This window comes from Artemia sp. Qi Xiang Cuo, chromosome 5 (genome assembly GCF_049724085.1).
Source record: "Artemia sp. Qi Xiang Cuo chromosome 5, ASM4972408v1, whole genome shotgun sequence".
In the NCBI taxonomy this organism is placed as follows: domain Eukaryota; kingdom Metazoa; phylum Arthropoda; class Branchiopoda; order Anostraca; family Artemiidae; genus Artemia; species Artemia sp. Qi Xiang Cuo.
Window position 1 is genome coordinate 3,390,567 of NC_142798.1, and position 72,089 is coordinate 3,462,655.

At 35.9% G+C, this 72,089-nt stretch overlaps 3 protein-coding genes across 6 annotated transcripts in view; 2 read left to right on the top strand and 1 right to left on the bottom strand.

Moving 5' to 3' along the window:
- Positions 1-13,420: 13,420 nt before the first annotated feature.
- Positions 13,421-43,803, bottom strand: Vps35 (Vacuolar protein sorting 35). Of its 4 annotated transcripts, XM_089089300.1 has the most exons (3): positions 41,416-41,630; positions 28,302-28,581; positions 13,421-15,937 (listed from the first exon to the last, which is right to left on the bottom strand). In XM_089089300.1, the coding sequence occupies exon 3, from the start codon at positions 15,928-15,930 to the stop codon at positions 13,537-13,539; it is 2,394 nt and encodes a 797-aa protein (XP_088945426.1). In that variant the 5' UTR covers positions 15,931-15,937; positions 28,302-28,581; positions 41,416-41,630; the 3' UTR covers positions 13,421-13,536. The 4 variants fall into 4 exon arrangements, with proteins under 4 accessions (XP_088945426.1, XP_088945424.1, XP_088945427.1 ...); XM_089089298.1 differs by lacking the exons at positions 28,302-28,581; positions 41,416-41,630 and adding an exon at positions 43,735-43,803; XM_089089301.1 differs by lacking the exon at positions 28,302-28,581 and having other exon boundaries at positions 41,432-41,630.
- On the top strand, positions 38,033-38,416 carry LOC148951727 (uncharacterized). The gene has a single exon (XM_089088657.1). It carries the CDS (start codon positions 38,033-38,035, stop codon positions 38,414-38,416), a length of 384 nt encoding a protein of 127 aa, XP_088944783.1.
- Positions 43,804-63,901: 20,098 nt separating the features above from the next.
- The window catches only part of LOC148951728 (glyoxalase domain-containing protein 4), a 75,415-nt gene continuing 67,227 nt past the window's right edge, over positions 63,902-72,089 (top strand). The window contains exon 1 of the mRNA XM_089089302.1: positions 63,902-64,025. Coding sequence (XP_088945428.1) covers positions 63,942-64,025 — 84 coding nt within the window. The 5' untranslated portion in view covers positions 63,902-63,941. The remainder of the gene's footprint in view (positions 64,026-72,089) is intronic.

A 72,089-nucleotide genomic window follows, 5' to 3' on the forward strand; every position in this document is an offset into this window, starting at 1 on the left:
AGAGCTTGTTACTTAATTACAAATATTTTCATAATTTCTTGAATGAAATTTCCGTATTGTGTATCCAAGAGTTGACTTCAAGAAAGAAATTGTTACTTACTGAGAATTTTTTCATAATTTCTTGAATTAAATTTCTACATCGTTTCAATAATGAGTTTGTTACTTACTTACAAATATTTTCATAATTTCTTGAATTAAATTTCTAAATCGTATACCTAAGTCGGGAAAACGATTAAGAGTTTGTTACTTACTTAGAATTTTTTCAGAATTTCTTTAACGAAACGTCTTCGTTTACCCAGCAGGTGACTTCAATACAGAATTTGTTACTTACTTATAATTTTTTCATAATTTCTTTAATGAAATTTCTGTATTTTGTATCCAAGAGGTGACTTCAAGAAAGAATTTGTTACTTTACTTAAAATTTTTTCATAGTTTCTTGAATTAAATATCTGTACTGTATATCCAAGAGGTGAAATCAAAAAAGAGTTTGTTACTTACTTACAAATATTTTCATAATTTCTTGAATGAAATTTCCGTATTGTGTATCCAAGAGTTGACTTCAAGAAAGAAATTGTTACTTACTGAGTATTTTTTCATAATTTCTTGAATTGAATTTCTACATCGTATATCTAAGTCATGAAAACAATTAAGAGTTTGTTACTTACTTAGAATTTTGTCATAATTTCTTGAACGAAATGTCTTTTTGTTTATCCAGCAGGTGAATTCAAGAAAGAATTTGCTACTTACTTACAATTTTTTCATAATTTCTTTAATGATATTTCTGTATTTTGTATCCGAGAGGTGACTTCAAGAAAGAATTTATAACTTACTTACACTTTTTTCATAGTTTCATAAATGAAGTTTCTGCATTTTGTATCAAAGAGGGGAGTTCAGAAAAGAGTTTGTTCCTTACTTACAATTTTTTCATAATTTCTTAAATGAAATTTCAGTATTGTGTATCCAACAGTTGACTTCAAGAAAGAAATTGTTACTTACTGAGAATATTTTCATAATTTCTTGAATTAAATTTCTACACAAGAGTTGACTTCAAGAAAGAAATTGTTACTTACTGAGACTTTTTTCATAGTTTCTTGAATTAAATTTCTACATCGTGTATCTAAGTCATGAAAACAATAAAGAGTTTTTTACTTAATTGGAATCTTGTCATAATTTCTTGAACGAAATGTCTTTTTTGTTTATTCAGCTGGTGAATTCAAGAAAGAATTTGCTACTTACTTATAATTTTTTCATATCCACGAGGTGACTTCATGAAAGAGTTTGTTACTTGCTTACAATTTTTTGATAATTTCTTAAATGAAATTTCTGCATTGTGTATCCATGAGGTAACTTCAAGAAAGAGTTTGTTGCTTACTTAGAGTTTCGTCATAATTTCTTGAATGAAATGTCTTTTTTTATTTATCCAGGAGGCGAATTCAAGAAAGAATTTACTACTTACTTACAATTTTTGATAATTTCTTAAATGAAATTTCTGCATTGCGTATACAAGAGGTGACCTCAAGAATGAGTGTGTTACCTATTTACAATTCCTTCATAATTTCTTGAATGAAATTTCAGTATTGTGTATCCAATAGGTGAAAACAATAAAGACTTTATTACTTACTTGCGATTTTATTATGATTTCTTGAATTAAATATCTGTATTGTGTGCAGGAAGCGAATTCAAGAAAGCTATTGTTACTTACTTACAATTTCTTCATAATTTAATGAAATGAATAAAACTATTCTAAAGAATAAAGACGGGTTAAGCTTAAAGATATTTATTGCCTAAACGTATTAACATATTTTTTGAGAAAAAAAAATACAAAACTACATATTTACATAAAAATAGTACTTAGAGTTCACACTTAAACATCCAGAAACGATGATCCCATGATAGAGAATAGTTTTTTTAACCATGTCTTATGGATTTATCACGATCAGGTATGTCCTTAGGTAACCACTGCGCGAAGAACCTAACCTCGTCTGCAGGACGGTGATAACCCCCTTCAAATTTAGGACACTTAAACTCTTCTAGATTGAAAAGTGGAATCCCAGGGTCACACTTTTGAATTAAAACTTTATCTGTAGGTACATTACCCTTTACGTAGAGTGCTTCAATCCCAAAAAAGCTGCAAATTTCACTGACTTCCTCCTGAACATTTCTAAGTTCCTGACCAGTATTATTAAGTGGTGTAATCACTCTATCATAGAATCCCAGTCTCTTTATGTAACGTAATGTAGTACTCCACAAGCTTTTATCATACTCAAACAGATTATAGTTCACTATCCAATGATAACAATCAATTTCTTCGAGATCCATAGACAATTATAAAAAAGCACATTCATATATAACACCACAAAATGATTTTTTAATCCGATAAATTCGGTGTCATACAGTCCTATAATCTTGGGGGCTATTAATTTAGTTGTTAAGTAGAGAAATATTTCATCAAACTTTTATACCTTCGCTCAAAGTTGAATGGAGTTATGGCTAGTGAGATGAGTCCTAAAACCATCTGAATTCATTGTGGGGAGGAGTCATAAAACCTCAAGTGGGAATTTCTTAAGAAAAACACTTACATTAGAAAAAATACTAAATGTTCCATTATTACCTAAGTAGGCACGTCAAATACAAAATACTAAAGTTAACTTCTCAAATAATAAGTCCTAGGAACCTAACGCCCATGAAAAATCTAAAAAAAAAACTAGGTCTGAAAACCCAAACAGCTAAATTAACTATTCTAATTCAAGATTTCAGGCACGTAAAACCACAAAATACTAAAGTTAACTTCTCAAATAATAAACTCCAGGAGTCAAACACACACGAAAATCTAAAAAACCTAGGTCTGAAAACCCGACTTGGACTTGCAAACATCAACCCGGACATGCAAACAAAAAGAATCAATGAAATAAAATCAAAGTGAACTTTGAAAGATCAAGAGAATGTAACTGTGACAAGCTAAACCACGACAAAGCACTACCGAAATATTCCAACTCTTGCATTTCAATGAAAGAAAAACTCAATTCCTCTTAGAATTATTTAAACTAAATACTTACCCCCGCCTCTCACAGAAAATTCAGAAAGACGCAAAAGGCTTATTTATAGTCGACTCTCGTGGAACTCAAGACCCATTTAACTCAACCCCCGTGCAACTGAACCCTCCATGTAACTGAACCCCTGTATAACCGAAACCCTGTACAACTGAACCCCCGTGTTACTGAACCCTCGTGCTACTGAACCCTCGTGCAACTCGACCCAATTTAACTAAACCACTGTGTAACTATACCCCCTTTAACTGAACCCCGTTGCAACTGAACCCTATCTTTAATAGAACCCCTGTATAGCCGAAACGTTGCACAACTGAAGCCCCCTGCTACTGAACCCCCGTGCTAATGGACCCTCGAGAAACACTCGACACATTAACTACACCACAGTGTACCTCTACCCCGTTTAACTGAACCCTAGTGCAACTGAACCCTCCGTGTAACTGAACCCCTGTATAACCGAAACCCTATACAACTGAACCCCCGTGCTACTGAGATTTCTCATAGGGCACTGGGCTAATTTGGCTTTTGTGTGTGCCCCATTGTTTTTGTGTGGGTTCCATTGTAACTGAATCCTCGTGTAACTGAACCCCAGGCAACTGAACCCCCATGCATCTGAACCCTTGTGCAAGTGAACCCCCTTTAACTGAACCCTCATGCAAACAACTCTGAGTGTAGCCTACTATTCTTTAATTAGCAGCATTGTACATTTTGTTTAAATACTTATTTTTTCATTTTCCAGATTCAAGATTTTTATTTAACACAAATGAATAGACAAGCTGAAGTATTTAAAACGAGCCAACATAGAGCTATGATCGCAATAAATGGTACTTGTTATACCTACAAAATTGACTCCCCCTCTCCCACTCCGACCCACCCCAGCCCCTCAGAAATGGGGGAACAAAGGGAACGTCTTTAACTGAACTCTCATGCAAACAATTCTGAGTGTAGTCTACTATTCTTTAATTAGCAGCATCGTACATTTTGTTTAAATACTTATTTCTTCATTTTCCAGATTCAAGATTTTTATTTAACACAAATGAATAGACAAGCTGAAGTATTTAAAACGAGCCAACATAGAGCTATGATCGCAATGAATGGTACTTGTTATACCTCCAAAATTGACTCCCCCTCCCCCTCTCCAACCCTCCCCGACCCCACAGAAATGGGGGAACGAAGGGAAAGTCTTTAACTAAACCCTCATGCAAACAATTCTGAGTGTAGCCTACTATTCTTTAATTAGCAGCATCGTACATTTTGTTTAAATACTTATTTTTTCATTTTCCAGATTCAAGATTTTTATTTAACACAAATGAATAGACAAGCTGAAGTATTTAAAACGAGCCAACATAGAGCTATGATTGCAATGAATGGTACTTGTTATACCTTCAAAATTGACTCCCCCTCCCCTTCTCCTACCCTCCCCTGCACCTCAGAAATGGGGGAACGAAGGGGACGTCTTTAACTGAACCCTCATGCAAACAATTCTGAGTGTAGCCTACTATTCTTTAATTAGCAGCATCGTACATTTTGTTTAAATACTTATTTTTTCATTTTCCAGATTCAAGATTTTTATTTAACACAAATCAATAGACAAGCTAAAGTATTTAAAACGAGCCAACATAGAGCTATGATCGCAATGAATGGTACTTGTTATACCTCCAAAATTGACTCCCCTTCCCCCTCTCCTACCCTCCCCTGCCCCTCAGAAATGGGGGAACGAAGGGAACGTCTTTAACTGAACCCTCATGCAAACAATTCTGAGTGTAGTGTACTATTCTTTAATTAGCAGCATCGTACATTTTGTTTAAATACTTATTTTTTTATTTTCCAGATTCCAGATTTTTATTTAACACAAATGAATAGACAAGCTGAAGTATTTAAAACGAGCCAACATAGAGCTATGATCGGAATGAATGGTACTTGTTATACCTCCAAAATTGACTCCCCCTCCCCCTCTCCTACCCACCCCTGCCCCACAGAAATGGGGGAACGAAGGGAACGTCTTTAACTGAACCCTCATGCAAACAATTCTGAGTGTAGCCTACTATTCTTTAATTAGCAGCTTCATACATTTTGTTTAAATATTTTTTTTTTCATTTTCCAGATTCAAGATTTTTATTTAACACAAATGAATAGACAAGCTGAAGTATTTAAAACGAGCCAACATAGAGCTACGATCGCAATGAATGGTACTTGTTATACCTTCTAAATTCACTCCCCCTCCCCCTAGCTGAGCCTCCCCAATCCCTCCGCCCTTGTGGGCCACAGGGAAAAGAGTTTAATGAACCCACATGCAAACAAATCTGAGTGCAGCAAAGTAGTCTTTAATTAGCAGCTTCATACATTTTGTTTAAATACTTATTTTTTCATTTGCCAGATTCCATATTTTTATTTAACACAATTGAATAGACAAGCTGGAGTATTTAAAACGAGTGAACATAGAGCTCTGATCGCAATGAATGGCACTTGTTATACCTCCAAAATTGGCTTCCCCATCCCCCTCTCCTAGCCTACCCTGCCCCTCAGCAATGGGGGAGCGAAGGGAACGTTAGATCCTATTTTAAATTGACAATACTTTTCAAACGTTACTTGTGTATTATACAGACCGCATCGGAGAGGTAAAGCTAGGTCAAGTCAAAATGTCATTCTATTGTTACTTTTCAATTAAGATATTGAATATCTTCTACTAATGTCTCTTCTAGGCGTCAAATCTATTAAGTATCTGAGCATATTCTTTGTATTGTTGATGCAAGCTTCCCATTCCTCATTCTTTAATTACCCGTGAGACATTCTTAACCAACGCAATACCTTTACGCAAATACCTTTTCGCAAAAAATTCGCAAATAGAGTTATTTTTACGTCACAATTTTCAACTTAAAACCATTCTAATTATAGCATCCCATTCCTCATACTTTAATTACCCGTTACGCTTTCTTAACCAACCCAATACCTTCACGCAAATACCTTTTCGCAAAAAAAATTCGCAAATAGAGTTATTTTTACGTCACAATTTTCAACTTAAAACCATTCTAATTATAGCATCCCATTCCTCATACTTTATTTTCCCGTTACGCTTTCTTAACCATCGGAAGTTCAATTTGGTTATTGAAGTTAGAAGTAATTACCCTTTTCAAAAACATTAGTCGTTCTATTAATGAACCCGTGAAACGAAACCAGTCAGATTGAATATATACAAAAAACAATTGAATATATTGGCAGCTAAAAAAGATGCACCGGTTTTTCTGACATTTACTCTAAAAAATTGTTGGCTCTCCAGTCACGAGACAAGAAGGGGTATATTTGCTAGAACTCTTGTTTTGGAAATTTTCATAAACAGGGGTGTTTTCCTCTTCTTACCCATGGTGAAGTTATTTATTTATTCTCGCGGTTGGTCAACTCTGTCAATACGAGGCTTGCAATTCGTTTAAGTTGGTTCACCTATTATTGGTTCCTGATGTGCGCTTTGGATTAAGAAATTTATATGTGTGCTTTTCATTTGCTTTTAGGATATTCAAATTGATAATTTCTGCATTATGGCTTATCTTTCTCTAGCTTTCCACTAACTTTATGGTTTTATTTTTACAATTTAAAATTTATCTCGCGTCTGTTTTTTTTTTTTTCAAGGTTGAGTTCACCGGCCAAAACATCTTCCTTAGATACCACAAATTTCAATGTATTTTAAGACGGGGTTTTTATTAGTTTTTTCTATGCGTTAATTATTTTTTGAATAAGAATGTGTGGCGCTTCTGTCTGCATGTCTTTATAACAGTATTAATTATTCAATGATATTTCCTTCTATTATTTGATGTTAATTGTTACTGCTCTGTCTTAAAGTCTGGGGGGCTTTAACCCTCTTATTTATTGTGTTTAGGTTTACAATGACTTGAAGGTAGCTCCTTTTATATTACTTTATGACTCTAATATATTTTAAAATGGACGGCTCGGTCAAGTTCACCTGTTGTGTGTATGTTTAATTTATATTTTACCCCTGAGGTACGCGTTTTTACTATATTCACACTTGTTTGTGGTTCTTTGTCAGAGGGTAAGTCCCCCTTAAATTTTAATTTACTAGTAAAACGTTTTTTTTTTTTTTTTTTTGGAAATAAAGAATGAAAGTGCACTCACATTGAAAATTGACGAGTCCATTGTTTTCAAAATTAATAAAATGTAATGTACTATAATCAATGTGTTAAAACATAATGAAAATTAGAATGTAGTGTATGAACATTTTATAGGGTTTTTGCTTGAGTACATTATACGTCGCCAAGTTTAAAAAAAAAACCTACTATTCAAGTTACTGTGTATTGGACAAACCGCCGCTCTCTCTCTCCGTTTGACCCCAAAAAAATGGATCTCACCTTAGAAACCCGTCTGGTAAGACATGTAATCAAACTCTCAAAACATGGTTGAGTGCATTATACTTTGCCAAGTTTAAAAAAAAAATCAACTAATCAAGTTACTGTATATAGACTAACCACCGCTCTCTCACCGTTTGACCCCATAAAAAATGAGTGTTACCTCAGAAAAACCCGTCTGGTAAGGCAAGTACCATTCGTAGTAATAGGTGACTGACCCGTGGTAAGGCATATTACGCAATCACTTGTGATACTAATTGATACGTTACTACTGCCCCCATTTGGGCTTCTTATGCGAAACTCATGTTTCATCTCCAGTTCAGCCGGTTGCCACGTCAGTGGCAAAGTTAAAAAGATGACGATGACGTCAAAACGGGAGTGAACTCTTGGTCATTGGAGCCGGCGGTAAGTTTTTATGAAGTTTACTTTAAACTTAGTTGAGAGGTATGATCAATTTTTGGAGAAACTTGCTAACTATGCCGAAAAACAGAGTAAGTATTCATTTTCTGAAAATAAATTTACTTTTTTGAAATAATCTTTCGTTGTGTACTTATGTTCGAACGGACCTTACTTAAAAACATCCCTCGTACATTAAACTGTCAATCCACATTCACTTTTTTTTTTGAAGAATCTTAGTTATGATGGTGATTTTTTTTCGATGTTATGAGATATAGTAACAAATAGCCCGAAATAAGGATTGTTTTCAGTAAAGTGCAAGTTTTTATCACCCAAAAAGCCCCATGGGCAATGAACTTAATTGAAGTAGATTAGCCAATATTCGCATTTAGATTTTAGTTGAAAAGCTTTTAGGGATTTTTCACTAGGTTAAGATTCCCAGAGTATCACAGGTTAAGCCCTGCAAGAGACACGTTAGCCTAAGGAAACAAAAAGACATTACGTGCATTCAATTTTCATAATATCTCGGGAATGGCTTGATGGACCAAATCAAAACTTTAAGGTAGGGTTTTAGAGGAGGAGGTAATCGGATCTCAAATTTTGACTTGTGAGGGGGGGGGGGTAGATCGAAAAAAAATGTGTGTCCAGGTCTTCAAAATAGCATAAAGGTAATATGTAAGGAGCAGCTGGGGGAACGATTTTGAAATCACGCTGAAAACGATGCTGAAATTTTCAGGTGGTGCTGGGGAGAGGAAGGGAAATGTAGGATAAGAGGATTTCAAACCTTATCTTGGTGGAAGGGAAGGGTTTAAACAATTGTCATCTCTAATCCACCGAGCTGTTTTCGTACTCTAAGCTCCTATGGGACTTATAATCTATGTGCAGTTACGTTTAGAGGTGAGTCAAAAGACACGATACACTACCAAGTAATCACAGTGGTGTATCTCCAATATCTCGGGAACGGCTTGGGGAACCAAGTTGAAACTTTAGGAGTGTTGAGGAGCAGGGGACAGATGAAGTGAGCTATGACTTGAGGGGGAGGTTAGAGGTAAATCAAAAGAGACTTTATGTATAGATGCTATCAAAATACAATTACTGCAATATATTTCAGGAACGGTCTGGCGGAGGAACTTGTAATTTTCAGGTAGTTTAAGAGAGTGAACAGGAAAGGGGCAGTAGAACTAAATTTTTGCATGACGAGGGGCTGAATAGTTTTGTTTCCGATCATCCAAAGCATTTTTGCAAAATAAGCTGCTATAGGACTTAGGGTCAATCCACGATTAAGTAGCGAAGTAAATAAAAAAAAAAACACTAAGCGTTGCCAGGTTATCAAAATAGCCTAGATACACTGTCTTGAGACCGGTTTGATAGATCAAGTTGAAACTTTCAGGACACTTTTTATTTGGACGGAGCGGTTTTAAACCTTAAATATGAGCTTTGAGAAGGGGGTAGAGACAGGGTAAGCCTACGTTGTTTCAAATCTGTTGAAAAGCTTAGGCTCTTTAAACACTTTAAGCCCCCATGGAACTAGAATCTATACACGGTGAAATAACGATGTAAATAGAAAGACACTAGATTTGACCAGGCTAATAAAATAGGGTCCCTGCAAGCTGTTAAGAACGGTTTAGGAGATCAAGTTGAAACTTAAGAGATAGCGAGTGTATGTGCGCGGGAAGGGGGCAAGTTAAACTGAAGTTATCATACCATATCATGAAGTGTTGACCTGGGCGAGAAGACAGAGAGGAAGAGCCCGGTGATTTGGTCTCCGGTATTTTATTTGGCACCATGATCCCATGTTGGATTAGAATATTTTTGTGATTGGAAGATTCAGTTAAAGCTACTAGGGAGTATTGGGAGAGGGGGGCAAATAGACCTAAAATCTAGACTTGAGGAGGAGACAGATGGCATGGTTCTACAGATATGACCGCCAATCTGCTATTTGGTACTATGAGCCCCTGTTGGACTAGAATGTATTCCCGGTGAAGTAGCGATGCAGACGATAATAAACCATGTGATACCTAGGTTATCGAGGTAGTGTGTCTGCATTGTCTCAGTAATGACTTGGCGGATAAGATTGAAACTTTCAGGGGGCACTGAAGGGAAAATGTATCTCGATTTTCAATGGGGGGGGGGGAAAGTAGAAATAAATGGAAAGATACTACGAATTCAGGTTGTCGAGAAAGACACATTTACATAGTCTAACAGCGATAGGATGGGACTGAGTTGAAACTTTAGAAAGGCTGAGGACAGAGAAGGGGCAACAGGCATTAATAATTTATGGTAGGAGAAAAGAGATATGGGGCAGAAATGAATGTCTCTGATCCACCTAAAATGTTCCGATCTATTAACCCCAGTTGAACATTTATTCCTTTCAGGGTGAAAAAGTGAGGTAAAATCAAAAGACAGTACATTCACTTAGACTAGCAAAACATCACCTCTTCACTATCTCAGGAAGGACTGGGAGGACCACGATACAACTCTAGAGAGTATTTGGGAAGGGGAAAGGTACCACAAATACTATTTTGGGGGAAGGGATAAGGGCACAAAAATACTTTGTCTCCTAGATATTTTTCCCTCCGAAAAAAGGACAACAAAGAGGCAATTTCTTATATCTGTAAGCTATTGGTATAGGGAACTAATGCACAGAAAAGAATTTGAAAAAAAATAACGTTCTGTCTGAGAATGGCCTCAAAAAAAATTCCATCGCCTAGGGATCGTATTACTTTTATTCAACCCAGTAACTAGACTCCAAATGTTTCTAAACATTCCAGACCAAAAGAACTAAACCGGGTTTTACGGTATATTTTGTCTTTCAAATCAGCATTAAATTACTTTCATAAGTTTCTTTGCCAGGTGAACCCCTATGCAGAAAACATTTGAAACTACGAATTATTGGCTGCATTGTCTTATGATGCCTGACAATGAGCCACTTTGTAACTTAGAGGGATGTAGACATAAATGAAAAAAGATTTTTTTAAACTTTTAGATGGTTTTAATCTATACATGACACCTGAAACTGAGCCAATGTTTTAGGTAGCGGTAGTCCTGTTGTTTGTGGTAATTTCTCTTCGTTTTAAGTTCGACTTGGTTATTCAATTTAGTTTCTGCTCGTTTTAGGATTCATCTATTCATCTATGGAAGCCATTGCTACTTTAATACTTTGTTTGGGAACATGGACAGGAGTCGAAATGATCTTTTGGCACATTTGAACACTTTTGATTCCAATCTTCAATTTACAATAGAACTGGAAGATTCAGAAAAGCTTCATTTTTTGGAATTTTTATAAAAAATACTCCTAACCTAGAATTTTCTATATATGAAAAGCCTACCAATAATGATTGTTATCTACATTTCTCGTCAAACCACCCTCCTTCTGTAGAAAGAGGGGTAGTAATTTAAATAATTTCTTAGACCACACTGCTTTTCCATTCGTTTTTGTCACTACTATTCGTTTTTGTCAGTGAATAGAAGTGTTATTTAGTATGTGAGTTTAATTCCTACTTATTTATTTACATTTCTTTTCTTTTTTCTCTCTCTTCGTGAGTTAGTTTTGTTGTATTTCGATATATATTATTTTTTAGAGAACATTTTTTTCTCGCTCTCTTTTTTTCCGTTGAGAAAGGCTCCCAGAGATTGATTTGTGACGAGACGAATAGTACCCTTATAGACCTTCGTTTTTGTTAGTGAATGGAAGCGTTATTTCAGATGTGAGTTTAATTCCTACTTATTTATTTAGATTTCTTTTCTTTTGTTTTTTTCTCTCTCTTCGTGTGTTAGTTTTGTTGTATCTCGATATATATTATTTTTTAGAGAACATTTTTTTTTTCTCTCTCTTTTTTTCCGTTCGGAAAGGCTCCCAGACATGGGACCCAAATATTCGGAGTATTTTTTAATTAAGTGTTAATTTTGTTGTTATTTATTCACTGCTTTAATAAAATTAAGACCCGTTTTTCTTGCTTAACTTTTCGTGGGTAGTAATTTCTTTAGTCGACAGAGTTCTAAAAATCTGTTCACATATTCAAGCAAAATCTGAATTAAATTATGCTAAAGATATTCTATTTTACAATGGCTACTCATTTAACCTTATTAAAATATGATAGATAGACGATTAAAAGAGGTAAAACAAGAAAATAATGAACCCGCCCCCTTGCTTCAGTTACTCCGGCAAATGAAAACAAAACTATCATTTCTATACCATACATTTTTAAATTCAGCGACAAACTTGGGAAAATTAAAAAAAAAACATCATCTCTCTCTTTCTTCCAAAAGTGAACTAAAGGTTGAACGTTTTTTCAACTCGGGAAAGGATAAAACTGACCCTATACTGTGTAGTGGTGTCTACAGAGTCCCATAATGTGAGAAGTTTTACATTAGTAGGAGCCCTCAACAGCTGGAGGAAACGATTGCATGAACACAGAACTTCAATAGATAAATGCCTGAGATGTGAAAATAAAAATTACAACTTTGATTCTGCTTTAGCCCTCCACGTTTTGGGAAAGGCTGATCATTTAGTTCTTTTTGAAGAGGTAACTTTAATATCTGCTGTAAATGGCTTACCGCAATCTTTTAGAGAGGCAATTGAGATTTAAAAATACATAAATAGAGATTTTGCTATAGAGATAAAGGAAATATTTCCTTACGCCCAATTTATAATAACTTAATATTAAGATTCATGCAACCTTTTTCCTAAGTCTAATTTAAGACAATCTGTCCGCTAATGAAAATCAAGTTTGCAGGCAAGCTAAATGTGTTGCTAGGCAAAGAATATTTGCGCTATCCAATTGGTGAATCGTCTTTCATTTATTCTGGCTGGTTTTAATTCAGTGTTTTTTCTCTTCTCGTGAAGTTTACTTCAAAAGGTTAAATTTCGTTTTGTTTTTGTTTTTAATTTTTTCTGAGCACTGAAGACGACGGTCCTTGTCGAAATATCTGCTTATTTTTGCTTCATATTTTTCCACTGCTGACACTAGCCTCGTTTTTCTTACCTATTTGATTTTATTTTTCACTTATTATTGTTTTCTTCTTTGTTTCACACGTCACTGCTGTTTTTATTTTTGATCTGATTATTTATTTTAATTTCGGTTCGTTTTGGATTTCATTTATTCATCAATAGTAATTTCTGGTCGTTTTAAGTTTGAATTATTATAGGACTTCATTTCTGCAAGTCATAGTCAAAACTTTCTTTTTCCGAAAGCACTTTTTTTTTAAATTAATAGTTAAAACATCAATAGACAGGCCCGCAGGTTTATTTCAAAATAGGCCCAGAATTTTGAGGAGGGGCGCAATTGGGAATAAAATATAGATTGGCTGGAGGTGGAGCATGCGTATCCGCATTGCCTAAAGCAGCTTGGTACTGTAGTGAGTTTTTAGCAGTAGTAGTATAATAGCCTTAAGCCACACCAGGAAATGCCCAGAGGGTGTGAGGGGTCCTCCAGGAACTTCGTTTTTACCAACATTTAAAAGGAAATATGCCTCATTTTCGTATTTTTACACATTTGATAAGTCTCCTCTTATTTCCTATGTGGGAAACGCCCTTCCCTTTCGGCGCCCACAACAGAACAAAAATACTTGTATCAGCACAATTCAAATCACCCTCTAAAAGAAAAAAACCTTTAGTTCTTGAGTTACAAGTGTAATACGATTTAAAACAGTTACAATCACAAAAAAGCAGGAAATTGTCATTATTACAAAATAAATAATCCAAACAAACCAGCAGAGAACCCTCAATCAAATTACATTCAAAAGGATATTCCCAAAAGAGGAGGTTTGTCCCCAGCAGGTGATTCCACACGACCTCTGAGGTAACTAAGAGTGGTTTCAAAATGTCTTTTAACATGATCAGTTTCTTCTGATTTCTCGAGTATAGGGAGAAGATCATCTTTCACCCTCTTTATCAGCTGATTCAAATGATCTATGCTAATTTGGTCATTCCCTTTTTCGTAAAATAAAATATAGCTGTTAAGCAGCTCAACCATTAACTGAGTTTGTACAACCATATCCATACATTGAGAAGCAATTTTTACGCCCTTTTTTAAGCATTCCAGCACGCGCTTACCATCTTTAAGAGCAGCATTCTTTTCTTTAGTAAAACCAGACCAAAAAATATTGGCCACTAAACATATGGCTCTACACTGATCTGGCTTCTTTAGTAGACGAGCTGCAGCCATAGCACACTGGGATCTCAAAGTGGAATGACTTTCTTCACTAAAACAGGTCATTTTTTCAAGTGTTGCAGCAATCAACGTAATTGCTGAAAACTGAGCTCTAGATTCAGAAAGTTCATCTTCAAATAAGGTAAACGCTTGTGATACAAATTCATAAGCTACTGTTTCTTGAGTTTCAAAAGGGACACGATTTACTGCAAGGGCACCTTGTAAAAAAAGCCTAAGAGGCAATTCGGCTAAGTCAGCTTTGATTAATGCTAAAATAGTTTGGTGACAGAACGTAAATATTTTTTGACACTTTTTGTCCCAGTTAACATCTTCGTCCCTATCATCATAGAATGTTTCTGCAAGGATAAAAGCTTTGAAAACTAATGGGGGAAGTGTATATTTAATACGTCTATTTCCACCAGAGCTGAAATGCTTTCTAGCTGAATTTAAAATCAGATATTGCTGGTCAGGAGAGTCTCCTTCAAAAGTTTGTACCAAACGTGACAATGTATTCTGCTCCTCGGCAAATTCTTCACTCTCTGCATAGACCTCATCTAGAGCAAAATCCTCTTGATCAGTAACCATTGTTGCAAGAAACGTTAGAAGACTATTGACTTGTTCTACTGTTTGTATTTTGGTTTCTTTGTCAAGGATACAATTTATTATATGCATTGATATAGCAATTCTACCATTGAAATCAAGACGGTTCATAACCTCTGGGAAATTTTGCAGTTTCAGAAGCATAAGGATATCTTTGTAATTATCAATAGGAATGCGTAAAAGCTTGGCCATCTCTCTTCCCAAATGAGAAGTTATTTCAATTTTTCCCGTTTTACATCTGTTCAAAGCATCACCCGTTACTTTAAAAACGTGATCAATTAAATCTATATTATCTGGGTATACACGAAGTGCCAGTGTGGTTAGTGACACTTGCAGAGCAATGACATCTTCAGTAGGCATTTCAGGTCGAGCAGTAATTATATGACTAATTTGCTCAGAAAAAATGTCAAATAGTTTCATATCTTCTGCTACATCAGTCTTGCCATCAAGTTGCTGACGGTTAATGTGTTGGCTCAACCGGTCAATTAAGGCAGCCACAACTGCTTTTACATTAACGCCAGGATGAAGCTCAGCGCATGCTTGGAGGAAAGTTTTTAGAGTTGCCAGATGAAATTCGTCAGGAAAAACTTGAATAATGCATTCCATCAAGTATTCTTGCGCAATTGCATCCCTACAACTGACAACTTGCTCAAGAACTCCAGGAAGAACAACTCTTTCATACATTTCAATATCAACACTTTCAAGTTGAGCAAGCCTGACCAGATTAGTACCAACAAGGAGGCGAAGTTCTTGTCGTTCTTTTTCCCTCCTTTCACGTTCCCTAGTGTGGCCTTGATGTTGCATACGGACCCAAAGCTTATTCATTTCTGCAAAATTGAGTAGAATAAATTCAATTGAGTCATTAACTATGCCTGAACCACTTTCAATTTCTGTCACTTCATCAGGTAAGATGTTACGCGTACATTGAAGTAAATAATTTCGAAGAAATAAACCTCTAAGAGGATGTTGCACACCTCGACACATTTCCACCAAGTCTTTGAGTATCTCTTTTCGTGTACTCATTGTTACCTTAATGTAAACAAGACCAACAGTAATAAGCAAATATAACCTAGGGACTATATTTCCAGCATATTGGACAAGTTCATACAGGTCTGTCACCTTTTTCCCCTTTTGAAATTCTTCATACAAATATGTTTCCAAATGTCTTAGTTCATCACAAACAACCATATACAACTCATAGTAGCTTTTTGGTGATAGCAGAGATGTTCGCAGTTCTGAAAGCATTGAGGATGCATATTTTAATGCATCCATTAATTTTCCATTATCTAATGACCTTTTCATTTGAAATCCATGGTTTTTGGCATTTGCAAGGGCTTCATCCAAGATTTTATCAGGATCTTCCATGAATCCAAGTGGCATTGCTGACCTGCAAATAGGTTTAATTTGTCTTATTAGCCTTTATTAACAAATAGAGTCCTCAGAAAATGTAAAAAGAAAAAACATTCCAATAACATTTTATATCTGTTTTCAACTGTTTTCTATCTCTTATGTCTGTATTTTCGATATTCAGGAAAGTACAACAATTATCTTATAGGATCTTTTTGTAATTACTCTTTTTTGGTGTTTACTTACCTGACTAAGCAAACTATTTTCTTATCCAAAAACATTTTTTGCTTTTTGCTTTATTGTACAGCAAAACAAAGAGCTAAATAATGATCATCCATAACTCTAAAAGTATACCTTGCAAACAAAATAGTACTTTTTCTTGACATACTTTTACTGCCGAGTTTGAAGTTCCAAAAAAGGCAGCCATAAGCTTCCCATAATAATAAAATGAGAATTCCTTGACAAGCTCTATTCTAAATCCTGAAAGATAGGCTACAACAGAAACTTTTGGTATTATTTATCGTTGCTATTTAGATATTTGACTAAATCGACCCTTTCTTATCCAAAAAGCTTCTTAACACAGTTCCTGTTACTTAGCAATAATTCAAGGGGTATTTTAGACAAACAAAAACTGTGGTAAATAATCTATAAATTAAGTATCTCACTCTTTAATTAGATGACTAGATAAGTTTTTTCCTCATTCAAAAGACTTTTTTCTAATCAGTTTATTTCACTACATTGCCAAGCAAAAAAAAGCATCTTTATAGATATTGGCCAACCCTCAAAATACATCAAACAAAAAACAAGTTTTTTTTGTAACTGCAAGTAAGGAGCAACACTAAAACTGAAACAAACATAAATTATTACGTATATCAAGGGGTTTGCCCCCTCGTCAATACTTCGCTCTTTACGCTAACGTTCAAATTTTGTTCCAAGTCTTTAAGAATGACCCCTGAGTCACAAAGGTTTTAATTAGAATAAATAGCTCTTTTGTAAGAACTAAAAAAAACTATAAATTGACTATTGATTGACTTATTGATTATTGACGACAATAAATTGATTGACTAAAAGACACTATGTTTGGACCATGCCATAGAAAGTATACAATGTCTACAATAAATGATGATTTGAATTAATCATTGTAAATGTTGCTTTGGTGGGATTAGTGATAGTAGGAGTGAAAATAGTTGAAGCGATAATAGTAGGCTAGGGCTGGACACGGAGTTTTACAAACAGCTAAAGTAGAGCATTAGCTTTGTTAGATGAACACTAGGAATAGTTGAGGTAAAAGTAGTTTTGGTAGAATGAGTTTTAGCCAGAGTAAAAGTGTTAGCAGCAGTGCAGGTACGAAAACTCAAAAAATGGTATGCTACACAACACAAGTTTTAGCAAAAGCATAAAGAGCAAAGTAACGGAGAAAACCATTTTTAATGTTTTGAGTGTTATTAACAATTATGCACATGACAAAGATTTCTACCTGGCCTTCAATACATAGGAAATTTTGGAGAGTATGAAAAGATGTAATGATGTTGAGAACCAAAAATAGGAATAGAACTAGCCAATAAATATAATATTTCGAATGTTTGAGTTACAAATATCACTTCGGCAACAGTAGCCCATTTCAAATAGCGATAGTCAAGAAATAATAGGGCTGGATCACAATTTTCTACAAAGATTTAGAGTAAAGTATTGGCTGTGTCAAGCGAGAGATTATCTTTGGATAAAAAACTGAATGTTCGACTTGTAAAAAAAGACCAATATTTTTTCTAAATTCTGGGAGCCCTTTTTACCATTCCAACATAAAAGCAGAGGTGTCATGAAACTGGCGAAAAAGAACAAAAGGTCTGAAAAATTGGTTTAAAAACTAAAAAGGACATAAAAGAATGAAACAAGGCTGAAAAAGAAAACCTTAGGATAAAAAAAAACTTAAAATGGCAGAATAGCACTTAACTTGGGACTAAAAAGCAAACAATGAAACTGAATAAGATTTCAAAGCTGCAAACAAACTAATAAATTCATGAAGTACAGTTGCGAGTTCCTTCTGTGAGATTCATGTTAGATAATTCTAAATATTTGTACCAGTTTCATCTTGATTTGGTGATCCCATAACTGAACACCAATATAATTCAATCATTAAAAACTAAAATATGCAATGAGGTTTTTTTCAAAATTCCTTCAACATTAACGCAATATTTTGTTGGCAAGGAGTCCACAAGAGATGTCCTAGATGATTCCCCCTAAAAGGCCAAATCATAGGCAATGGCCCTGCCTAAGTGAAGAGTGAAGTGGGTTCAACGTATTATTTTCTTCACCAAGTCACTTCATATGGAAGCAGTAATCGTAGGAAGCTTTGGACGGGGCTCATTCAATTGGAAACTGAAAGTTCTATTGCCCATCTTAAGACTCAAAAGTTTGGAGGGCAGTCACTTCCCCTTCCACTCCCATCTTTTCCCCAAAGACATGTGATCAACATTTCCAGATGGTAATCTTGTTAGGCATATTTGAAAGGTCCAATAACCATTCCTCTTGGTATGACAACTCCCCCACAGCTCTTGGGACAAAGGCTGTGAGTTATACAATTTGTCCACTGTTATTATATCGCATTTGTTATTGGGAAAGGGGGGCATGTTTGATCTATGGTGTCCAAAAAGGCCTAGGGCATTCAAATGAAGCTTTCAGGCGATGTTAAAGGGAGCTTTGATCTAAATCAAGACACACTATGTGGATGCAGGTTGTCAAAAGGATGAGTCTCAGAAATGACTTAGGGTATAAATATGGAACTTATAGGGAATAATAAAGGGGATGATCAATTGACCAAAAGGCAATATATGTGCAATAACACTTAATATTACTGCTAATCCTACTACTACCACCACCACTACTACTACTGCTACTACTTCTGTTACAACAACTACTAAGGGTCAGGTTATAAAGGTAAAAATTTGAGGAAATATCAAGGGGGAAATTGAATTAAATAAAAACTCACTGTATCAATACCAGTTGTCAAAAGGGTGTATCAATAATATCTTAGAAACGACTTAGCGGTTTAAGTTGAAACTTCCAGGGCACAAAGAGGGGGCTGTTCAACTGACCAAAGGACAATGTGCGTATACTACTTCTACTACTAACACTGCTGCAACTACTGCTACTACCACTACTGATACAACACTAATACTCCTACTGCTACTATTATGACTCCTACTACTAAGGCTATTAACATAAAATTTCAGGGAGTGTAGAGAGGAAAGTTGAACTAAGTCAAAATGAACTCTGTGCATGCATGTTGTGAAAAGGGCATGTCTCAGGAATGCCATAGGGTATTAAGTTGGAACTTAATACCACTATTGCTACTACTGCCACTACTACTACAACTACTATTTCCATTGTGACTACTATTAATGCTAAGGGTATTAAGGTCAAAATTTCTGGAAATGTTTAGGGGGAATTTAAATTCAATTAAAACACACTATGTAGATACAGGTTGTCAAAAGGGCATATCAGCAATATCTTAGGAATGACTTATAATACTAAATTGAAACTTACAGAGCATGATGAGAGGGATGTTCAACTGACCAAAAGTCAATATGTGCATACTACTACTGCAACCAGTAATACTGCAACTACTGTTACTACAATCGTTTACCACTGCTGTTAAAACTCCTATAAGTACTACTATGACTACTACTACTACTAAGACTAAGAGTATGAGGGTGAAAACTTCAGGGAATATTGAGAGGGCAGTTGAACTTAATCAAAACGCACTGTGTAAATGCAGGTTGTCAAAAGGGCATGTCAGTACTATCTTAGGAATGGCTTGGAGTATGAACTTGAAACTTACAAGTTGCAGGAGATGTTGAACTAACCAAAAGGCAATATTTTAATGATACTACTACTACTGCTACAACCATTACTGCTGCTAATACTACTACTCCTACTATAAGGGTTTTAAGGTGAAAATTTCAGGGAATATTGAGAGAATAATGAACTGAATCAAAAAACACTACGTGCATGCAGGGTGTCAAAAAGATGTATCAGCAACGATACCAAGAACTGCTTATAGTATTAAGCTTAAATACTTTCTAAGACCACACTGGCTATACATGACGTATGAAGCTAAGATCCTCGTTTTCTCAGCCTTTTTTGGTTTTATTTATCATTTATTATTTCTTTTCCTCTCTTAGCTTCATACGTAGTATTAAGTTGACACTTTCGGAATGTGTTGAGGAGGAAGTTAAAAAACAAACAAAAGGTGCTATGTGCATATGCTACTAATGCTGCTACAACTATTGCAACTAGCGAAGCTGAGGGTATTAAGGTGAAGCTTTCATGGAATATTGAACTAAATTAATATATTATGAGCATGTAGATTATCAAAAGAATGTACCAGCAATATCTCAGGAAAGGCTTAGATTATTAAGTTGAAACTTTCAGGGTATGTTGAGGTGGATTTTGAACAAATTAAAAGGCACTATGTGCATACTACTACTAATACAATTACTGCAACTCGTGAGGCTAATGGTTTTAAAATTAAACTTTCAGAAAACGTTTAGGGAGAGTTTCAATAAAATCAAAACACACTACATGCATGAAGGTAGACAAAAGAGTATATAAGCAACATCTTAGGAACAACTTAGAGTATTAAGTTTAAACTTTCAAGACATGGTGAGGTAATCTTAAACAAACCAAAAGCCACTATGTACATATTACCACCATTACTACTATTGTAACTGGTATTATTACTGCTTCTACTGAGGCTAATGGTATTAAGGTTAAACTTTCAGGTAATATTTAGGGGAATGTTGAACTAAATCAAAACACAATGTGCATTCAGGTCGCCAAAAGGATGTATAGAAATGTCTTACAGCATTAAGTGGAAATTTTAAGGCTTGTTGAGTGGAATTTCTAACAAACCAGAACGCCCTCTGTGCATACTTCTACGGTTACTACTGCTGCTACTTCAACTAATACCACTGAGGTTAAGGATAGGAAGGTGAAACTTTCTTGAAATGTTCAGGGGAAAGTTGAACTAGATCAAAACACACTCTGTACATGCAGGTTGTCAAAGAGGCGTGTCAGCAATATCCCATGAATGTCTAGGGTATTTAAGTTAAAAATTTCAGGACAAGTTAAAGAGGATTTTGAACAAACCAAAAGGCACAATGTGCATACTACTATTAATACAATCGGTAACTGCCACTACAACTACTACCATAACTGCTACTACTACTAGTAACAACTCACCGCAGCACCGAACCGCCTGAGGCCAACACAGCTAGGCACACTCCTCCAGCCCAATCTATTCAAAGCCTCCCTCTTTACACCCTCCCTGGAAGTTCCCGTTTGCTTTAAATTTTTCTTTATGACGTCTTCCCACCCCATCAGCGGAGGATCTGCTTTCCGTATAGCCCTAGACAGTTAGCGGAAAAGGATAATCTGTCATCCTTCATCCACAGAACGTGCCCTAGCCATCTCAACCTTTCTATCATTGTAGCCCTAGAAAGCGGGATTGAACAACACTTTTCGTACAGCCTACTGTCTGAAATATGGTCAGTCAGCCGGGTACCCAGAACAATCTATATGCAATTTCTCTGGAAAACATCTACCAAATCTTCATCCGCTTCTCGGAGCGCTCAAGCTTCAGAGTCATATTTGACCACTATCATCACTGAAGCTTCTAATATTCTAGTCTTAGTTTGCAGACTTATCTTCCTATTCTTCCAAACTTTTTTGAACTGTGAAAAAAACACCCCAAGCCTTGGCTATTCTACTTTTAACATCTTCAATGCTCCCACCGTCTAACCTATAAAGACTAGCAAGGTAAGTGAGGCTGTCCACCTGATTAATCTTTTCATTACCCGACGTCACCTTTCCGTCTTCACTTATTCCTAGCCTTAGTGACTTAGTCTTCTTAACATTTATTTTTAAATCTATTCTAACGCCCTGAACTTGCAAAACCTCTAAAAATTCATTCATTTTGCTCACACTTTCTTCTAGGATGCTTAAATCATCAACATAATCTAAGTCCTGGAGATCTTTTCCTCCCCGTTTGATTCCATGGTCTCCCATTGCCTTTCCTGGGCTTCTTAAGACAAAATCCATCAAAATGTTCCATATAAAGGGGAATAGAACACAACCCTGCTTAACTCCTGATTTAATACGAAACCAGTTGCTAACTTCATTTCCTACCTTAACCGCAGCAGTGTCATTCTCGTACATAGCATTAATCACTTTTATGTATTTTTCTAGAATACCATACAAGTATAAGACCTTTGCTAAATCTCTTCTATTAACAGAATCAAAAGCTTGCTCATAATATATCAAATTGATGACCAAAAGTGTTTGGTAACTCAGGAACTTATGAATTATTAATCTAAGAGGGAAAATTTGGTCAAGACATCCTCTACGTTTTCTAAAACAGCACTGTTCTTCTCTTAAAACTTTGTCTAAAGCATCTCTCAATCTAAAAAGTATCATATTACTGAGTATTTCCTACAATATATTTCAAAATTTTAGTACTTTAGTAAAAGAAATTTTTTTTTTATCCTTTTAGTACTGTCGCTAATTCTTCCTCACAAAACAAATCTTACTTCCCATCCAAGGTATCACAAAATTTTTCATTTTCCTCTATATCTCTTCCTGCAACTCTATCTCGGTTTAGCACATTCTCAAAATGCTCTGCCCATCTCTCTTTAACTCTTTCCTTATTACTAATTGTGGCCCCATTCCTATCTTTAACTGGAACAAGTCCAGATTGACTACTCCCTCTCAATTTATTAACATGCTAGTACGATATTTTACTATTATGCTGTCTAGCTGCATCTTCCAAATCCTCGGCAATTTTATCCATGACCTCTTCTTCACGCCTCCTTAGTTCATATTTTAATGCTTTCTCCACTTTCTTTACATTCCTTTTGTTTTCATATGATCTACCACTCAGATAATTCTTGTTCAAGTCCCTTCTCCTCTCTATTAAACATAAAGCTTTTAGCAACTTCAAAAATTGTTTTTCTTAAATTATTCCATCCATCTTCCATATTGTCAAATTATAAACTCTGCAGTTTAGTATTCAACTGTTCCTGGAAAATTTCTCTCAAATTCTCATCCTGAGTCTACCAACATCATAACATCCCGGGAGGTAGCTACAATTCCGAAATTTCAGCTTTAAATTAACCCTAGACACTACCAGATGGTCATCTTTACTTTTAGTATCAAAACAGCACTCCTATATACCCTAGTATCTTCTATTGATCCTGTTAGTCTTCGGTTTACAATAACATAATCAATAAGGCTTGCTGTCTTACCATCACGTGAATGCCATGTTAACTTATGGGCCAAATTATGACCAAACAGCGTATTGGTTATAACTAGATTATTATACCTACAAAATTGCAACAGTCTGTATCCATTATTGTTTTCTTTTTCTACACCAAATTTACCTAGGGTAGTGTACCATTTATCCCTATTTCTACCGACCTGTGCGTTAAAATCTCCTAGTGAAAACACCATATTTCTACCTGAACCCTGTCGATTTGCTCCTGTAACTGTAAGTAAGATTCCTCTGAGTCACTAGTATCTCCATCAGTCGGTTCTACAAAGCGGCTGTCCTCTGACAAAACCTAGTATCTACAAAAAAAAAATTCAAATTTTAGTTAAGAGTGGATCCCGCCTAGTCAGACCACGAGGAATCCGATGGTGCAAACGAAATTATTCTCCGATGATTAGTTTCGATGATATTACCTGGTATCTACACAGGAGCTCACCATTATTTTCGTGTCGTACCTAGCATGTACATACTAGAAATCGACATTTACGCCAAAATCTAGTATCTGACAAATTACACTTGATCAGTGAAAACAATCAGCAGCATCATACAATGAGCATCATCACTTCATTGTTTAAATAAACACGGTAAAAATGCATAGAGCAAACAAGGTTTTTGCGTTTTTCTTGGAACTTACTCAGATGAACTGTCAGAGGACAGCCGAGGGGCATATACTACTATAATTGATACCCTGAACTTTTTAGTCATGAAGTGGGCGATTAGTATTCTGTTATTAATATCTTCCCATCCTAAACAAGACTTAGCAGCTTCCTCATTCATCATAAGCCTAACTCCCTGTCTGTGTACCCCATCCTTCCAGCCTGAGTAAACAAATTCTATATTACCTGATTTCATGCTGCCTACCCCTGTGATATACGTTTCTGAAACTCCTAATAAGTCCAGTTTGAAGCATCTAAGTTTATCAGTCAGAATGTTTATACTGTCGTCAGTTTTTAACGTTGTAACATTCCAAGTTCCAATTTTCATGTTCTTTAAATCATTGAAATTATTTTGGCCACAGGAAAAGCAATGGTCCCGGATACCAGTATAAGACAGGGGCCAACACATCTTTTCAAGTATACACTGAAGCGCTTAAGCCGACATAGAACCGGACAGCAAGAAGTCCCTGGTACCTCCAGAATGAATGGAAGCTTTGTGCAATCCTGGGCCCATCTTGGTCAGAACATGGTTTACAACACTTGGCCATACTCTTTTACCAACAGAAGTCGAAATCCTGCACAGACAGTCTCAAGCCTATTACCTCCGACTCATTATATATTCATGCCTACAAATATTATGCTACTACGGAGAGAAAACCCACAGTAGATAAATTAGCGAGGAAGACGTTTTTCAGTCCGAAAACGCCCACCAAAACAGACCAAGCCCAGAAGAATTATCAATTGATCAGAATCCAATACAAATGCTGTATCGTATACTAGTCTATAATTTCCTCAAGGGGCACCACTCCTCAAGTGGGTATAAAGTTCACTGCAAGGTCCTCAGTCTTTCAGGTATTCTGAAAGTATCGAGGCAGCCATTTGCAGAGGCCGTTGTCCATAGATCTGGATCTTACGCCCTGCTGCAGTTGTCTTCCTAAAGAGGATCCTCCCATGATGGTGTTCTGCATCACCATGCAATTTAACCCATTACTGGGAGAAAGTTTGTAACTCATGAGGCGTGTGCACACGCTGGTGGGCCCTGTTGAAGCCATTAAACTCACTGGGTCTTAAAAACCCGTTATATACTAACCAAATTTAACCAAAGGTTACAAAATTAGCTTCGGCGGATTGTATGGTAATAATAATAATAATATAATTGTATAATTGTATAATGTAATAATAATAATAATAGTACTACTATTACTACATCAAAAACTATTTGCACTTCTGAAGCTAAGCATATTATGGTGAAACTTTAACGGAATGTTGAGGAGGATTTTGAACTGGCCCCCTCCTCCCTAAAATTCTCAAAGAATATTTTTTAAGAGTTTGATGTCTTGCTCTCAGCACTCCTCTTGATTTATTGTTGCATACTCCGCTAATATATTGGAAGTGTTGCACAGCAATATTTCTCCCCTTTATAGATCTTTTACATATCTGTCTAGGTCTAGATCCTACACTTTTAAGATCTCGCTCACATCCTTAGCCGAGAATTTTCATTTCCTTATTCATTCCATCTCTTAGCTCGAGTATCTAGCAAGTCTTATTTCATAGTAACGTTTGATAAGTTTGAAAGCTACGTAAGCTTCGCCGCTAGTATTTGACTCGATGTGCCTTATTGATATTAAATAAAAAAAAACAAGTTTTTTAAACTGAAAGTAAGGAGCGACATTAAAATATAAAAAAAAAAGAAGTCATTACGTATTTAAAAGGGGCTGTCCACGCTACCATTCCTCAATCTTTACGCTATTTTTTTTTTAATAGAGTTTTTATAAGAAGTAAAACTTAAACGTAAAGATTGAGGTGGTGAGGAGGGGACAGTCCCTTTCAAATACAGAATAATTTCTGTTCGTTTTTAGTTTTAATGTCGCTCCTTACTTTCAGTTTAAAAAACTTGTTTTTTTTATTTAATTTCTGATCGTTTTTTAGTTAATGCAGCTTTTATTTTGGCTAACCGTCATTGAATAAGTAAACAAAATTTGCATAAAAATTTTACTTTTCTTTTGCTAAATGGATGTCTTTACAAATTAACTTACGTAACTAACTTCTATGTTCGTGTATTTTTCTTCTGGCAAAAATACAAAGTTGCAGATTTTTGCAGATATGAGCTTGAAACCTATGTAATAGGGTTTTCTGATACGCTGAATCTGACGGTGTGATTTGCATTAAAATTCTTTCACTTGTAGGGGATGTTTCCCCCTCTTTAAAAAATCGGGTAAATTTTCTCAGGCTCGTAGCCTTTGATGAGTAATACTAAACTTAATAAAATTTATATATTTAGAATCAGCATTATAAGCCCATTCTTTTGATACATTTATTGACATCAAAATTCCGTTTTAAAAGTTTCGATTACTATTGAGCCGTATCGCTTGCTTTTTTTTATTGTTTCTTTTTTATTACATATATGTTATTACGTATATGAGGGGGTTCTCCCTTATTCAATAACAAGCTCTTTATTTTAAAATTTAAAAAAAATTTTTATTCACAAACCCCTCAAAAAAAAAGGCCTTTTAATTATAATATATAGATATTTTTAAAGAAATAAAAAAAACTGTAGCGTAAAGAGCGAGTTATTGACTTGGGGGAGAACCCCCTCACATACGTTATAATTTCTGTTCGTTTTAAGTTCTAATATTGCTTCTTACTTTCAGTTGAAAAAAAACTTGTTTTTTTTATTTAATTTCTGATCGTTTTTTAAATAATGCTTGGAAATCCGGCGCCTCCCCCCCTTCATAGAAATGTCCCTTACCCCAAAGAAACATCCTCCACGGAAATATTCTCCAGAGTAACCCCCTCCTCTAGCCCCCCCCCTCCAGAAAAAAATCCTTCCTGAAAATTTCTGTATGCTTACCAAGAACAAACAAATAATGCTGGCAAGTCCGGCGCCCCCTTCATGGCAATTTCCCTTCCCCCATGAAAACTTCCTTCATGGGCATATCCTCCAACATAACCCCCCACCCATCCTTCCCTCCCACTACCAGAAAAAAACCCTCCTGAAAACTTCTGTATACTTCCCAATAACCAATACTATATGTTAATATTGGGTAAAGTTCATAACTTTTAGCCCTCCCCCTGGGGACTTCGGGGGATTAAGACATCCTAAAAGACATATTTATCATATTTTCGACCATGCTGAACAAAATGGCTATATCAAAATTTTGATTGGGTGACTTTGGGAAAAAAATAAGCGTGGGAGGGGGCCTAGTTGCCCTCCATTTTTTCGGTCACTTAAAAAGGACACTAGAACTTTTAATTTCCGTTCCAATGAGCCCTCCCACGATATTCTAGGACCACTGGGTCGATACGATCACCCCGGGGAAAAAAAAAATAAAAAAAAATAAACACGCATCCGTGATCTTTCTTCTGGCAAAAAATGCAAAATTCCACATTTTTGTAAATAGGTGCTTGAAACCTCTACAGTAGGGTTTTCTGATACGCTGAATATGATGGTGTAATTTTCATTAATGTTCTAAAACTTTTAGGGGGTCTTTCCCCCTTTTTTTTGAAAATCAGCCAAATTTTCTCAGGCGCGTAACTTTTGATGGGTAGCACTAAACTTGATGAAAGCTATATATTTGAAATCAGCATTGAAATCTGATTTTTTTTATGTATCTATTGGTATCAAAAACCCGTTTTCTAGAGTTTCGGTTACCATTGAGCCGGGTCGCTCCTTACTTACAGTTCGTTACCACGAACTGTTTGATTTAAAAAGAAAGCGCAATATATATTGACAGTTATCTTAATGGCGAAACAAAACTGGGTACTTATATATTATAGCGACCCGCTCAAGAAGTGAAAGTTAGGTTAATCCTAATGAAATATGCCTAATTATGATGAAAATATAATACTTTAGTAACAAAATTAAGGAAACCACAACAAAGAATTATGGAAAGCAGGCCACACAGAACGCGTTATATTAAATACCCAACCTAACAAAACACCAACTCTATATCTTAATGGCAAAACAAAACTGGGTACTTATGTATTATAGTGACCCCATTCAAGAAGTGAAAGTTAGGTTAATCCTAATGAAATATACCTAATTATGATGAAAATATAATACTGTAGTAACAAAATTACGGAAACTACAACAATGAATTATGGAAAGCAGACCACCCCAAACGTGTTAAATTAAATACCTAACCTAACCATTAGTATAACAGCGACCCCACTCAAGAAGTGAAAGTTAGGTTAATTCTAAAGAAATATACCTAATTATGTTAAAAATATAATACTTTAGAAACAAAATTAAGGAACCTACAACAAAGAATTATGGAAAGCAAGCCACCCAGAACGCGTTAAATTAAATACCTAACCTAACAAAACACCAACTCTGTATATTAAATATTTAATTAAAATATACCCATACAGTAATTTATCTTACTATGCATTAACTAATTGTCATCAAATACAGACAGACAAACCGGTTTAACGCAGGACAGATCACATCAAACTTCTTGAGTGGAGGCGCTATAATGCATAAGTACCCAAAACTGTCTATAATCTCTATGTCATTTTTTTAAACACTGCGTGTAGTTGATGAAGATGTGCTTGGAATCCTACTGTTCCAGTTATTGAAGCAAAGGTAGAAGGAACTTGGCTAATTTCATTCCTGGCAAAACATTCCAGTCAAAGGGATTATCAATGAATGGCTTTTTATTGTAGCTTTATGCACCATTTTCCTTTTTTCACGTTTTTAAATGCCTGAGAAAGATTGAACATTAAGAATGAAACAGAATAGCGTTGTAACAGCATTGTATTGACGCTAGTGATCCAGATCAGTTTTCTATGGGATGTAGATCTACAATTATTGTCAACTATGTTGACCAATAAAAAAAAACCTCTACAACAGTTTTAATACCATTTTTCCCTTCAAATTCTAAAAGAATACTTGTAAACCCTAACCTTAGTAACACATTAACTTTCTTTAATACATCAGAGAAGTTACAAAACTTCTAAAAATTCTTGTTATTATACAGTGGCTGCTGTAAGTCTGTTACTCTATTGGAGAAGCTACAAGGCCTTGATTCATTTTCCCATTTGTTTAACCAAGCCCTTTCTCCTAATGTCTGCAAAGAAACAACACTGAGGTCAGTTTTCGTATCTCCTCTGGGAATTAGCATAAGAATCAAATAAAATACGAAACATGGCAGACAATTATGCAGCTTTGAAGGTTTCAAGAACTGAAAACCTATTTTTGAATTTAAGGTTATGAGTTCAAATTTCAATAAAACGCAAGAATATGAATTAGGTCGTTTTTTTTTTGTCATGGTCTGAAAGAAAAGGCGTCAGAGCTCATGTGTAAAAAAAAATCGTCAGATCAGCAGAAAGGGAAGAGGACTTAGGAGGAAGGCCGATGGCCGTTTAGAAAAAAAAAAACTGCAACTAATGTTGATTAACAGAGCCACACAAAACGCCTATTGGTCATTGGATTGAAAAATCTTCCGTTTTGTGTTTCAATCTCTGAAAAATATTTAAATGCTTTAGTTCTAAAATTAATAAATTAAACCAACTTTTCAAGTTAATTTGCCCTAGACATTAGAATAACTTCTAAGCCAAAGCATTAATAATCCCTCCCATAAAATAGACCAACAATCAGACGACATCTCAGTCATTGCGCCCATAATCACCTTGCTTGACATTGGTCTGGAGTCCTTTGATAACCTTTACCAGATTTCTGAGGCTATAAAATTGGACTAAATGTGTAGGCACTGGAAACCAAAAAAGGACTATGAGTTTCCTGAAATAGTTAACCGGAATGTCAGGGATATAGTGACAAAAGTTGTCTTTTTCAAAGTACATAACTCCAAAAGTGTTCAGGGTTCAGCCCTTCAAAAAAGATGCATTCTAAAAACACTGCTTCCTATTTGCCGAATCTGAGACAAATAAAGATTCAAATCAGACGCTTGGATGCTTAATTTTGAAGCCATATACTGACGTTAAAGAAATTCTCACTGAGTTCAAGTTTTATGGTGAAAGACAATATCATGTTACTGCAGTACAAACATCTATCGTGTTTATCAAAATACAAGAAGGAAAAATCATTCAAAATGAAGCAATTGAACTTGCAAGATCACAAGGAAAGGATTAAAACTAAGAAATATTAAGACCAATTGTCCAGGCTATTCTATCTTGTGGTTTTCATGAACTAATCCTGTGGGATTAGTTGCTGATAGTGGTAAATGAGTTTCTTAAATATGGTGGCTCTGAGGTTAGAAATAAGTTACTGAAGATTATGAATATGATGTTTGAAAAAGGGGAGGTACCTAACGATTTTAGGAAAACCATAATTGAGCCACTTTATATGAAAGGTGATAAGAGTGAGTGTGGTAATTATTGAGGCATTAATCTGATCTCAGTAGGTAGCAAATTACTCTACAATATGATACTTCTCAGACTAAGAGATGCTGTAGACAAAGTTATAAAAGAAGAACAGTGCAGTTTTAGAAAAGGTAGAGGATATGTTGACTAAATTTTCACTCTTAGGTTAATAATTGACAAGTGCCTGAGTTGTCAAACACCTTTGGTCCTCAGTTTTATAGGTAATAAGCAAGCGTTCGATTCTGTTGATAGAAGAGATTTAATAAAGGTTTTATTCTTGTTTGGTATACCAGACAAATACATTAAAGTGATTAGTGCTATGTACAAGAATAACACTGCTGCAGTTAAGGTAGGAAATGAGGTTAGCAGCTGGTTTTGTATTAAATCAGGAGTTCAGAAGGGTTGTGTTCTATCCCCCTTTATATGGATTGTTTTGATGGACTTTATCTTAAAGAGCACAAGAACGACAATGGTAGACCACAGAATCAAATGGGGAGGAAAAAGTATCCTGGACTTAGATTATGCTGATGATTTAAGCATCCTAGATGAAAGTGTGAGCAAAATGAATGAAGTTTTAGAAGTTTTGCGAGTTCAGGATGCTACAATAGATTTGAAAATTAATGTTAAGAAGACTAAGTCACTAAGGCTAGGAATAAGTGAAGATGAAAAGATGACATTTGGTAACGAAAAGATTGATTAGGTGGGCAGCTTCATTTATCTTGGTAGTATTACTAGTAAAAATGGTGGGAGCAGTGAAGATGTTAAAAGTAGAATAGCCAAGGTTCAGGGTGATTTTTCACAGTTAAAAAAGTTAGGAAGAATAGGAAGATAAGTCTGCAAACCAAGTTTAGAATATTAGAAGCTACAGTGATGACAGTGGTCAAATATGGCTCTGAAGCAAGGGCGCTTTAAAAAACGGATGAAGATTTGCTAGATATTTTCCAGAGAAATTGCTTACGGATTGTTCTGGGTCCCTGGCTGACTGACCTTATTTCAAACAATAGGCTGTACAAAAAATGTGGTTCAAGACCGCTCTCTAGGGTTATAGTGAAAGAAAGGTTGAGGTGGCTAGGGCCTGCTGTGCGGATGAAGAATGACAGATTGCCAAAGATTGTCCTTTTCAGCCAACCATCTAGGGCTAAATGGAAAGCAGGTCATCCTTGTCTGGGGTGGGAGGACGTCATAAAGAAAGATTTAAAGGAAATGGGAACTTTCTGGGAGGGTGTAAAAAGGGAGGTTTTGAATAGATTGAGATGGAGGAGGAGCATGCGTAGCTGTGTTGGCCTCAGGCGGCTTGGTGCTGTGGTGAGTTGTTAGTAGTAGTAGTAGTATTCAGAGGGTTATTGTAATTTATGATGGATTACAAAAACACAAAATTGTGGTAGCATTTCGAACCATCTTCTAAAAGCTTGAAATATACATCTCCTCTAGAGCAAAATAATATCATTGATGACAGCATCATTCAGGACAAATTTTCGAAAAGAGCGAAAATTGCCAAGTGTTTTTCAATATTGGCTGATGGGATGAATACTGTTACTTCATAAGAACAGTTTGTTCTTGTTGTCCATTTCTATGACAATCATGATTTTTTTTTTTACATTCCAACACTGTGAATGACTTGGCTGGCATAAGTCTTGCAAAGTAAATTATTAGACTCTGCTTAGGTTTGGATTAGACATCAACAAGTTAGTTGAAAATGGCTTCATTGAGGTAGTAGCATATCTGGTCTGTATAAAGGCACTCAAGCAGAGACACAAAAGCAGTATCCACTTGCTATTATATGCATTGTACTTTGCATTGCTTAAATCTTGCCTTGGTGAAGGCCTTTTGTCTGGATTTAATTCAAATACTACATGGGTAGTTGCAAGAAGTTGTTTTTTCCTATTTCCCCAAACGAACTGAGTCATTAGTTTCTGCTCTGCCACATACAAAAAAGCTAACGCTCCTTCAATTTTGTGTCACAGGGTTGGTTTGAAAGACCCCTTTTCTTGATGGAAAAGGTAAAATCCAAATTCTTGATGAATTTTGTGAAACATGGAGGGCTGAATGGGTTACTTTTCTGGAGCTTTTCCCTGCTGTTGTTGGAGTACTGGAGAGCTTTGTTGAGAACCAGTCTGATCCAGGTCTAATGGCAAAAAGCCAACTCATTAGTACCAGCCACTACATAGTTCTGCTTCATTTTCCCTCAGAGTTCTTGTGAAAAAATGAGTTCAATTCTGTTTTCAACTTCAATTTCTCTTCAGAAGGAAAATTTAGATCAACTTACCTGCTGTGAACATATCAATTTATGCAAGTCTGTATTAAAAGAGCTAGTGGAAGTGTATTTTCCTTTTTTTTGGAAAAGAAATTTAGACAGCTAAAAGTGTTGGGACACCCTCATCAACACTAAGATGCCAACGTTGGTGATTCTCCTCTTCACACACTTCCCTTTTTGGCAAAGACCTTCTTTTCCTCATACATTAAGCAGCATGTGAAGAACTTAATATGAAATTTCCTAACAACCAAGCTAGAGCATTTCAAATCCAAGTTCTTTTCCCTTGTTTTTTTGTTGATGCTTTATTAGCTAAGGTTGTGACAAATCTGCAAAAATATAAGCAGTTTTGTTTCTCTGAGACTAACCTCCTTGCTGAGCTAACTGTCTGGCAAGCCAAATGAGGGTTCTTAGGGAAGTCTTATCATCCTGATAAAGTTATGAAACTCTTGGTGCATGCAACAACTGTTTTTTTCCAACTCTACATCAACTCTTGATTGTATTCTCCCTGTTAGCACAACATCTGCAGAACATTCCTTTAGCAAGCTAAAGCAGCTTAAAACATACCTCCAAAATTAGTCAAGAGAGGGCAGGTTGAATGGTCGTGCACACATTGTATCTGTGTGCACGTATCTGATTGTATCTGATTCAAAGATTAGAGCTCTTTAGTTTATTTAATTTAACTTGTTATTTTATCTATTTTTAGCAGCATAGTAATAAATAAGCAAAAAACAGCAACTATGACAGTAATACACATGGTTGCCTGTATGTTTCTGGACTTCTGGTAGCTACTAGCTAGTGGCCCCCTCCCCAAGAACAGAAATGCTAAATACACCACTGCCAAAAGGTACTATAAGCATACTATTACTACTGTTTCTACTCCTAAGGCTAAGGGTATTAAGAAGACATTCCCAGGAAATGTTGAGAGGTATGTTATATTAAATTGAAACATGCTATGTGTATGCAGGCAATCATAAGGATGTATTAGCAGTATCTTTAGAACAACTTACAGTATTAGGTAGAAACTTTCAGGGCATGCTGCACTAATAGAATAGACTACATGCATACTACCACTATTATTAGTATCAGTACCATTACTGCTATTAGTACTACTATTACTAAGGATAATGGTATTGATTTGGGCTTTTAAGTTGGGCTAAACCAAAAACATTGTGTGCATGCAGGTTGTCAAAAGAGTGTGTCAACAATATCTCAGAAATGGCTTAAATTATTAAGTTGAAACTATCAGGGCATGAGAATAGGATGTTGGACTAGTCCAGAATGGCACAATGAGAGTATTATTACTGCTTACTATTACTATTGTTACCAATTCTATTCCTAGTACTTCTACTATTACTTCTGCAACCATGTCTATCTAATAACCCTCTTCTAATATAGACTTCGGAAAGAGAATCCTTTTCATTACCTTTGTTTCAGTCTCATTTTCTTTTACTCTAAATTTTGAAAACTTAATTCAAAATTTGAGTAAAATTTTGAGCTATATTAATATTTTCTGTTCAAACTAAAGACAAATTTTTCAATTTCTTTTAAATATTATTAGTCAGGATTTAGAAAAGTTATTTTATTTTTCTATTTTAAACAAAAAATGAAGTAAGCCATAGGCTTGTCTAGTTGCAAATAAAAAAAAAGCCATAAATGTAGCAGTCTGATAGCTATTACAAAATAACAACAAGTGTCTAAAAAAATAGAGATAACACTTCTGATTCTGAGCAGCAAAGCCATAGAAATAATAGCCCCATTGGCCCTTCACATTACAAAAATAACAACACCAATTCTGACAACAACTAATAAACTAACTTTGCAATGAACAAAAGGGATAATAAACTATGTTTGGACACCTTGGTATTGATATGATTGGTACCAAAAAGTACTAAATAGATTCCATAGGCTTAACACATTTTGAAAACAAACAAATACTTCAGAAGACATAAGGAAACAAATTCATGGCACTCTTCTTAGGGGAACTAAGTAAAACATTTCATAGTAAGATCATGAATATTATGGTTCTATTTACTGCCTTTCATAATAAGAGGTTCCAAACAAACTGTTTTAAAAGCTAAAACATTATTTGTTAAAACAGCATGGTTAGGCAACATGTTTTATGATTTAATGCACCAACCCTGTCTAACTTTTCTTGAATCCCTTTATTATAATTATTATTATTATTTATTGAAACCTGTCTTTGTACAAAAAGAAAATGACGGAGTACTACAAAGAGAAAAAAAAGCAAAAAATCACTGTACAACTATGACAAGGTAACTATAGTTGAAGAAGTTGGCTCCAAGCATGTTGTGAAATCTTGTGGTTGTATGTAAAATTTCAATGAGTAGCCTACTGCTTTGTGAGTGAATAATGAGTAAACTGAAAGATATCACTAAAAGATAAGTTATCAACACCTTTAACAGTTCAAAATGTATTAACTAAGTCGAATCTATCCCTTCTGAATTGCAGAGATTGTAGGCTCAAACAGCTCAGCCTAAACTCACAAGGTAAATGTTTCAAATACAGAGCAAATTTCAATGCAAGTTTTTGCACTTTTTCAATAAGCTGTGAATCAGATTTCCTTGTTGGATACCATACAGATTTGCAGTTTCATTAATAGGTCACATCATTGTCTTATACAGTGTAGTAAAACTTTGTAGGTTAAGCCTTCTGAACATTTGTTCGATGCAAATCAAACTGTAGTTTCCTTTACACAATACAACTAATGCTTGTTTATAAAACCTTAGGAGATTATAAAGAAACAATACCAAGATTCCTAATAGAATCAACAGAACATGCGACTGCACCAACATTGACATACTGGCATGCTACTGCATTCATTCAATAATTCACCACATGGTATTTTCCCCAATTAATAAACACTGTATTTAAATAACACCATACTTGGGTAATAGTTTTTACTTTAAAAGTAAAAATCACCAACTAGTAGTGTCTAGGGTTAATCTAAAGCTGAAATTTTGGAACAGTAACTATCTTCAAGGAAGCTATAATGTTTATAAACTCAAGGATGAGAATTTAAGACCAACTTTCCAGGAGCAGTTGAATACTAAACTCGAGAGTTTAAAATTTGATAATGTGGAAGATGGATGGAATAATTTTAGAAAAATAATTTTTGAAGTTGCTGAAGGTGTCTTAAGGAAAAACGTTAGGAACACAGCTAAGAATATTAGTGAAAAGGCTTTATGTTTAACAGAGGGGAGAATGTGTTTGTACAAGAATTATCTGAGAGATAGATAATATGAAAATAAGAGCAATGTAAAGAAAGTGAAGAAAGGATTAAAATATGAACTTAGGAGGTTGAAGTGGAGGTCATGAATAAAATTGTCAAAGATCTGGAAGATGCAACTAGATGGCATAATGGTAAAATATTGTACTGGCATGTTAATAAATTGAAAGGGAGTAGTCAATCTGGACGCGTCCCAGTTAAAGATAGGAATGGGGCAAAAATTAGTGATAAGGAAAGAGTTAAAGAGAGATGTGCAGCACATTCTGAGAATGCATTAAATCATGAGAGTTACAGTAAAGGATATAGAGAAGAATGAAAACGTTTCTCACACCTTGGATATGAAGAAAGAAATATTTTGTGAGGAAGAATTAGGGACAGTACTAAAAGGATTTAAAATAATAATGCCCTACATGCTGATTGTGTGGTAAATGAGTTTCTTAAATATGCTAGTAATGAGGTTGGAAATAAGTTACTGAAGATTATGAATATAATTTTTGAAAAAGTGGAAGTATTGAGTGATTTTAGGAAAACAACAATTGAACCCCTGTATAAGAAAGATGATAAGAGTGAGTGTGGTAATTATAGAGGCATTAGCTTGGTTTCTGTAGGTAGTAAATTATACTATGATGATACTTAGACTTAGAGATGCTGTAGACAAAGTTTTGAGAGAAGAGCAGTGAGTTTTAGGAAGGGCAGAGGATGTGTCAACCAAATTTTCACTCTTAGATTAATAATTGAGAAGTGTTTGAGTCAATAAAAGACACAATTATAAGAATTAGAATCAAATACCTAACAACCATTAAGTGAGTTTTAATGCCCATAGTCTCCTGTGGGAAGATGTAAATCAGTCAAACACTGCAGGAAAGTGCATTGAAAAAGTAATTCTAGAGGTCCCAGATGCTTTAGTCCTTACACTGTTTGGTCTAAACACCTATTACAAAATAAGGAACAGAAGCTTTTCAACAATTGACCTACAGAGGGAACCATCATATCTTTTTCCACATGTAGCAATCCATAGTGTAAAACACTTACAGACAGACCATTCTGCTATTCTCACCACAATAAATGACACGAGCTGTGAAACTGTGCCACCTACCTTTAGATTTAATTATAAGAAAGCTGACTGGCAAAGATTCAAACATATCTTAAATATTACAAATTATGAAGTGGTTCTTCAAGCTCCAGAGGTTGACCAAAAAGCCAAAATCCTAACAAGTGTTCTAAAAAATACTGCTTTAGAATCCATTCCAAGATCTTCCAACCAGCCTACACTACACCAACCTAAAAAGACAAACAAAGTATGGTGGAATGATGATTGTAAAAAGGCCATCAAAGAAAAACGCAAACTTAGAAACAGGTTTCAGAAATTTCTTAGCAGAGAAAATTGTATACATCTCTGTAGAGCAGAAGCTAAAGTGAAAAAGGTAGTCCTAAATGCAAAGAGATCAACATGGAAGAATTTTTCAAAAAAACTAGACATGAATTGCCCACTGTCAAATGTCCACAGCTTCCTCAATCAAATGGCAGGGAAAAATCTAAAGGATAGTATCACACTAACATTACAGCATAACAGCATTCTCCTTACCAGTAACCAACAAAAAGCAGAGGCCTTTTCCAAATTTTTCGAACATCCAGCCCCCAGTACATTTCCTTATCTCACCCCACATGTTTGCAAACTCCACAACAAAACAAAGACCAAGGAGGAACTTCTGGAACTATTTACAGAACGAGAGCTTCTTGAAGCCCTGGAGGAAGTGAATGTGGACTCAGCATCTGGAGAGGATGAACTAAGTTACTTCATGCTGACTAATTCAGAGCCGAGATTTAGAAGACCTCTAATTGATGTATACAACGAATCCTGGAAGCAAAGTACTTTTCCCAAATTTGGAAGAAGTCAATAATTACTCCAGTGAATGAACCGAATAAACCACCAGAAAGACTATCTTCTTACAGGCCTATATCACTCTTACCTGTCCTGGGAAGAATTTTGGAAACGATGATAAAGAAAAGGCTTGAATGGTTTTGTGAATATAATCGGGAGGTTTAGGCAGCAGAATAAAATCGGGATTGCATCATGGTAAGCTTTTTCAGCACTCTGTCCAAACTGGTCATTGGATAAAATTCAGGTAAATTTTTTCAAGTTCCCTCCTCCATGGAAGTTTTGCCAACCAAATCTCAGCCTAAAGCTTATACAATACAAGACAAAAAGGCGAATATCCCACATCAACTAATTATGGCTGAATTTTTAAGAAAAAAGGCTACAAAGTTTAAAGATCATCTGCACATTTATACTGATGGATCATCAGTATAAATGATACTGATCCTCAGTTTTGATGGCTGAACTGGCAGCAATAGTTGAATCAATAAAGGAAGTCAAAAATACACCTCCCCATTTCAGCAAAGTAGCAATCTTCTTGGATTCTCAGACTGCTCTTAAACTAATGAAAACCTTAACCTGGAACGCAAAGGACACTGACTTGCAGGAGATAAGAGAACAGCTTGATTCTCTATATAAGATTGATATACCAGTGGCTTTCAAGCATATTCCTAGCCATGTAGGCATCCACTGCAACAAAAAAGTGGACATTCTTGCTGTAGAGACTGCAAAGTCTATCAAACCACAGCTTGCTCAAAATTATTCAATTTCACTTAGAGATGCAATTAGAAACCAACATCTTTATAGAAAGCCTCCTCCTGCTTCGGTTCCAATTTTCTAACAGCCTGAAATAAATCAGGCCCACTTTGCAACACCTTCTCTTCAAATGCACTGCAAGTACTCCTGGAATTTATAAACTGCATGCCCTATTCCAAAATTTTAAACTTCCACTTGATATTAACCTCATTACGGATGCTCCCTTACCAGCTTCCATTTAAAAGAAGTTTTTACAGAGACGCAATTGATGTGTTAATGAATTTAGATGTTCTTTGAGTGAGTGACTTCTTCCAAAGTATCGTAAATTTAAAGAAGAAAGGTTGACAAGCAGAAGAAGGGGAGGGTCCTGTTGCAAGAGCTGTAGGGGTGCCTGCTGATTTTACTCTTAAATTGCAGGGAAATGGTAGCAGGACCCTATGCTTCCCTTGTTTGGCCCTTATGAAAAAGACAAATTAGTTTTCTCTCCCCCCCCCCACCTAGGAAGAACATAAATTCAATGCCATGGAGGAGAATCCACCAACTTTGAAGCCAGAAAGACACCAAATGATTGAGTCCAAGTTATTTCTAAAAAAGAAGAAGAAAAGTGCAGTTGGAAGCCCAAAGGAGCCCATTTAGGATTCCAGGTACTTTTTCTTAAGAAGAAGAAGAGTCATTTGCCAATATCTTTAATTTGCACAAAATCCAAAAATCCTGAACTGCCATCAGCAAATACTAACAAACTACAATCCTCTGATGGCAGTTGTTATGGCAGGCCAATGTATTTTAAGAAATTATCTTTGGAAATGATGTAAGTAGCTAGTTTCATATTAAATCAGGAGTTAAGTGGAGTTTCATCATTCTGATGGACTTTGCCTTATGGAGCACAGCAAAGGTAATAGGAGAACACATAATCAAATGGGAGAATTGGTTTAAAAATTAATGTTAATAAAACTAAGTTATTCAGGCTAGGTCTAAGTGAAGATGAAAAGGTGACATTGGGTAACCAAAAGTCAATCAAGTGGACAGCTTCACTTACCTAGGTAGTATTATTAGTAAAGATGGTGGAGTGAATTTGTTAAAAGTAGAATAGACAAGGCCAAGGGTATTTTTTCACAGCTGAAAAAGTTTGGAAGAATATGAAGATAAATCTGTAAACCAAAATTAGAATATTGGAAGCTATAATGAGGACAGTGGTCAAGTATGGTTCTAAAGCATGAGTGCTCCAAAAAACAGAGGAACATTTGTTAGATTTTTTCCATAGAAATTGCCTATGGATTGTTTTGGGTATGCAACTGATTGACCATATCTCAAACAGTAGGCTGTACAAAAAGAATGGTTCAATCATGCTTCCTAAGGGTATAATGAGAGAAAGGTTGAGTTTCCTAGAGCACATTCTGTAGATGAAGGATGACAGATTGCCAAAGATTGTCCTTTTCAGTCAACTGTCAAGGGCTTTACAAAACACAGATTGCCTTAAGTCGGGCTGGGGGGATGTTATAAGAAAAGATTTAAGGGAAATGGAAGCTTCCTGAGAGGGTGTAAAGAGGGAGGCTTTGAATGGATTGGGATAGAGGATGAGTGTGTACAGCTGTGTTGGCCTCAGGCGGCTTGGTTTTTTGGTGAGTTGTTAGTAGTAGCAGTAATTAACTAATGCATTTAAACTTTCTTGTAGAAGAGTCACATCTACTGGGGAAGACATGCCTCTAAAAGCTTTACATCATCATATAAATACACAAAACAAAACTGGTCCCAAGGAACTACCCTAGGGGATTCTACTCAACACTGCATTGTTTAGATAAAGACTTGCCAATCCTAACATTCAGTGACCTACCTGTTAGGAAATTTGTGATCCAAGCCAGAGTTCTGTATTTAATCACATAATTTTTGGCATTTTTTTAACAGCAGAGGTATTGAAACCTTGTCAAATGCCTTACAAAATAATAGACACAATCAATCTTTTGTGCCAAGTCATCCATCTTTTGAAAACAATTATTTATATCCATTAACAGAGTATTACAAGACCTTTTTTTCCTAAGACCATACTGTGCTTATGCCACATATTATTATTTTCAAAACAATATTGGACCTGATAAATTACTGAAATCCACCCTTATTAAGAGGTTCTATCACTCCCTTTTTCCATGCAGCAAGGCATTTGCCAGAATCTAAGCATATATTAAAAAGAAAAGCAAGAGGACTGGCTAAGCAAGAAGCCAATTCACAAATGACAACATTTGAAACACCATCAATATCAGAGGCTTCATCAACAGAAAGATTCTGCATCATCTTTTTAACATGTTTGGGTACAACATTTGAAGAAGAAGAAGAATCAAACTGCAACTCATTTTGCAGCAAGGGAGCCAGCCAGGAGTGTAATTTGCTATGGGGCAGGTGGGCAACTCCCCTCCCAGACCACAATTTAGCCTGCATACTAAGATAAGCCTGCATAATTCAAGCATCAACAGAAACAGATCAGTTTTCTTTAGTTTATATATACCTTTATAGTAATATAAAACATTTTTATATATATATATAAATGTTTAGTATAGTTTATATATATATATATAAACTATATATATATATATATATATATATATATATATATATATATATATATATATATATATATATATATATATATATATATATATATATATATATATATATATATATATATATATATTTATAGTACCTTTATTGTACCAAATGGGTCATTGTTGAATTTTTACTGTCATTTTCACTTCATTTAAGAAAATTGGCTCCAACTTTGCCCTCCCCCCCCCCCACCAGGATTTGGACAAAATTATGCAATTGGTACCAGCATGGAATTAGGTTGCATATGAACAGCGGGATTTACTCCTGCTATGATGGCTTCTTTTTATGTTCTTCTAAATTCAATAATTGCTCCTGAGGAAATTCCATTTTAAGCCCTTAAAGGGACTAAAAGAGCTTAAACAGCTTATAGTAACTAAAAGTTTAAAAACACATTTCTAAAAAAACTGTTTAGTGAAAAAAAAATCACCTTTTCTATGATTCAGGAATGGTAATTATTATTCTCATTAGCCTTAATAGTAATGTTATTACCTTAAATTGCACTTGCCATTAATAGGATGATCCTGTATTTGTTGGTCAGTAAAGTTTGTGTGCTGACTGATCAGGTGAGTCCCAAAATAATTGCCTGGGCTTGTTGCACCCTTCCTTGTCAACTGATGATTTGAATGACTCAATGCTGGCAGAAGAGACTGTTTCAACAGTCATATTGAAATCATTTTGAGGGATTTCAGGCTTTTTTTTAATTCCTGCAAAATTGTTTTCAAAAAAAAACATTTTATTATTAAGACTAATGAAAATAAAAATTATTATTTTTGAACCAGATAAAAATTGCAATTTTTTTACTTCACAGATTTTTTTAAAATATATTTTTAAACTTTTGGTTACTATGGACTGTTTTGAGCTCTTTTAGCCCCCTTAAGGGCTCAAAACATAATTTTCCTCTGAAGCAATAATTGAATTTAAAAAAAGCACATAACAAAAAGCCATCAAGCAATGTATTCACTTTCATCTTATCTAATTGAGCAAAAATGTAAAAATTTACCTGCTTTCCCTGGGCCTTGTATGTTGTGAGGGCTAGATCTATTTCAGAACATTTCTGTGTTATAGGCTACCACAAGGTATGTTAAAGTTGATCAAAGTTTAGTGCCTTTTAGAGGATGAAGAGGTTTATTTTGCTATTTTAAAAAACCTTAACAAGTCACAGCTTAGGCTCTGGAAACATTCTTGAAAGTTCTATTTAACTAACTAGGTACATAATATTTTCTAAGATACCAAATAATTCCTTGCTTAGAATTTTACCAAAACCAACAGTGAATCAAGCTGGTTTTCATCTGATATATAGAAAGATTTTGGGTAAATTTCTAGGTGATGCTATAATTTAGCTAGGATGAAAGTGAAAATGCCATTTGATGCCTTTTTTTATGCTCTTTCATAATTCAATAATTCCTTCTGGGGCTAGTTGCATCTTGAGCCTTTAATGGAGCCCAAAAGGTATTTCATTCTTGTAACAACAAACAAGTTAGCCTATAATCTAACCAAACCTGAAAATACTTCAATTTAAACCATTTTCCTATTGTATCAAGTTTTTCAAATGCTGTCAACTAAAGTAACACTGAATTTTGTGATTCAAAACTTTACTGTTGACAATTCAGGGTATATATTTGCACATTATGGGGGTGAGGGAGTAAAGTTTATGGTAAATTTGTAGTGCACCATATAATTTAGCTAGGTTGAAAGTGAAAACATCATTTAACAATTTTTTCAGTTCATAATATTGACTTACAAATAAAGTAAACATACTACTTGATGCCTTTATTTATGCATTTTCTAAATATAAAGGTAAAGTTCTACCAAATCATATTATTGACTTACTCATAAAGTAAATATACCACTCAATGCCTTTTTTTATGCTGATTACAAATATAGTAATCATTTCTATCGGAAATGAATTTCAGCCCCCCTATATATGCCAATTCAGGGTATATATTTCTACAACCTAACCTAACCCTGAATTGGCATATATAGGGGGGGGGGCTGAAATTCATTTCCAATAGAAATGATTATTATATTTGTAATCAGCATAAAAAAAGGCATCAAATGGTGTATTCACTTTATTCCTAACTCAATAGGCTAGCCTAATATGATTTGGTAGAACTTTACCAATATAAAAATCATTTTTGTCAGAAATGAATTTTACTCTCACCCCTATATATGCCAATTCAGGGTATATAGGCCTAGGCTAGGCTATTTGCACATTTGGGGGGTGGGGGTAAAGTTCATTTCAGATGCAAATGAGAGGTAAGTTTAACTTTACCCTTACCCCCCCCCCCTAATGTGTAAATATATACCCTGAATTGATATATGTAGGGGTGGAGGTAAAATTCATTTCTGAAAAAAATGATTATTATATTTGTAAAGAGCATAAAAAAAGGCATTGAGTAACATTTTCACTTTATTTTTAAGTCATTAATATGAACTTCTGAAAATTTACCCTTTTTATGCTCTTTTGTAGTTCATATAAAATACCTTTGGGGCCCCTTTAAAGGCTCAAGATAGGCTACAATTACCCCCAGAAGCAATTACTGAATTGTGAAAGAGCATAAAAAAAGGCATCAAAAGATGTTTTCACTTTCATCCTAGCTAAATTATAGCGCCATTTAGAGATTTACCAGATTTTGCAGTTATTAAACTGTTGAGAGATGATAAAATGGTTGGGATGATGAGCCATCTCATCATTCAAAAGAAGGAATAAACTAGACTAATGTCTTGAGCTATAATCAAATCTTTTACATATTGATACTTTTTAAAGAAATAAATTAAAATAAGCATAGGCCAACTTGTTTAACTTACTGTTAAAAGATATAGGCTATAAGAAAGTATTGTTTTATTAAACGACTTCTGTTTCTCCTAAACTAAAATGTAACCTATGCAGCGTTGCCGACGCTTTGAGATAAATTGTACCAGTTTTCAGACCAAAGTTGTACCACAATATATTAATTTGTACCATCTGAACAGTAGGTTAAAAATTCGCCGCTCGCGTCGCTTTCCGACACTTTCCGGTAGTTATGAATACGTATAATTGATTTTGCTGAAAACTGCAAAGCAGGAAAAATAAACCCAAGGCCGTACCAGCCTCATAGCTTGAAATATGAAGAATGCTTTTATAGACCTTCTCAGCTTAATAAAATAGAAGACCCAAACCACTAAAAGCATTTTAGAAGAAGGTTTCAGTAAAACTTACAGAAAGAGTTCTCGAATCTGATTGTTGGGGTCAATCTTTTTTTTCGAAGTTTTGGGCATTAAGGCAAATAATGGATAAAGTAAGAAGCCCAATAACGTAGCGTCAGCAATTTATTATCCACCTATAGTATGAGTAACGAGTGCCAGAAGCTACAAACAAAACATATCAGCAGTCACGCCATAAAAATGGCTGACACCAAAGATTCCCATGGGTCCACGGACTAGGCTACCCACCGGTAAGTTACGCGCTAACCACATAATTCACTGGTTATCTTACATAAGTTCTTGGTCAATTCTATTAATCAGAACTAAATTAATTTAACAGAAGTATTTCGACTATATTGCACAAGAAATCAGATTGAACCATACAAAGGTAATAAAACTGTAACATTGAAAAAAGAGCAAAATTTGTGCTAGTTGGTAAATTTTGCTGTTGTTTTGTTCTTGCAGCCCAGCTTTTTCATTTCCTCTCCAAAGTTTTTCCACTTTGGATGCAGAACCATTTTCAGGGATGATGTCGAATAATGGATAAAGTAAGAAGCCCAATAACATAGCGTCAGCAACTTATTATCCACCTATAGTATGAGTAACGAGTAACAGAAGCTACAAACAAAACATATCAGCAGTCACGCCATAAAAATGGCTGACACCAAAGATTCCCATGGGTCCACGGACTAGGCTACCCACCGGTAAGTTACGCGTTGACCACATAATTCACTGGTTATCCTACATAAGTTCTTGGTCAATTCTATTAATCAGAACTAAATAAATTCAACAGAAGTATTTCGACTGTATTGCACGAGAAATCAGGTTGAACCCTACAAAGGTAATAAAACTGTAACATTGAAAAAAGAGAAAATTTTTGCTAGTTGGTAAATTTTGCTGTTGTTTTGTTCTTGCAGCCCAGCTTTTTCATTTCCTCTCCAAAGTTTTTCCACTTTGGATGCAGAACCATTTTCAGGGGTGATGTCCAATTCTTTCAGACGGTCCGTTTTGCACTGAGAAACCCGTTCAAGGTGGTGAAACCGAGACGATTTCTAATGCTGGTTTTTTTTTCAGATAGACAGCTTTTAAAGAGAAAGTTCGCTCAGCAGCAGCGGATGCGTATGGAAGAACAAGTAGGCTTAAAGTGAAATACCCGAGCGAAAGAAAACGCTTTGGCCTATTAATATCTTTTTGCCTGTAAACTCCAAAAACACGTCCAAAACACGGCTGGATCTGAGTCAATCGAAGTACCAAGCTCAGAGCAAAAGGGTAATCTCATCCACTCTTGGAAAATATCTTCCTGATTATTGTCAATCAGTATATTCTGAAACTGAGCCAAAAGCGGTGCCAGGTATGGCTGATTTTACTCTACTTCCATAGCATAGCATAGATGAAGCATATCGAAGTTTCTTACCGGTGAATACTTGGAGTTAAAAAAAACGCTTTCTCATCTTATCACAGACAGAGCACGATCAAAAATTTCCCACACTCTTTTTTAAACTCAACTGCAGCAGATAGAGACACAGCCCCTCCTAAACACCTTCCCCTTTACGCTGAAGTTTGGACTTTGGTTCCAATTCTTAAAGTACGACACTTGAAACATTTCTGTTGAGTTGGAATAAAATACTTGAGTTTTAAAAAACTTTAGCACGAAGAGCGAGCGGAGACTTCTCATTTTTTTTTATTTTCTTTCTTGCAATTTTTTTTCCTGCGTTTGGAGAATGCAATATTTACTTTTATTGTTGAGAGTTTGACCCATAAACGAGTGCAACTCATTGTGGGTCATTATCAGTTATTGTGGGTCAGTTTAATATACATATGCTGATACTTAGTAATCAAAATGTTAATATTATTTTATGTATTAAAGTTATAACAGTAAAACGTTTATGTTTTTTCAGTAAAGTGCAAATTATATTCTGGCCTTGGGAAGGCATAGGAGTTTTGAGCCCAACATTAGTAAGCATGTATAAGGTTTCATGACAGGTCGTAAAAAACGACCAAACCCTTTATATTATGGGCCTATAAAGCGAGCAAATACGTTATATTATGGTCCTATAATGCAACCAAGCAATCAGACAGGTTTTTTAGGTTCATTACCTCAAACTAAAGAGATTTCCTTGGTATAATATGCTCAAAAGTGTAATAGATTTGACGCCTACAACCCTGGGGCATTGATATGTGTGCAGTTTCACCGGTACATGCCTTACCACGGGCAGTCATCTTTTACTACAGAGGGTATAATAGTTGTCAGACATGTTTTTCTAGGTTCAATAGCCAAAACTAGAGATCTTCATATTTCGTATTCAAACGTGGTCTCTTTGTAAAAATACTAGTTTTGGCCCGGAGACCATATAATCGTGTTTTTTCTGTATAAATTAAGGTGGAATTAGTTTTTCTAGACCAGTTTGAAAAAACAACTTGAACAGATAGTTATATTTGCTAAATTTATTCGTTTTCAAATGGAAAATTCCAAAAGGATTATGGTGAGTGGAAATTTTTTATTCTTGTATTAACAAAAAAACAGATCTTTTTCGTACTTACCGTTTAACTATCTGTCATCTGGGTTTCAGCGAACTAGTGCAATTATCTAATGCAAATTCATATGTTTTGTAATAGCAGGTCAGATATAAGGATATTTTGGCTAAAACGCTTGCAGGAATATCTCATATTTAAGACTAAAATTGTCTCTCATCTGGGTTTCAGCGAAATAATGCAATTATCTAGCGCAAATTTACATGTTTCGTGACACCTGTTCAGATATAGGGTATTTGGCCTAAAACGGTTCTTAACTACATTGCAGAAGTATCTCATTTTTAAGACTAAAATTGATCAATGTGTCTCCTTTAAATATGTACAAATTCATTAATGTGTTGGGGTGAGCTTTGGCTTTGGGGAGGGGGAACGGCGCCCCCAATTAATATCCTGAATAAATATCAAACGGACCTAATAGTCAAAATGTGCTATTTTTTATGCATCATATTTAAAATAATATTAAACGGACCTAATAGTCAAATTGTGTTATTTTTTTATGCATCATATTTAAAATTAATATCAAACGGACCTGATAGTCAAATTGTGTTATTTTTTTTGCATCGTATTTAAAATATATCTAGCTTAGGCACCATCTGGGACTAGCGCTCTTTTTTTTACGAGTTTAAGCCTATAAGTAGTGTGTGTGTGTGTGTGTGTGTGTGTGTGTGTGTGTGTGTGTGTGTGTGTGTGTGTGTGTGTGTGTGTGTGTGTGTGTGTGTGTGTGTGTGTGTGTGTGTGTGTATGTGTGTGTGTATGTGTGTGTGTGTGTGTGTGTGTGTGTGTGTGTGTGTGTGTGTGTGTGTGTGTGTGTGTGTGTGTGTGTGTGTGTGTGTGTGTGTGTGTGTGTGTGTGTGTGTGTGTGTGTGTGTGTGTGTGTGTGTGTGTGTGTGTGTGTGTGTGTGTGTGTGTGTGTGTGTGTGTGTGTGTGTGTGTGTGTGTGTGTGTGTGTGTGTGTGTGTGTGTGTGTGTGTGTGTGTGTGTGTGTGTGTGTGTGTGTGTGTGTGTGTGTGTGTGTGTGTGTGTGTGTGTGTGTGTGTGTGTGTGTGTGTGTGTGTGTGTGTGTGTGTGTGTGTGTGTGTGTGTGTGTGTGTGTGTGTGTGTGTGTGTGTGTGTGTGTGTGTGTGTGTGTGTGTGTGTGTGTGTGTGTGTGTGTGTGTGTGTGTGTGTGTGTGTGTGTGTGTGTGTGTGTGTGTGTGTGTGTGTGTGTGTGTGTGTGTGTGTGTGTGTGTGTGTGTGTGTGTGTGTGTGTGTGTGTGTGTGTGTGTGTGTGTGTGTGTGTGTGTGTGTGTGTGTGTGTGTGTGTGTGTGTGTGTGTGTGTGTGTGTGTGTGTGTGTGTGTGTGTGTGTGTGTGTGTGTGTGTGTGTGTGTGTGTGTGTGTGTGTGTGTGTGTGTGTGTGTGTGTGTGTGTGTGTGTGTGTGTGTGTGTGTGTGTGTGTGTGTGTGTGTGTGTGTGTGTGTGTGTGTGTGTGTGTGTGTGTGTGTGTGTGTGTGTGTGTGTGTGTGTGTGTGTGTGTGTGTGTGTGTGTGTGTGTGTGTGTGTGTGTGTGTGTGTGTGTGTGTGTGTGTGTGTGTGTGTGTGTGTGTGTGTGTGTGTGTGTGTGTGTGTGTGTGTGTGTGTGTGTGTGTGTGTGTGTGTGTGTGTGTGTGTGTGTGTGTGTGTGTGTGTGTGTGTGTGTGTGTGTGTGTGTGTGTGTGTGTGTGTGTGTGTGTGTGTGTGTGTGTGTGTGTGTGTGTGTGTGTGTGTGTGTGTGTGTGTGTGTGTGTGTGTGTGTGTGTGTGTGTGTGTGTGTGTGTGTGTGTGTGTGTGTGTGTGTGTGTGTGTGTGTGTGTGTGTGTGTGTGTGTGTGTGTGTGTGTGTGTGTGTGTGTGTGTGTGTGTGTGTGTGTGTGTGTGTGTGTGTGTGTGTGTGTGTGTGTGTGTGTGTGTGTGTGTGTGTGTGTGTGTGTGTGTGTGTGTGTGTGTGTGTGTGTGTGTGTGTGTGTGTGTGTGTGTGTGTGTGTGTGTGTGTGTGTGTGTGTGTGTGTGTGTGTGTGTGTGTGTGTGTGTGTGTGTGTGTGTGTGTGTGTGTGTGTGTGTGTGTGTGTGTGTGTGTGTGTGTGTGTGTGTGTGTGTGTGTGTGTGTGTGTGTGTGTGTGTGTGTGTGTGTGTGTGTGTGTGTGTGTGTGTGTGTGTGTGTGTGTGTGTGTGTGTGTGTGTGTGTGTGTGTGTGTGTGTGTGTGTGTGTGTGTGTGTGTGTGTGTGTGTGTGTGTGTGTGTGTGTGTGTGTGTGTGTGTGTGTGTGTGTGTGTGTGTGTGTGTGTGTGTGTGTGTGTGTGTGTGTGTGTGTGTGTGTGTGTGTGTGTGTGTGTGTGTGTGTGTGTGTGTGTGTGTGTGTGTGTGTGTGTGTGTGTGTGTGTGTGTGTGTGTGTGTGTGTGTGTGTGTGTGTGTGTGTGTGTGTGTGTGTGTGTGTGTGTGTGTGTGTGTGTGTGTGTGTGTGTGTGTGTGTGTGTGTGTGTGTGTGTGTGTGTGTGTGTGTGTGTGTGTGTGTGTGTGTGTGTGTGTGTGTGTGTGTGTGTGTGTGTGTGTGTGTGTGTGTGTGTGTGTGTGTGTGTGTGTGTGTGTGTGTGTGTGTGTGTGTGTGTGTGTGTGTGTGTGTGTGTGTGTGTGTGTGTGTGTGTGTGTGTGTGTGTGTGTGTGTGTGTGTGTGTGTGTGTGTGTGTGTGTGTGTGTGTGTGTGTGTGTGTGTGTGTGTGTGTGTGTGTGTGTGTGTGTGTGTGTGTGTGTGTGTGTGTGTGTGTGTGTGTGTGTGTGTGTGTGTGTGTGTGTGTGTGTGTGTGTGTGTGTGTGTGTGTGTGTGTGTGTGTGTGTGTGTGTGTGTGTGTGTGTGTATTAACTCATGGGTTAATTTTTGAAGAAAAAAGAGGGGGGGGATCAAAAAACGAAAAAACCTATTTCTATCTTAATCAGATAGCGTTTTAACTAGACCCCGGCGCCGCGCCGATGAGGGAAGACGGGTGGTGGCGGCGCCAAAAACAGAATGCCGCGCCGCGTCACCGGTAAGATGTCGGCGGCACGCCGCCGGCGTGATTAATGCTGACCGTAAACACTAATATTTTCATCAGTCTTTCTCAAATCACAGCTTAAATTTACAACCGATTCGAGCCTATTCATGAGTTCAAAAATTCACAAGTCGCTGGCTGGAAACTGGTCTTCTTCGTTATTCATCAAGAGAAGTAGAAATGGGGTGAAACAGAATGGTTGTAACAGTTTCAGAACCCTTGTATAACACGAGTAGTTGAAGTACTTATTGGTAATGTTTTCTTAACATATATAATTATAAAAATTAGTAGTTTTTTTCATCGAGCAATACTGCATACAAAACTTCAAATACCGTATCACAAAATTCGTCAGTTATCTGGGTAAAAACTTTGAATATAACTTTGAACTTAGAAGCTTAATTTTTTCATAATGCCCTTTGCCTATATCTGTTTTGTCACCCTTAAAACAGTTGAAAAGGGCGAATTTGATATTGATTGTTTTTTTTGCTCTTTTGGATTCTCAAAAAGACTTCTTGTATTGAAAGCTGGTTTTTAATTACAATTTAAAAAAAACGCATTTTAAAGGTTTTGGCTTCTTTAAAGAATATATGTCATGCAGGCTATGGCTGAACTACTGCTTTTTTATTGCTTTTGGCTGCTCTTTTGGATATTATTCGTTTTTTTCTTTTGGGGATTCATTCCAAATTATAAATTGATAAATACCTAATATCATGCAATTTATAAACTGCATCTAAAAGGAGTAAATTTATCAAATTGAAAAATACATGATGAACATTTCACATGAGAACACTTCAATTACAATGAAACAAAAAACACTTAATGGTTTATTTGGTATGAAAAAAAATTAAATGCCAGCTATTTTTTGGTAAAAAATTAAATACTCATCTGTTTTAAATGTAACTAAATGAAATAATATGCAGACTGAAGTAGGTACTGGAAGATATTGAGAGTTTCATCCTAGTTCGTCGCTTTTAATCCAAACAAAATGTTAGGACACTTAGTATCAGTTATTGAGTTTAAGCTTTGATTTCCAAATGCTCAAAAAAAATTACCAAATTTAAAATAATCGCAACAATAAGACTTCTGTGGTCCAAATACCCAAAGACTTCTCTTAGATTCCCACACAGGCTCAAAGCCTTTCCTATGGTCATTTCCATGGAAATAGCCAAAGAGTTTCTTTTTAAAATGACTTTCAAGCGTATTTAGGAGTATTTAGCCTTTTTTGATTTTCTTTAAAGCTTTGAAAAAAGTGTTATAATATTCCAAATGTTACATTTGTTATATTTGTGCATATTTTTGGTAATCATTTGTGGGGTGATCAAATTTTTTAAACCACTGTAGATACGTAAGAACGTTTCAACATCTAGTCTCCTGAGGTCATAAGACTGTGATAATTTCTTAAACCACATTGGCCTGACATCACATAAAGAAATAAAAATGAGCAAAAATGAGGTTTCTATAGGCCAAATGAAGATACTGCAAAAAGCAAAGCGAATATTTCGAGAGGACAAACGCCTCTCTTCTTCAGCGCGAAACGAAACGATGCATCAATAAAATCCAAAAATTATAAGAATTAAAACCAACTACCTAACAACCATAAAAGCGAGTTATTCGCCAATATCCGCGATTTGCACAAAATCCAAAAAAATATGAACTGCCATCGACTAGCGAAAAACTGACAAAGAAAAGGAAACAATTCATTCACTCGAAAAACAAAACGAACCTGCAATTAAATAAGTTGGAAAACTATGTCATTTTATTTCGGATTTTAATTAAGGCATTTCTTGCAAACACCCTTTTAGACCTAAGGGGTTGTTCATGTGCTTGATTAGATGACTGGGAAAGGGGTTCAAGGTTTATTTCAGGGATTACTTACGTATTTGCTTCTCTTTTGAAAGAACCAAAATATGACTTGTTTATTCTTAAATCTTCGGAATCTCTGTTTAAAGCTAGACCTAAATGTTGGTATTTATAAATTTCAACAGCTTTTCTGTAGTGCTGGACAATACCTTTGTCATTCGAAATAAGACTAGCTTGATTAAACAAAATAGTATGGTCTGGTTTTTCAAAAATGTGCTCTGCAAGGGCAGAGTCAAAATTTTCTGTTTTTTTTTCGCTTTTTAAGTGTATTATTAATTGAACAGAGTGCTGAGTTAATCTATCTGTTAGTCGCTGATCAGTTCTTCCGATATACCAAAGACCACACGAACAAGGAATTCTGTAGACACCGGAGTTTTCACCTATCGGAAAGGGTCTTTACCTTGATAAATTTGGGACCTGATAGTTTTTCTGGGTCTATAATAAGTGTAAATGTTATTTTTCCTTAGATTTTTTTTTTGAAATGTGGTCTGAAATCCCTTTAATATATGGGAGACCAAGATAAACTGAATTTTCCCTTTGATTTGTGTTTTCTGTGGAACTATCTGATAATCTTTTAATGCGTTTGGCAATTACAGAATTTATTAAACTAATTGGATAACCATTCCCAAATAAAATATCTCTAAGGTGGTTGAGCCCTAAATCCAAGAAACGTGTTGAACAAACTTTCAATGCTCTATCAACTAGAGAAGTGACAACTCCTCTTTTCACAGCAGGAGAATGATTGGAGGAATAACTTAAGTAACGGTCATTATTTGTGGGTTTTCTATAGACACTAAACTCGAAACATGAATCATTTCGGTGCACCAGAACATCTAAGAAAGGAAGACGCCTCTCTTTCTCTTATTCCTGAGTAAATTTCAGTTTTGGATCCAAGGAGTTGAGCAAGTGAAGAAAAGAACCCAGAGACTCGTCACCATGCTCCCATAAATAAAAAATATCATCTTTAAAACGAACCCAAAATTCAGGTTTACAAGAACTTTGCAAAATACCCCTTTCTTCAAGGTCTTCCATGAAAATATCAGCCTGTGTTGGAGAAAGGGGGGCACCCATGGAGAGCCCATATTTCTGTCTATAAAAAATGCCTCTATAATGGAAGTAAAAAGAAGTTCTGTTACAAAGGGCTGTAAGCGAAAGAAGTGTCTGATTCGAAAGAGTAGAATTCTCTGATATAGATGGGTTAGAATTTAGTTTTTGCTCCAAAAACAGAAAATTCTGAAAATTCTGTTTCCTTTTTTCTGTCAGTTGTTCGCTAGTATCCGTCGATGGCAGTTCATATTTTTTTGGATTTTGTGCAAATCGCGGATATTGGTGAATAACTCGCTTTTATGGTTGTTAGGTAGTTGGTTTTAATTCTATTAATTTTTGGCTTTTATTGATACATCGTTTCGTTTCGTGCTGAAGAAGAGAGGCGTTTGTCCTCTCGAAATATTCGCTTTGTTTTTTCAGTATCTTCATTTGGCCTATAAAAACCCTATTTTTGCTTGTTTTTCTTTCTTTATGTCATAAGACTGTCAAAGACTCCTCCTTGAACCTCCCAAATTGAAAGCTTTTATTATGACCTGGCCTTTTAATGTAACTTGGGCACTGGACCAAGGGCGCCATTGTCACTCGAGTGCAACGTTAGGTGGGGATGTCGATATCGCTTTCGTCACACCAATTCGTTTTAGTGTGAATCTGCCTGGTACTTATGAATGAATGTTTTCAAATTAAACCCGTTTCATCAATGAGAAAAAAAAACGGGTTGGACGCATATGTCCCTTTTCCTTTGGACGATAAAACCACGCAAGTGCTGTATCAAGTATAACTCACGATAATCTTGTTAATTTTTGTCAACTTTTGAACTTTTTGGCATCCCTGCTTTCAATAAAAAAATCAAGGTACTATCACTTAAATATAATATCTCCCTATGCCCCCCCCCCCCATATGGATACTATCTTGATAGGATACCGTCTCTGTTTTAAATAAAAAAAATAATTAACTTATTGGCACCCCTGCTTTCAAAAAAAAATCGAGTTGTTATCATTTAAATATGATAGCTCACTACCCCCCCCCCTTCTGGATGCCACCTTGATAAAATGCCGTCTCTGCTTTAAATTAAAAAAAAATAACTTTTTGGGATCCCTGCTTTCAATAAAATAATTTCGAGATATTATCATTTAAATTTAATACCCCTCTACCCCCCTTCCCCCCCGCTGGAAACCACCTTCATAGGACACCGTCTCAGCTTTCAGTAGAAAAATAATTTACTTGATACTTGAATAGCTCACTATATGGTTAAAAAAAGAAAGCAAAATAATGTTAAACAGCTTAGTGTTCCTTGAAAAAATTGAGGGTATGAGTAAAGGGGTACAAAGACAACAACAAAATGTCGAAATTATTCAGATATACATCAAATTATTGGAAAACTGAGTCATAGATTCGCTGTGGCATTCAATAAGATCCAAAAAATCTAATTAAAAGGGAACACACACAAAAGCCAAATTAGGCTAGTAGCTTATGAGAAATAGCAAAATACCCGAGAAAATGAACAAGTCTTAATGGGGGGGCCCTGGGTCCATCAAAATATTTCAATGGTTTACAAGGGAATCTGATATCATTTTTTTCTGTCTCCACTTTAAATGAAAAAAATAATTATCCTTTTGGCATCCCTGCTTTCAATAAAAAAAATAAGGTATTATCACTTAAAAATGATTGCCCCCTGTCCACCCCCACCTATAGGCAATAATTTACAATTTATTTTTTGAGTCATATTTTTGGGGTAGCTTCCGAACAATTGAGTATTAAACATTCAGGCGTTTTACAATTGATTATTAAACATTAAGAAAATCTTATCTAAAAACAGCCAAAAAAAAAAATCTGCAAACTTACAATTCAGCTGTAGAAACAATCTAAATTCTTGACTACGAACGATGTTAGAAATAGCGAGTGGGAAACTACGTTCGAAATGAGTTAAACCCATTTTATAAAGACGATACTGTTTTTTGTCAACATATGAAGAACTGTGTATATTGCAATATTTGGAATTGCATATTGCATCTTTCTGGTGTTTATGCAAAGTAACAAAAGAGACGAAAATTAATGAACAAGAGAGCGGTGAAGAATTATGGTATGCAAAGTAATATTTGGCAGGGAAAGTCAGTGCTGATAAATCGCTAGGGGTGGCACCGTGATTGCGTGATTTTCGGGGATTCGGGGAACCAAATTTTTTTTTGGGGTGATACATAGATTTTCTGAAAAATATTCAAAAATTCGAGGATACCGAAACCCCTGTTTGAGCAATAATCTCGAAATTCGAATACTAATCCACGCAAGAAAGGAAAGCTCTGATTTTGCTGTTGACGCAATTAAGACTTGCCGTAAAATTAATTTAAAGTCGACCGAACACCGCCGCCTCTGTCGGTGGCGGGGCGCCTTTGGCCCGCCGGTGGCGTTGTGAAACGTCGGTGGCGTTCGACTGGACCTTTCGTCGGCGGCGTTCGGTCGATCCGCCGGCGCGGCACCGGGGTTTTAACTTTGATACATTATCGGACTTTTGGTACTTATTTAGTAGCCGGTAAACATGTGACTAGAAGCGCATTGAAATATCAATGATACTATATGAAAAATAGGTTGTCGCATCTTAGTCAGGAATCCTTGACTCTATGTTAGATATTTTTTTTATCATACTCTCTCTTGTTCCGTTGGCAATTGCGAAAATTTACGACTTACGTGTTTACCGGGTACTTAGTATATAGTAGACTTTCTTCGGATCAAATATCCTCTGCGAAAACAATATCGTAAGAAGGCGAAACGTGAATGTAGCTAAGCTATTTGCGCGCATTTTAAGTGTCCGTAATTGAAAAGTAGTTATCCATTATAATGGAAGGTGAAAAGTAAGTTTTGATAGGGAGGAGAAAATTGTCAAAGTTTTTTTACTTTATAAAATAGTGGATATTGCGCATGGAAAATAAATTCTGGTTTTATAGATTAACATCGGTGAATTATCACCTCCAAAAACATCAGTTCAAGGATCAGTTATTTTCAATGAGCCTTCAGCAATCCGTAATGGATTTTAGAGATAGTGCTTTAGTTGATGATAATATAGAATGACAAAGGGCTTTTTTAAGTGAATGTTTTGGGGAATTAGCTAGTCTAGACGATTAAACCTGTGATATAGATATGACTGAGGATCCGGAATGGGCAAATATGTTTATAAATGAATATTTGGGAGATATCCCCACAAGTGTATCTAAATCGGGTTCGCATTTTAATAGTCATAAAAATCAAATTGTGTCACAACACAGTGCTGGCTGGCTATATCAACTATCCCTAAACACTGTGGAAGGTATCCTCAGTGAATTGGGTGACTTCACCCTAAGCCCCACTATTGCAATTGAAGAGACTGGTATTGGTGGTACTATTGAAGATAGCATGCCACCCCCACTATTGAGGTTGACCAGAGTAGTGACAATGAGTCACCAGCATTTATACTACCAGATTTTTTATTGTCTAACTCTGCCTTGCATCATACTAATGTCTACATGGCCGTTTTCGGTGACCCCTTTAATTCTTTAATGTCAGGATGTATAGTAACAGACCCTCTGGCTATTACATATTCCTATGTTAAAAAGATTCGAGCCCTTCTTGAACAACAGATTCGGGTGTGAGGAGGAAGGGACAATTTAAAAGTATCAATAGCACTAAAAATATAATCTTTTAAATGAAAAAGGGAGTGCACTCTGTTCAAAATACTAACATACATAAATGTTAGCAATTCGCCCGGATTTGGAAGATTATAAGGAGGTTTTTCTAGATTGGGTAAACAGCTTCATAACTAAACTGGATAATTATAATGAGGGGGGTAGTGGGTCATTTGTTTTACTCATTGAGAATATAAAAATTAATATTTGTAAATTTAAAAAATATTTTATTTTAAGAGGTTTTGGAGAGGGGCCAGGTTCTATAGTTTTAGAATATCATTCTGATTCAGAGGGTTGTAGAGGAATACAACGAATCTGTTTCGATGCGAGGCTACAATGTTTTAAGTATGGATTTTTTATTGTGGCCTTTAGACCCATTTGTGAAAATGCCTCTAAGAAAAAATTGGATGAATTAGCAGCTAATGGGATGTGTCAATGTTTCCTAAAGTAGATTTCAATTGTTTAAATGGTCAATTTTCCGTAACATTAAAAGGGATAGATATTTTTGAGTGGGGTAATGAACAATTAAAGATTGGTGTTACGGTGCTACAGTATGAAACAGAATTTGAAAAGACTCAGCGTTCTGATAAAAAGGGTGTATTATTTCCAGTCAGGGCTCCGTCTATTGAATCAGTGCAGCATTGAGTCTGGCTTCTATACACGCCTCCCTCGGAGCTTGATTCAATAGGGCATTTTAATCCAATAACCTATATTAGTAGGGTTTTGGGGAAGGGTAAAAATGGGTGTGTATGCTATTATTGTCCGACATGGCTCTTAAGATTTCGTAATAATTTAAAGTTAAAGCATCACTTGAAACACTGTAAATGTCATGGATAGGGCGATCTTACGTTTTAAGTACTTTCAGAACAAGCTCCTGCAGAGCAATAAGATCGCTTTGGATTTTAGAGCTAAACTCAAAGACATATACGACTCGTCAAATCCAAATCGTGTTAAAATACTCGAAATCATAGAAGACTCTTGCGCTCATGCGCAAAGAGACTCTAGTAATACCATGCAAATTCTGGATGTAAATGAGTCGTTGGAGGGTGAAGACTGCATGCGCCCGGCATTGACCAGTCTGATTAAAACAGCGAATGGTGCAATTTCTCCCCTACGCTAAACAAAAAATCCTATGCTCCTATCACCAGATGCCAGATTGTCCATTGAAAATCGTAAAATATGTTGTTTTTTTTCAATTTGATGATGGTATTGGGAATGGGGGAAAGAGGAATGTGATCGATCATGATCATGTATGGCAGGAAATTACATCAGGAGGGAGTAATTTTAGAGGGGTTGCACATCAATCATGCATTGTAAACGTAAGACAGCAATATTTCTTACCGGTTTTTATACACAATTCCAATTACGATTTAAAGTTTATTTTACCGGCGTTGGCCTGCATTGCTCAGGGGTGAGTTGTAGATAACGCATGAATGCATGGTTCTTTTTCTTATAATATCATACCCTAATCATCGGAGAACCTACTGCTGCTAGAATTCATGTGGAAAACAGTAGACAAGGGTAAGACGTGTCTAAATAAAATCCGTTTTTTAGACTCTTTCAGTTTCTACCCAAGTCTTTAAGTCAATTGATTCAGGTATAGAAAAAGTTTGATAGTTTGCCCCTCCTTAAACAGCGCTTCTCCGATGATGAAATGTATGATTTATTAACGTGTAAGGGCATATATGCTTATGATTACTACAACTCTGCCTCGAGGCTAAATGAGGTGTCATTACCGCCTATCGAAGCGTTTCATAATTCACTTGCTGATAGTCAGTGCACCACTGCCAACTATGAATTTGCAAACAGGGTCTGGGCAAAGGTAGGATTTAAAAATGGTTGTGATTGTTGTTAATTGTATTTGGCCAGTGATTTACTGACTCTTCTGGACATTGTTTTCAAAAACACGGATAAAATCTATGGGGAATTTGGGTTGGATTTAGGGTGTTATTTTTCCACTCCTCATCTTGTGAAGGACTTGATTCTTAAAATCAGAAAAGAAGAAACAGGTCTGATTACCGAATTGGATCAGCATCTGTTTGTAGAGAGATCAATGAGGGGTGGGTATGTTTTTCACGGGGACCATATCATGAAAACTGATCCGACCGGACAACACACTGATGAAAAGTCAGATGCATTTTTTGGATATGAATTCGCTTTATGCCTCAGCGATATCTCGCTACTGTTTGCCGTGTGGTGGATACAAGTAACCTGACTATCCTTGAGCTTCGAATTTCCCCAACATTGCTATCATTCAGGAGAATGAGACGTACGTATGTTTTTTTGTAAATTGACGGTAAAATTCCCACGGAAATCCATGACTCGGTAAAAGACTTTGCTTTCCCGTGCATAAATAGAGCGGTTGATAGGGACTCTCTTAGTCGCAACAATTTATCTTTGGTAGAGGATGAGAGTATGCACTGGGTGCCTTCAAAGCCAAAACTTATTGCTGTCTTTAATCCGAAACAGAATATCATTGTTCATCAGGTGCTATTGGGATGGATGATCTCCAATGGTTTCAAAGTCACAAAGATTCAGAGAGCCCTCCAATCAGACGCAACGCTATAGCGTTGCCTATAGTAAAGGCCATACGGCTCCAATGTTTTATTATTATTTTTTCCCCAGAGGCACTTCATATGGAAGGGGTCGTCGTAGAAACTTCAAAGTGGGCTCATTCGGATGGAAATCAAGAGTTCTAGTGCCCTTTTTAAAAGTCAAAAGTGATTGGAGGGTAACTAGCCCCCCCCCCCACGCCCATCATTCTCCCAAGCACATCCAATCAAAATTTTGAGATAGCCATTTTGTTCAGCGTAGTCGATTTTCATATAGAAAATATGTTTTTGAGGAAGACACTCCCCTACAACCCTCAGGGCAAGGGTTTTAAGTTATGCCCCTGGGGCATATAAGGTTTTTTATAGAAGGATTTGTCGTAGAAACTTCCAAACAGGCTCATTCGATTGTAAATTCAAAGGACTAGTGTTCTTTCTAATAGTCAAAAGTGATTGGAGGGCAACTAGCCCCCCCCCACGCCCATCATTCCCCCAAACATATCCAATAAAAATTTTTGGATAGCCATTTTGTTCAGCGTAGTTTATTTCCGGATAGAAAATATGTTTTTGAGGAGGACACTCCCCCACAACCCTCAGGGCAAGGGTTTTAAGTTATACCCTTGGGGCATAAAGGTTTTTATAAAGGTGTTGTCATAGAAACTTCAAATAAGGCTTATTCAATTGGAAATTCAAAGGGCTAGTGCCCTTTTTAAGAGTAAAAAGTGATCAGAGGGCAACTGGCCTCCCCAGATTGAGGTAGCCATTTTGTTAAAAGTTGTTCAAAGATCATATAACAAAAACTCCTTTACGTATGGTAATTTCGCTAAAAATAGTTCAAAGGTCAGATAAGAAAACTCCTGTGTTGACACAACCTCCCCCCCCCCCAAGGCCGGGGCAGGCGTTTTAAGTTTTGCTCTGGGGGTATATATGGTTCTTATGGAAGGTATGCTTGTATAGACTTCAGAGAGGCTTCATTTCAATGGAAACTAAAAGTTGTAGTTCATTTTCTCAGAGTGAAAAAAGATCGGAGGGCAACTAGCCCTTCCCGCCTTCCACGCCTTTGGGTGTATCGGATGGACAAACCCATCCGATAAAATTTTCAGGTGACCATTTTGTTAAAAATAGTTCAATCATCAAATATTAAAACTCCAGGGTCGACACAACCCCCCAGAGCACAGGGACAGGCATTGTAAGTTATACTCTGTGGATATATATGGTTCTTATAGAAGGGATACTCGTATAAACTTCATAGAGGGCTCATTTGATTGAAAATAGAAGGTTATAGTTCACTTTTAATGAGTCAAAAGAGACCGAAGCTTAATCTAGTCCCTCCACGCCCTTTTCCCCGAACCCATGCGATAAAAATTTTGAGAACACAATTTTGTTAAAAATAGTTCAAACATCAGATAATAAAAAGCCTGAGGTTGACTCAAACCCATTTTTAGAAATGTTTAGATTGAATATGAAAATCAAGCTTAAAAAAAAAAATTCCTATTGAAGGATAAATGAAATTTAAAACGAACAGGAATTAAATAAACAATCAATGCAAAAAAACACGCAATAGATATTAATGTAAATTAATAAATAAACCTTGAAACGAGTGAAAGTTAAATTGAATATGCAAATCAAGCTTGAAGCGAACAAAAATCATCACAAACAAGAGTTTGGGTATGACCTCCTTCTTTCAGCGTAAAAGTCTAAAACCTATTTAGTCACTGGCGCTTTACTGAAAACTATATGCGTCTTGAACAGAATTTATTTCACTGTAATTCTACTTTTATTTTCAATACTTTGAGAACTAGAAAAGAAAATATTCGTAATATAATCCGTTTTCAGTTAAGCGCCAATGACGCAGTCTGCTTTTGGTTTTTATTTACAGTCAAGAAAGGAGGCAGTATCCAAACACATGTTTGTGTGAAACTATATTCGTCTTTAACAACTTTAAAAAGAGCTAATAAATTGAAATGAATATTCGATGTATAATGATATTAATTGCTGAAAGCTCGTCAGTTCAAAATGGTACTATAATTTTAATGTTTATTTCCAATATTAAGTACAAAAGAAAATATTTGTCATAAAATTGATTTCAGTAAGGTGCCAGTGACACAGTAGGGTTTAGACTTTTACAGTGAGAGGTGGCGATACCCAAACTCTTGTTTGCAGTTATTTTTGTTCATTTCAAGCTTGATTTGCATATTCAATTTAAGTTTCACTCGCTTTAAGATTTATTTATTAATTTACATTAATATCTATTGTGTGTTTGTTTGCATTGACTGTCTGTTTAATTTCTGTTTGTGTTAAGTTTCATTTATACTTCAATAAGAAAATATATTTTTCGTTTTAAGCTTGATTTTCATATTCAATCTAAGCATTACTCACTATCTATTTATTCATTTATATTATTACTTGTTGTATGATTTTACTATGATTGTTTATTTAATTTCTGTTCGTTTTGGGTTTCATTTATTCTTTAATAGTAATTTCTGGTCGTTTTGAGTTTCAATTTTAAAATTTATTTGTATCTGCTGGGCTTAAGATTAAAATGGTTTTTACTTTTACTTGAAAAACTTATTTTTTGAAAAGTTTTTTTAATTAATTTTTGTTAGCTTTTGATTCCAATAAATTTCAAGTTTTTAAAAACTCCTAATTCAAAATCAAACTTAAAAAAAAATTCAAATATTCATCAAAGTATCAAAACTGATATCAAAGTAACAATATGAAAGGGAAAAAATGGGTTTGTGTCAACCTCAGGCTTTTTAATATCTGATGTTTGAACTATTTTTAACAAAATTGCTATCTCAAAATTTTTATCGGGTCGGTTCGGGGGAAAAGGGCGTGGGGGACTAGATTAAGCTTCGGTCTCTTTTGACTCTTTAAAAGTGTACCAAAACTATCTATTTTCAACCATATAAGCCTTCTATGAAGTTTATACGAGTATCCCTTCTATAAGAACCATATATATCCCCAGAGTATAACTTAAAACGCCTGTCCCTGTACCCTGGGGGGTTGTCTCGACCCTGGAGTTTTAATATCTGATGGTTGAACTATTTTTAGCAAAATGGCCACCTGAAATTTTTATCGGATGGGTTTGTCCATCCGATACACCCAAAGGCGTGGAGAGCAGGAAGGGCTTTTTGCCCTACGGTCTTTTTTCACTCTCAGAAAATGAACTACAACTTTCAGTTTCCATTCAAACGAACCCTCTCTGAAGTCTATACGAGCATACCTTCAATAAGAACCATATATACCCCCAGAGCAATACTTCTAACGCCTGCCCCAGCCCTGGGGGGGGGGTTGACAAGACCCATATATGCCCCTAGGGCATAAATTACAACGCCTGCCCCCGGGGCCTGGTGGATTTTGTCGACACCGAAATTTTTGTTATATGATCTTTGAACTATTTTTAACAAAATAGCTATCATAGAATTTTTATTGGATTCATTTGGGAAAAAAGGGGGGGGGGAAGCTGGTTACCCTCCGATATCTTTTGACGCATAAAAAGTATTCCTTCCATAAGAACCATATATGCCCCCAGGGAATAACTTATAATTCTTGCCCATGAAGACTGTGGGGGGAGTGTCCTTCTCAATCATATGATTTCCAGAACTTTCAACTACGTTGAATAAATGGCTATACCAAAATTTTGATTGGATGTGTTTGGGGAAATGGTGAGCGTGGAAGGGGTGTCAGTTGCCTTAGAATCACTTTCGACTATTAAAAAGGGAACCAGCCATTTAAATTTCCAATCGAATGAGCCTTTTCTGAAGTTTCTAAGACAACATTGTCTATACAAAACCTTATATACCCCCAGGGCATAACTTACAACCCTTGCCCTAAGCGCTCTGGGGGATTTGTTTTCCTCAAAGACCTAATTTCCAGATCTTAAAACTACGTTTAATAAAACGGCTATCTCAAAATTTTGATTGGATGTGTTTGGGGAAAAGGGGGACGTGAGAGGGGGGTTAGTTGCCCTCCAATCACTTTCGACTATTAAAAAGGGCATTAGCCCTTTGAATTTCCAATCGAATGAGCCTTTTTTGAAGTTCCTACGACAACACCTTCTATAAAAACCTTATATACCCCCAGGGCATAACTTAAAACCCTTGCTCTGAGGGTTGTGAGGGCATGTCTTCCTCAAAAACATATTTTCTATCTGGAAATCAACTACACTGAACAAAATGGCTATCTCAAAATTTTGATTGGATGTGTTTGGTGGAATGATAGGCGTGGGGGGACTAATTGCCCTCCAATCACTTTTGACTCTTAAAAAGGGCACTAGCCCATTGAATTTCCAATCGAATGAGCCTTATTTGAAGTTTCTATGACAACGCCTTTTATAAAAACCTTATATGCCCACAGGTCATAACCTAAAACCCTTGCCCTGAGGGTTGTGTCCTCCTCAAAAACATATTTTCTAACTGGAAATCAACTACGCTGAACCAAATGGCTATCTCAAAATTTCTATTGGATGTGTTTCGGGTTATAGTGGGCGGGTGGGGGGGGCTAGTTGCCCTCTAATCACTTTCGACTAGTCCTTTGAATTTCCAATCTAATGAGTTCCAGATAGAAGTGCAATGTAAGATAAAGCTCTTCCTCGTGTACTCGGTTTTTGGCGTGCCCTTCTTTAAATAATTGGACCAATCTGTTTGTCTCTTTGCCTGCCTCGACGACCAGAAAGGGGGGGGGGGGGCAATGCAAGAGAGCTCGTTTGATGCTGGTGAATTCTTGTGCTAAAAACCTAGAGTTAGTTGCAAAAAAAATCGAGATTTCGTTGTTACAGCCCTTTGGACCACATCACACCTACTCTAGTAGCTGCAGTAATGTCCTATCTTTGCCACTTTGGAGTGCCAAAAGTTCAGTCTTTTGTTGCCAGTTGCTGGCACCTGATTGTGGACCAATCAAGACTGGTAGTATGTTGAGGGATCTCTCAATCTTCCAAAAGATACCTGAGCTTCATTGCTCCATAATTCAGAATCTGGTAAGTAAGACTGGGCTTAAAGTAAACTATATTAGGAAGCTCCGAACAAACTATAAAAGTGGCTACTGGTTTTCCACGAATTTCAAAGATTTCTGGTAGCTTTATCACACTTTTTCAAACATCGTGGCCGCAACACTGTTCGGACATTTTTAAGCATTATTTACAACTTAAAAATGAATAGAGCTTTGCATTTTGTATTTAAGATAGGAGACAGGAAAAAAACAGTAAAATTTTTCAAAGATGTCCTTGGAATGCAGGTAAAATACTATTTAGGCTAATAGTATTGAATTAAAATAGGCTAGCATAGCAAGGTATTGTATTAGGCCTAGCCTAATATTAGAAATTCAGAGAAGCAAGGTAGGCTAGGCTAGTTTGTAAGTTTGCAGAATAGTGGCTCTCCTGAAGGAGACATAAGAACAAAAAGAAAGATACTTTTTGATGGTTAAGTTTGGTAAAACTCTAGATAAGCTGTATAAGATGTAAAACTCTAGATGGATCTACAGACTAAAGTATGTAACTTAAGTAGGCTATGTACAGTAGAATGGAGTAACTGTGAAGGTTTGGGGTAACTTTGAACAAAATCACTAATGAGCAATGAGTGCTCTCTTTTAGACAGCAGTAGAATTACTCAATCATACTTGTTAATAGATGACATCTTAATCAGTTGGTAACTCTTGCAGTCAGATTCAGACAAAATCTTAGCTTTTTATTCACACAAGAATTTGGGCTGTCTAAAATTGTCAAAAAGTGCTAATAGTAAGTTGCCCTTTTTTACTTAGATATACTAAAGTAGGCCTTGCAATCTGACATTTTTCTATAGGCTAGTTAAGAAGCCAAATGGTTTGGTTTTTAGGTTAAATTTCCCTATTCCATGGATTCAAGTTTGTAGCAGTGTTTAATGTTACCTGCAAACATTTTGTTTTTCAGGGGTTGCTTTGAACATACTGTTACCATTATCTGTCTTTCATATTGATGTCATTGTTCTTTACTGGCCAATTGTTTAATTTTGCATTGAATTGAAGTTTACTCTGTTGTTTAGATCTTTGGAAAACCTTTTTTAGTCTATTGATCCAAGAAAGGTACAAATCAAGTTCATCTCTTTAATTATAGTTAAAATTTTTGACCATTTCTTCTTCTATTTAACAGCAGGCGGGCTTTTCAGTAACACTATTTAGCCCTTTTCCTTTTGCTTCACTCTGTGGGCTACAGAGCTACTGGCTTGATTGCCTCATATTTATTAGATATATTCAGATATCTTTCAGCAGATCTTTCGACTCTAGGAGTTCAAATATAAGATGATAGATGTCGATTTCTATACTCTGTGTGCAGGTATAGTTGGCTAGGCTCTTGGCTGATAGTGGGATTTTGTGGTGTTTGAAGTATTTTAACAGTTTAGAAAGCAAGGTATGTTGTGCAGACGTCAGCATATTACATTCAAATAGGCAATGGTCAATTGTTTCATTATTCATATTACAATGCCTGCAAAGAGGGGACAGGGGAATTGAACCACTTGAATTAGAAAGCTTATATGAGAATGCAAGGAAATTTAGTCCATTTGTTCCAGAACGAATTCTATGATAAATTTTAGAAAGATACTTATTGGGAAAGGGGGAAAGGATAGGATTAATCTTATTAAAATTAATATCTGATAGCCTCCATCGGTAAATATCTCTAATTGGGATTGGTCTCCCACTTGGCTGGTCAATATATATAGCATTTTTTGCTATTTCATCAACCTGATGATTACCACTTATGCCAGAGTGGCTAGGAATGTACTGAAAGTAAGTTTTTATGCAACTTGAAGCAAGATTATCAATAATACTGAGACAATGATAAGTGTCAATGTCCAACTTATATTGAAGAGCTGAGGCCAGCAACTCAAGGCTTGATAAATAGTCGGAATAGATGATAATATTATTTGAATTTTCAATCAAAGATTGGTTTTGCTTAAGGTGTTCTAATGCCATGATTATGGCATTTAACTCAGCAGACATTATACATAAATTATTAAATAATCTCTCGCCCATTGCTATTTTCAGGTGACGAAGGAAATCACCACTTGCAACCTTCTCATTCATTTTTGACCCATCAACAAATATTTGGAAGTGATTTTTATAGGTAATTGTATTAAGTTCTGCAAATTTTTTCTGAACAAAAGCAATGGGGGTTAAATCTTTATTCCATTTTGAAAATTCAGTATTTATTATGGGAAATGACCAATTCCATGGAGGGGATTGGGGGAAAGTAGGTGCAATAGACTTTGCTGGTACAGGGAACTTCTTTTGAATATTGGTATACTCATCTGCAATACCTCTATACATGGCTGGATTTCTTAACCAATTATGTAATGTGTGTGAGCTATTTGATTCAATTTTTGTAAGATGTTTTATCAAGAGAAAGCTACGTCTCTCCCTTATTGTTGTTAATCCACTCTCCATAAGCAGAAACTTGGTGCTTGTGGGTTTCCTAAGACCAAATATGAGACGTATTATATCATTTTGTGTTGTTTCAATTTTTTGCATCTGGGTCTTTGCACATGCACCATAGACAATGAGCCCATAGTCAATATGGGGTCTTATATGTGATTTATAAAACTGGAGTAAGGTTTGCTCCTTACAACCCCAGGGTGTGGAAAGAAGTCTTTTTAGTATATTTGCTTTTCTATAACATTTTTTTATTGTGTTTGAAATGTGGAGGTGGAAATTAAGTTTTTGGTCAAGCATGAGACCTAGGTAATTAATATTATTATCTTCTGGAATAGTTGTTTTATTTAGAGTTAGTTTTGCATTAACATGGTTTCGCTTCCTGTGAAATTGGATTATTTTTGACTTGGTGGGTGCAATGGGTAAATCTGAATGTTGAGAGAATTTTTCAAACTGGAAAAGTGACTTTTGCAGATTTGACTGTGCTATCTGAAAGGTGTTGCCAGATGACCATAGCACCAGATCATCAGCATATTGTAGATTCGTGTGGGGTAGGTTCATGTCCCAGAGATATAGGGCAAATAGGAGGCAACTGAGGACTGCTCCCTGAGTTAGGCCTTTGGATATTGTCTTTTGGGGTGAAGAGGCTGAACCAACACAAACAATGAAACTTCGCACTTCTATGAAGGATTTAATAAAGGATACTAGCTTGGGACGTACTCCAAGGTTTGCAAGTTTATTTAAAAGGATTTGGTGGTTCACATTGTCATATGCTCCTTCAAAATCAAGGAAAGCTGCCACTAGGATATTATTTTTTGAGAAAGATTCATTTATTGCATTTGTTAGCAAAATGAAAGCATCTGTTGAGGAGTGGTATTTCCTGAATCCAGTTTGAGTGTGTGGGATCATGTTATTTTTCTCAACAAACCAGAGGAGTCTGTGATAAATCATTTTCTCCATTATTTTCCCCATCACAGGTGTAATCATTATGGGCCTATAAGACTCAGGGTTATCTTTTGGTTTATTTTTCTTTAGGATTGGTAGGAGGGACGAACATTTCCATATATTGGGGAACCTAGAGGATGCCCAAGCGTGATTATAACAATTTAGCAGTTCTTGTTTGTATGAAGGTGTGAGATTCTTTATCCATGTAGGGTGTATATTGTCATAGCTGCTGCTAGTTTTGGACCTAATATGATGTATTGCATTATTCAATTCCTGGATTGAAAATGGATTAGTTATGTACTCGGATCCTGGGTGTGGTTGGTAACTAGGGTTCATAGGAATTGTGGACAGATTGCTTTGATTGTTTGATGTTAGCTTATTAACAAAAAGAGTTGCAAATAGGTTAGACTTTTCAATATCATTGTCATAATGGGTATTATTATGTATAAGCTCATACAGGAGTGTGTTGGGAGAAGTCTTTTTCACACATATGTGGATTATGACTTTATGTATAATTGGCTCATGCATTTCTCTGGAGAGATTATTTTCAAAATTATTCCAGTATTTATATTTAGCATCTATTATAGTCCTTTTTAGATTAGATTCTGCTTGTAATTTTTTTAAATATGCAGTAGGTGTTGGTTTTTTTATGAATTCTGTCCTAGCTGCCTTTTTTATCTTCCATTTATTTAGGCACTCATTTGTCCACCATGCTTTAGGAATTTGTTTAGGGAATGTTTTCTTAGGTGTTGTCCTGGGGATAGCATGATTAGCTGTATTTATTAGTAAAGATGTCAAAGCTTCAGCATGTGTGTCAACTGTTGTGTTAGAAATGCATGAACTTTGGGTGAAACTTGTAATTTCATCATTTAGCTTATTTTGGAAAATAGACCAATTTGCTTTAGTGTTGATATATTTGGAAGTATGAGAAGAAGTTTCAGCAGGTTCCTTTAGGGAGCAAACTATAGCAAAGTGGTCTGTACACAGACTATCAATTTTATTTATGTAAATTTTGTTCAAAAAATTTAAAGACACAATTTGTAGGTCAATTGTAGAGAATTTGGCACTTTTGGGGTTAAAATATGTAATTAGGTTTGGAGGGGTAGCAACAGCTAATTCATTATTATTTGAAATCATATGCTCAATAAATTTACCAGCTTTATTTGCTGGTTTATTCCCCCACAAAAGGCTGTGGGCATTGAAATCACCACAAATAATGATGTTTTTTAACATATTAGAATTATTTATATAATTAAAGAAATCCTTGGCATCTGTAGTTTGGCCATTATGGTTATACAAGCTTATTATGTCGGTTTTTAAATTATTCAGCCAAACACTTATACCAATTACATCAACATCATTTTCAAAATCTGGAAAATTGATGCCACAAAATTTTATATTATTATTAACTAATAAAGCTACACCACCTCCTTTTCTCTCTGAAGATCTATCCTTTCTCAGGATAGTGTATCCCAGAGACTTAATTTGTTGATTTTGGGTTAAATGAGTTTCCTGGAGGCAAGCAATATTAATGGAATTATTATTCATAAATGATATTAGTTCATTTAGCTTATTTTCTGTGAGTGATCTTACATTCCATTGGAGTATTGATAAATGTTGTGTTGTTGATTTATTCTTCATATGACTGTGTATCAATGTTCAGCTTTGTTAAAAGTAAAGCAAGATCTTTTTTTGCTTGAATGAGCATATCATCTGGGATGTAGATTTTTGCCAATTCTGCAATAATTTTTGTTTTCCGTAGTTGATGTATGTTCATGGCCTGAACTGCATTACAGTTTAGAATGAATAAGCATATATTTGGGGATTGCATTTTTGGTAGTGCATCCTGTTTGTTGGTTAGGGGATTGATTCCAGGTAGTGTTTCTGGTTTGTTTCTTCTTGGGAGGGAGGGCCAGGCTGGCCTCATCTCACCGGAAAACAAGGCTTGCTGGCTTGGTGATTCCTTCTGATAGGGATTTGAGCTAGGGGGCTTAGAAGATGTTGTTTTATATGGGGTGCTTGATGCATTTGGGGCATTTGACTTGGGGGTTTTGGTTGGTTTCATTACAGGCTTTATTTGGTATTGTTGGGCAGCATTTGCTTCCATTGCTGCAAAGGGGTATGGGATGGCCTTCTCTGTTGATATTTGGAGTGTTAGAGCTCTTTTCTTGTATGCAGGGCATAATGATTTATTTGTAGATTCATGAGGACCTTTGCAATTGATGCATGTAGGCTGGGTGTTTTTGCATGTTGTCAGCTCTTTAGGATGGAAAGATTTACAATTACTACACTCTTGGAGAATTTCATTGCATTTGTTTGTCGTGTGTCCCAGTTTGAAACACTTCTGACACTGAATAGGCTTAGGTTTGTATTCCTTGTGTGGTTTGATTTGCCCAAATAGGAATAATTTTTCTGGTATATCAATTTTATCCTTTAGTGTGAATAAGATGGATCTACTAGTTTTTAGGCCAGTAGAATTAGGTTTTCCAAGTTGGGTAACATCCTCAACTGGGATTGTGTTTCCAGCCCTATCTGAGAGGCCTTCTTTTAACTCCTGAGTAGATATCTCTGGGGGAACATTGTAAACTACAATTTGTGTTGGTGATTGTTTTGGGTTCCAATTAGATGCAAGAATTGGGATATTCAGAAGGGATTTAAGCTTAATTATTGTATCTGCTGATTTCTGATCTTCTACAGCTATAAGCAGAGATCCATCACGGTTAATGTTAAGAGAGAACATTGATTTTAGCAATTTAAAAATTGCAACTCTTATTGCAGTGATCAATTTTATTTCAAAGGGGGTAGTGGGAGTAATTTTAAGGTAAATTCGTAAGTTTTTGGAGGGAGGATCTTGGGCAGGGAGAGGGGAAATGCTTTTAATTGGGGAGATTTTTTTCCTTTTTTAGAGCTTCTAGAGAGGACCTCTTGAAACCCATTATCATCATTTATGGTTGCATTAGGACCTACAGTTATCATTGTCCTATTCTCCGAATCGGAGCCATCATTAGAACTTTCAGATAATGTGCTTGACCAGCCAGGATGGGTATCTTTCACTATGGAATTTGATTTGGGATCTGGGAGGACGTTTTTTTTGGAGGACTTCTGAACATTGCCTATTGGAAAAAGCTTTAAACACAAATATAAAACTAAAATAAGAAGGGAAAATAGATGATATCAAACCGTCTGCACTATAATATGGGAAGGATAAACACCACAGTATAGCCCTGAGGATGACTTGAGCAGGATAGGTTTGGTACAACTACTGATTAGAAGCGATAATAATCAAGAAAATATATTTCGATTTTCTTGTACGGTTGCTGTTGTTGTTGTTGACCATTTCCTAAATCCTTCAGACCTACCTTTTATTTCTTCTTTGAGAGGAAGTAATTTGATAATCAGTAGGAGTGAAATAGAAAAAAAAGAAATAGAGAAAAAGAAAAATAAGATATGCCCTCAGAAAAATTAATTTAAGACAAATTAATTTGGGTTCTTTGTAATTTAATTTGATAAATTCAAAATATGATGGTTTTTAAAATATTTTTTTCTGACAGGGCAAATAAAATCATCTACCAACACCCAAAATGGAAACAAAAATCACTGACAAACTTTTTAATCCTTCAAACTAAGCCCATCAGTGGCAATGCCCTACCATTGCCTGTGGTAAAGGCCATAAGCTTCCGGTGTTTTATTTTTTATTTATTTTTTCTTGGTCACTTTGTAGAGAAGCAATGGTTATAAACACAAAAAAGGGGAATGATTTGGTTTTAAATTCTTATGGAATTCTTTTTAAATTCTGTTCTTTGTTTATTTTTTGATTCATTTTAAATTGAATCTTAATAATCAATTTTTACAAATACCCAGAACATAGGCAAAACCAATGAATACAAGAAAGTATGCCAGTTATGATGAAGAAGTAAAGGATAAAGCTATGGAGGACATAAAGAAAGGAGATATTACAATGAGAAAGGCTTCAGAGAAATACAGGATTCCTTTGGGTACTCTTTCTTACTTAATGAACAAAAAGCACAATAAAAAGGTGGGAAGACAAACTGTATTGACAGGGTTGAGGAAGAAGCCATTGTCTTTCATTTGCTTATGTGTGCCAAGTGGAGGTTTCTTGTTGATTGCTTCAAGCTGAAGTTCATAGTCAAAAGTTCTTTTGCATCAATTGAAAAAACAATAGATTATTCAAGAATAATATATCTGGACAAGACTATATTAATTCTTTTTTAGATCAACATTGTTCAAAGCTTTGATTAAGAACTATAGTAAAATACTCAAAAAATAACCTTCTATTTCATCTGAAATGTTGAACAATTACTATGACAGTTTACAGGTGACTATTCAGGATGTGCCTCTGTCAAATATTTACAATTACAATGAGACTAGCTTAACAGACAACCTTGTGAAACAGAAATGCATTGTGAAAAGAGGTGCCAAATACTCCTCCAGGCTAATGAAAGAAACAAAGGGAGTAATATCCCTGATGATATGTAGAAATCCAGAAGACAAACTACTTCCACCATTTGTGTACTACAAAGCTAAAAGTGTGTTAAGCTCTTGGCTCTAAAGGAGCCAGGTAGGCTGCATCTAAGTCAGGATGGTTTGAGAGTGAAATCTACTGCAACCTCTTGATTTTGCTTCTTGTTTTTTTTGCTTCAATGAAAAGAGAGTGGAGGAAAATGCTTGATGACTGAAAAATAGATAACCCAAAAGAAACTATAACAAGAAAACACAAATTCCTCCAGCTTCTGAAGCTACTCCTGGAGAGTCTAGCATCAAATAGAAAGGTAAAACTTAAGGGCTTTTCCAAATACCTATCACATTCCAGAGTCAATTAAGGCCATCCACCTCCCACCCAGCAAGCTCCACAAGAGGTTGTGGACAATGTCAGCAAAGTTTTACTGGATTTCCTGCAAGCCTGCATATTTGACAAATCTGAGGAATATTTTA

Bases quoted from the DNA above. Each gene is read 5' to 3' on its own strand.
- Vps35 (XM_089089298.1), bottom strand. From the start codon at position 15,930: ATGCCACTTGGATTCATGGAAGATCCTGATAAAATCTTGGATGAAGCC.
- LOC148951727 (XM_089088657.1), top strand. From the start codon at position 38,033: ATGGCTGAACTGGCAGCAATAGTTGAATCAATAAAGGAAGTCAAAAAT.